Source organism: Punica granatum, chromosome 8 (assembly GCF_007655135.1).
Source record: "Punica granatum isolate Tunisia-2019 chromosome 8, ASM765513v2, whole genome shotgun sequence".
NCBI lineage: Eukaryota > Viridiplantae > Streptophyta > Magnoliopsida > Myrtales > Lythraceae > Punica > Punica granatum.
The window spans coordinates 17,066,918-17,133,962 of NC_045134.1; the positions used below are offsets into that span (position 1 = coordinate 17,066,918).

The 67,045-nt window shown below is 38.7% G+C and overlaps 8 protein-coding genes and 1 long non-coding RNA gene across 22 annotated transcripts in view; 4 read left to right on the top strand and 5 right to left on the bottom strand.

The window, feature by feature from the left end:
- The first annotated feature begins 3,185 nt into the window (after positions 1-3,185).
- Positions 3,186-4,553, top strand: LOC116187300. Of its 2 annotated transcripts, none has more exons than XM_031515954.1 (2): positions 3,186-3,689; positions 4,097-4,553. In XM_031515954.1, exons 1-2 carry the CDS (start codon positions 3,266-3,268, stop codon positions 4,192-4,194), a joined length of 522 nt encoding a protein of 173 aa, XP_031371814.1. In that variant the 5' UTR covers positions 3,186-3,265; the 3' UTR covers positions 4,195-4,553. The 2 variants fall into 2 exon arrangements, with proteins under 2 accessions (XP_031371814.1, XP_031371813.1); XM_031515953.1 differs by having other exon boundaries at positions 3,187-3,781.
- Positions 4,554-5,670: 1,117 nt separating this feature from the next.
- Positions 5,671-7,313, bottom strand: LOC116188785. Its single transcript, XM_031518256.1, has 4 exons — positions 7,121-7,313; positions 6,760-6,948; positions 5,814-6,156; positions 5,671-5,722 (listed from the first exon to the last, which is right to left on the bottom strand). Exons 1-4 carry the CDS (start codon positions 7,311-7,313, stop codon positions 5,671-5,673), a joined length of 777 nt encoding a protein of 258 aa, XP_031374116.1.
- Positions 7,314-11,757: 4,444 nt separating this feature from the next.
- Positions 11,758-17,807, bottom strand: LOC116186967 (elongation factor Ts, mitochondrial). 2 transcript variants are annotated; one of them, XM_031515529.1, is made up of 8 exons: positions 17,661-17,807; positions 17,137-17,538; positions 16,563-16,652; positions 15,938-16,112; positions 15,422-15,606; positions 15,076-15,198; positions 13,346-13,434; positions 11,758-12,194 (listed from the first exon to the last, which is right to left on the bottom strand). In XM_031515529.1, the coding sequence occupies exons 2-8, from the start codon at positions 17,518-17,520 to the stop codon at positions 12,149-12,151; spliced, it is 1,092 nt and encodes a 363-aa protein (XP_031371389.1). In that variant the 5' UTR covers positions 17,521-17,538; positions 17,661-17,807; the 3' UTR covers positions 11,758-12,148. The 2 variants fall into 2 exon arrangements, with proteins under 2 accessions (XP_031371389.1, XP_031371388.1); XM_031515528.1 differs by having other exon boundaries at positions 17,643-17,784.
- Positions 17,808-19,556: 1,749 nt separating this feature from the next.
- LOC116186969 (transmembrane 9 superfamily member 12-like) lies at positions 19,557-25,778 on the top strand. The gene is made up of 4 exons (XM_031515530.1): positions 19,557-19,945; positions 21,613-21,892; positions 23,845-24,080; positions 24,113-25,778. Exons 2-4 carry the CDS (start codon positions 21,709-21,711, stop codon positions 25,688-25,690), a joined length of 1,998 nt encoding a protein of 665 aa, XP_031371390.1. The 5' UTR covers positions 19,557-19,945; positions 21,613-21,708; the 3' UTR covers positions 25,691-25,778.
- LOC116186970 lies at positions 22,152-23,502 on the top strand. Its single transcript, XR_004151954.1, has 2 exons — positions 22,152-22,332; positions 23,113-23,502. It is a non-coding gene; the product is annotated as an uncharacterized LOC116186970 (long non-coding RNA).
- Positions 25,779-27,224: 1,446 nt separating the features above from the next.
- LOC116188786 (methylecgonone reductase-like) lies at positions 27,225-28,188 on the bottom strand. The gene is made up of 2 exons (XM_031518257.1): positions 27,857-28,188; positions 27,225-27,315 (listed from the first exon to the last, which is right to left on the bottom strand). The coding sequence occupies exons 1-2, from the start codon at positions 28,186-28,188 to the stop codon at positions 27,225-27,227; spliced, it is 423 nt and encodes a 140-aa protein (XP_031374117.1).
- Positions 28,189-40,360: 12,172 nt separating this feature from the next.
- Positions 40,361-40,726, bottom strand: LOC116188787 (S-protein homolog 5-like). The gene has a single exon (XM_031518258.1). The coding sequence runs from the start codon at positions 40,724-40,726 to the stop codon at positions 40,361-40,363; it is 366 nt and encodes a 121-aa protein (XP_031374118.1).
- A 9,416-nt stretch (positions 40,727-50,142) lies between these two features.
- On the top strand, positions 50,143-60,406 carry LOC116187235 (pentatricopeptide repeat-containing protein At4g21300). Of its 12 annotated transcripts, none has more exons than XM_031515884.1 (6): positions 50,143-50,329; positions 50,884-53,595; positions 54,410-54,489; positions 54,608-55,118; positions 55,205-57,496; positions 58,050-60,406. In XM_031515884.1, the coding sequence occupies exon 2, from the start codon at positions 50,941-50,943 to the stop codon at positions 53,494-53,496; it is 2,556 nt and encodes an 851-aa protein (XP_031371744.1). In that variant the 5' UTR covers positions 50,143-50,329; positions 50,884-50,940; the 3' UTR covers positions 53,497-53,595; positions 54,410-54,489; positions 54,608-55,118; positions 55,205-57,496; positions 58,050-60,406. The 12 variants fall into 12 exon arrangements, with proteins under 12 accessions (XP_031371744.1, XP_031371749.1, XP_031371741.1 ...); XM_031515889.1 differs by having other exon boundaries at positions 54,410-54,515; positions 54,608-54,687; positions 54,819-57,496; positions 58,050-60,388; XM_031515881.1 differs by having other exon boundaries at positions 54,608-57,496; positions 58,050-58,607; positions 58,745-60,388.
- Positions 60,407-65,137: 4,731 nt separating this feature from the next.
- Positions 65,138-67,045, bottom strand: part of LOC116188200 (phytanoyl-CoA dioxygenase) — a 5,034-nt gene continuing 3,126 nt past the window's right edge. Inside the window, exons 6-9 of the mRNA XM_031517401.1 lie at positions 66,672-66,819; positions 66,418-66,562; positions 66,227-66,313; positions 65,138-65,622 (exon numbers count right to left, since the gene is read on the bottom strand). Coding sequence (XP_031373261.1) covers positions 65,580-65,622; positions 66,227-66,313; positions 66,418-66,562; positions 66,672-66,819 — 423 coding nt within the window. The 3' untranslated portion in view covers positions 65,138-65,579. The remainder of the gene's footprint in view (positions 65,623-66,226; positions 66,314-66,417; positions 66,563-66,671; positions 66,820-67,045) is intronic.

Below are 67,045 nucleotides of genomic sequence, written 5' to 3' on the forward strand. Positions count from 1 at the left end.
CAACACGTGTGTATATATATATATATATATATATATATACGAACTGGGTATGGCTCCCATTTCTTGATTTTTTTTTTCTTCCTCCTAACACTGAGCGTTTGGACTTTGTCCAACTAATCGTCCAGAAACCAAGAACCCCCTACAATGCTAGGCACGGGTAAACTGGACCAATTGGTGTAGCAGATTACCTCCAAAAATTTCAAATTTGGGATGAAATAATTACTTATACTCTTCCTTAACGTTAATCCAAACAGAATATTAACCTGAGTATTACTCGTCCATGCTATGAGTGACACCTAAAAGTTATTAAGGACGTGTCATGCGGCTGCAAAGTTTCTCTCTATAAATAATTGTTTTTCCAGTGACTTGCCGCTATACTCTATAATCTATATGGCTCATTGTTTTTAAAGTGACTTGCAGCTACTATGTATTTTTTAGGTTAGTCACGTTGAAAAGTATGAGTTTTGCAGTACGACATTTAGAATACAGTACATAAATGTACAATCTTTACTTTTTTTTCTAAATACAATACGATCTTTGGAGAGTAGTATAAAAATACACGACATTTACAGTTTTTCATAAATAGAGTACGACCTTTAAAAAATAGCAAAGAAAGATGCGACCTTCAAATTCACCTGCGGTTCTAGCACGTTAAAAAAAAAGATCATGGACGAAGAGACTGTAGTTTAGTTGCAAACTCTTAGCGTTATTATATGTGTATTTCAGTCTATGTTCTTTCACCTAATATCTAGGTTTATTTCATGTATTCTTTTTTGGTTTATATCCTCATATTTGGAAGTTAAACGGATTCTAACTAATTCAATTTGAGTCGAGTCAACCACTAAGGGGATAAAACTCTTCCAATATAATTTTTTTCTATTGACAAAACTCCAAAATTTTATAATTTTAAATAAGATTTTTTATTGCATTGATTTTTATATTTGCTATTTTATCTTCGAGCTCCTTGTATTCTAGTCACAATATTGAATACATTCTTCTCTCAATTATCATGATACCAAAGCATGTCTTGGAAATCAAAATGTTTTATAATTTGACTCGCAATCTTTCACGTCTTTATTGTTCTAAAAAAGGCTACTAACTATTTCTTTTCCAGCAAATCAAAATCAAAATTAAGTCCTTCATTTCTCTAATTTCGCTGTCGTCTCTCGTTATGATATTGCAAAAGTCTTCGTCAATCTTTTTGTTTTCTAGTTGAGATTCAATGTATAGTTGGAGCGAAGTCCAGGTCAATACTTTTAATTTTAAGTTTCAACACTATATATCTTATGATTTAAGCTTCTCTCACTTATATTTTATTATCTAAATATTACCTAAAAAGTCCCAACATTTATACATTATTTCAAATCTATCCCACCATTTATAATTTGTTCTAAATATATCACGTCGTTATTACTTCCTTGAAAAGTCCGACGGAAAATTTGACATGGCCAATTAAGCAGTAACGGTGCTATTTAAAAACTCCCCAAAATTTCTGATAATTTAAATTTGGCCCCAAATCGAAACTAGGCTTAATTCTCATATAGCCGCTGACCGAGATCAACTGGCCATGTGCCGGAGTCTCTCTGCATAACTTAGTCATAGGACCCCACTGTCTCCCACTTGATTACTATGTTGTTATCACGCATGTCACTAGACTTCTTGGGACACGGTTACCTCCCTTCTTAACTAGGCAAATATTGAGGAAATAATTAGCATTGTCATTTGACCAAGTCTTGGTCTTCCAAAGTCAAACTAATCAGTTCTAGAACTAGACTATTATCTATTCGAGCAAATGTGTCATACTTGGATCCTCTATCTGCTGAGTGGCAATCGTCAAAACCAATAAATATATAAGAGCTGAGTATGGCTCTCTTTTGTTGGTCTTTTTTTTTTTTCCTTCTTTCTAACACTAAGTGTTCGAATTTCGACCGATTAATCTTTCAAGAGTCGAGAATCCCCTACGACATTCGGGACAGGTAAACTGGGCCTATTGATCTGGCAAATTACCTCAAAAGATTTCGAATTTGGAATGAAATAATTACCTATACTCTTCCTGACCATCAATCCGAACTCGTATGTGACGTTTTGTTCGGTGGATTGGAATTGGAGGGTATTAGAATTAATAGAGAATCAAATCGGAGGAGAATAGAATTGAGATTCTAACTCAAAATCTTTGTTTGTTGGACCTTGGAATTAGCACGGAATAGAATAATAAAGATCTTGAAAGACAAAAATACCCTTAACAGTAGGACATCCAACCTCTCTTGGCAGAACCGCTGCTGCCACCCCCTGCCATTAACTGTAGGACGTCCGACCAATCTCAGCGCCAGTCTCGGTACGGCGAGACCAGTCTGGTCTCGTCGTCACCAAATATTGCCGGGACGGGGGAGATTTGGCGGTCTATGGTTTTCCAACTTTTCCTTTTTCCTCGTTTCGTGGAGGCCATTGATGATAGGCCTGATAAAAGAGTAAGAGAACAAAAATAAAAGATAAATCCTGGTCTCGATCGAAAGAGTAAGTATGGAGCGAGCTTCTAATATATTAAGATATTATATTAATAAGAATCGAATTAAAAATTTCTTGAGTTTTAGACTATACATTTTTTTTTTCGGTGTATATTCTGATATATGGTGGCTCAATGTATCTCAGATAATTTAATTTGATCCTATTTGAATAAACTATTGTTGATCATCTGCTATATCTTTTAATTTTTCTCTTTTAAACTTTTTTTCTTACAAAAAAAAACCTATGAATCTAATATAATAAAATAAAATTCTAATTATCTAATAAAGGAATATGGGTAGCCTCACTAAGTATTAAATCTTGAACCTCTTCGTTATCAGTCAAGATCGTGCGCGAGTGCGCTACACTTTCTTTATTCTTTTACTATTACTTTTTTCGGTATGTATTCGAAAGCCCAATGAACTTGTCTAATCTAGTTTGAGCGAGGTCGGCTCCAATTGTTAAATTTTTCTATTTACAAAACTCGAACATGATAATGTATTTAAAAGGAACAAATCTCGAACTACTTGAACTAATTCTTATTTGTTATTTTTTTAACTATTATTTTAGTTTATTTTGAAGACTCGGTCCAAGTGGTACACGCTCTCATAGGAAAGCCAATACAGGAAAGGAGAAAGTTCCATCCTGAAATATTGTTGTATATAAAAGGTAAAGGCGTAACCGATAAGAAAATATTGCTCATTGGCATATCAAAGAAAAGGTCTGTTGCTACAGAATCGTACGAACGACGAGATTTGGAAGTATGGAAGATATCCGTTTGGCCACTTCGAAGTTCTTCAGCCAAAACCCCGAGGAGAAGGCCTCAGCTTTTTCCGAGTTCTCACTCATGGAACACTTCTCTGTAGGCAAAGTGTCCAGGACTGTGTTCGACCACTACTTGCTCTGGAAGATGCCCGAACCGTTCGACAACCTCGAACTATTCAATCAACTAGACTCAGACGGAGATGGCCTTCTCTCCTTTGATGACTTCTTGGTGTATAGCTACCTAAGCAAGACGAGGCCGACCTGTGCTGAGTGTAAGGTCCTCGTTAAGTTCGTGTTCTACACTTGTTTCCAGTGCTTCACCGATGCCAAAAGGTGCTCGTACGACCTGTGCGCCAAGTGCTATCTCCAAAAGAAAAACGCTGCTGCCGATCATCAGCAACAGCAACCCCATCGTCCTGCAGGTTTGGCTAAGAACGATGTTATTGGGCCCACCGGCTTCGTAGACAACTATGCTATTGTCGAGCTCCTCCGAGTTCCACCAAAACCATTGCCGGTATATTCCACGTTAGATGTTTTTCATTGACTTCTAAAAGTTACCACGTTAAGCATATGATCCAACAGTTTGTTATTATAATTTTAAGAAAATCTTTTGAAGGAAATGCTTGTTTTCCCTCTTAAACAAGAGAGATGGTGTTCCTAGTTCAAGCTTAGGTTCACATATTTAGCATGAGAGTATCAATCGTTGACATTCATTAACCCTTTTTTTTTTTGGTGGAAATTTAGTTTGGGGACTCACGTGTGTGTGTGTGTGTGTGTGTGTATTAATGATATTTTAAATTTAAACCTTGCGATTTCTTTATTTATTCAGGTCATAACTACGATGGCGGCTGCGGTGGTAACTGGTGGCGTCGTCAGTGGATTAACCAGCAATACGATTCACGATTTCACCTGAAATATGTAAAGTGAACAACTTGGGAGAGGGTAAGACAACCGAAATTAGATTAAGCACGTATCAAGCCTTTTTTGCTTTTATTTTTTTCTCTTTTCTCGTTCCTCTTTTTTTTTTTCCTATAATTTAGTACCTCATTCGTAAATAAAGCGAGCAAAATATGTCGCTAGGGATTACTTTTGTACTGATGGGCTCGTCCGTCATTATTTCATATCCTTTGGGTCTTAATGTTGTATGTAGGAATTCTTGGTGTCTTTGATCAGATGTTAAGAGAGATTGTGGAGTTCTTATACCTTATACCCGTTGTATTTGACAATCTCTTTTGACTTCGATCCATACGTTTCTCCACCGGGAAAAGGGATCGAACTTTTAAGGAGTTCTGGCATTTTCAGCTTTCACTGACACGATAAAGAGATAAAATATCTATAGGAAATGAAGCTCAAATTAATTTGTCATGGAAGATGCTGAATTCGAGCAATAGAGAAGCAAGAAGAAATAATACCAAAATATACATGGTGTGTGAACCTGAATTTACGTTTCGTTGGACGCGCGGGGAGTCACAGAAACGGTTAACTTTGTTTAGATCACCTGAATCGACCAAAAGCGACTCCCGAACCTCCAAGTCCTCAAGTCATCGAGATAAAAAAAAACACACACACATGCACATCAATATTCGGCTCAACAGAATCCTCTTATCGCCTATATCGACAATGCGCCATCCGAACGCACGACTACTATTGGCCCAGCATAGAGAAGGATTGCATTGACTACGCAAAAGGTTGCCAGTCATGCTGAGAAGTTTGGAACAATCCAACTTGATTTCATTGATGATGGTCGAATCAATAAATAAGCCGAGAGCCTTTACATGAAAAGGAAACTAATTATTCCTATATGACTAATATCTACGATTACTATATATGTTACAATGTGCCTATTATACATGGATACTATCCTTAATACTCCCCATAAAGTTGGAGCATGTGGATTACGAATGCTCAACTTGGAAAGAATAAAACGGAAGCGGTCTCGACCCAACGCCTTCGTGAAGATATCTGCCAATTGAATTCGCTTGGGCAGATGGTCAGTAGTCACAAGTCCCTTCTTGATGTGCTCACGAACAAAGTGATAGTCGATCTCAATGTGCTTCATCCGCTCATGAAAAACAAGATTGGCTGCAATGTGTAGTGCAGCTTGATTATCACAAAATAGACGAGTCGGTGTCGCCATCTGTAACCCAATAGAAGATAGAAGACTTCATAACTAGACGATCTCGCTGACAGCTGCCGCCATTGCTAGATAATCTACTTCTATAGATGAACGAGAGACTGTCGTTTGTTTCTTTGTCTTCCATGAAACCGAGCACCATCCTAGCATAATAAAATATCTCGTGATAGAACGATGAGTCAAGGGGCAACTCGCCCAGTCCGAATCACAAAAAACTTCAAGTTCGAGATATGTAGGCCGTAGAAAGATTCCTTGACCGGGAGATTGCTTTAAGTAACGAAGAACCCGCATAGCAGCATCTCAATGGTCCTGGCGAGGCTCCTGCATAAACTGAGCCAAGATGTATAAAGAATAGCTTATTTCTGGCCTTGTAATGGTCAAATAGATAAGTCTCCCAATCAACCCTCTGTACTTGCCAGGATCCGATAGTAAGTCATTAAAACTCGTGGAAAGTCGATGATGCTGCTCCATGGGGAAAGATGATGGTCGCGATGCCAACATTCCACATTCGGTCAAGATATCGAGTACATATTTCCGTTGACTGAGGAAAATACTAGAATTCATTATAGTAACTTCAATATCAAGGAAGTACTTCAGAGGTCCCAAGTCCTTAATACGGAAACATTGATCCAGATATCCCTTAAAGAAATCACAGTGGCTAGAGCTATTGCCTACTATGATTAGATCATCAACATAAACCAGTACCCCAAGAAAAATGTAATCTTGATGAAGGGTAAAAAGGGAATCATATGCATCTGATTGAGTGAACCCATACTGCCGAAGAGCATTAGCGAATTTTGAGAACTAATTCCTCGATGCCTAACGAAGTCCATACAGAGATTTGCAAAGTCTGCATACATCGCCACTCTTCGAAGTAGAGAAACCCGGAGGTAATTCCATGTATACTTCCTCTTCTAAGTCTCCGTGCAAAAAAGCATTGTTTACGTCCATCTAATGAATGATCCACCCTCTCGCCACTACAACCGTCAAAAGGCATCACACGGTTACCAACTTGGCCACCGGTGCAAAAGTTTCATAAAAATTAATCCCCTCAATCTAGGTGAAGCCCTTTGCAACTAGCCGAGCCTTATAGCACTCCACACTTCCATCTGCTCGGTGCTTCACTTTAAATACCCATTTGCAACCAATTTGGCGTTTACCAGTGGGAAGTTGTTCAATCGTCCAGGTCTTATTTATCTCGAGGACACAAATTTCTTCTGCCATTGCCTTCCTTTGATCTCAGATGGCTTCTCAATAAGATGTAGGCTTTGTATCAGAGTCAATTGCTGCTAGATATGCCTTGTGATGATTAGAAATATTGAAATAATTAATAAACCTCTCAATGAGATAAGACATACCTGAGGAGTCCGAGGAAGTAGGTGAGTTAGGGAAGGGAGTCTTATGACGAGCAGTATGAACAATGTAGTCCTTGAAGTGTTTAGGATGACTAGAAACTCGTTCAGATCGCCGCAAAACCATCTCATTACTTTTATCTTCTTCAAGTGTCTCCAAATTAACACTCACTTTTTCCCCAAAAATTCGCCCCCCTTGAAATTCAATTTGGACCGGTTCAGAATCACTCCCCCTTACTTTCAGATTTCGGCCCTTATCTTCATTCGGCCCAGAAATATTCTCTCTTCAGCGTTCGACCCGAATTATCCCTTGTTCGGCCCGGTTCAAAAAATTGCGTGGGCCCCTTATTCTCCTCTGCTTCTCAACCTATCGCCTGATCTTTTTCCAAAGCCTGTTGGGCAGAACTGGACCCATCTCCATCTCTGGGCCTCTCCTTTGTCTTCGGGCTTGGCTTTTGTTGCCGAGTTGGGTCGGGTTGTTCCTCCCAGCTGGATCGCCTCCCTGCTGACCCATCTTCGGAGTTGGGCCGGGATTCTTCAGTCTGCCTCCGTGGACTCATGGGCCCAGCTCCGCCCAGAAATAATGGGCTTCCTTTTCCTTGTTGCCTTGATTCCTTATTTTCCGTGGCAAAAGGAAAAATTGTCTTGCAAAACCGAACATCCCTCGATACCAATATTTGCCTATTCTTCAGATCGTAAAGTCTCAATCCCTTCTTCCCGTGAGGATATCCGATAAAAACAAATTTGCTAGACCTAGGTTCAAACTTATCCTTAGTTCGCGTATATGCATAACATAACGACCCAAAAATTTGTAAATTCGTGTAATTAGGTGATTTACCAAAAAGTACCTCGTGTGGACTTTTTTTGTCGAGTGATGGCGTCGGAGTGATATTAATCAAGTGGACAACTGTCGAGACACACTCCCCCCAAAACCGTGTCAGTAATGAGCCTTGGAACATGAGTGTCCTTGCAACGTTGAGAATGTGCCGATGCTTCCTTTCTACTCGACCATTATGCTGAGGTGTATTTGTACAAGACGTCTGATGCACGATGCCATGTGCAGAGAAAAAGTCTTGTATCTCCCTTGACAAAAACTTCATCCCATTATCACTTCTTAGAACCTTAATGGTGCAATTAAATTGATTTTTGATCAAATTATAGAAATCAATAATAAATCGCCTAGCCTCAGATTTTTCTCACAGCAGATATACCCACACACCTCGACTAAAATCATCCACAATGGTTAATAAGTAATTGGCTCCACAACTGGCCTTAACTCTATATGGCCCCCACAAATCGCAACATATTAACTGAAACGGGTACTCAGCTTTATTCATGCTCAATTGAAATTGTGAGCGTATCTGTTTCGCTCTAAGGCATACATTACACTCTTTATTACTTCTTTCTCCGAATCTAAATTAATACCATTCAATTTCATTAGACGAAATGGGTGACCGAGCCTTTAATGCCATAGACTGCGGATTCCTCTACGACTGCCTGGCATGTCTGCATTGCGGTATCCACTCTCCTTAGATAATAGACCCCCCTTGAAGCTCACCCACTCCAAGCGTCCTCCTCGAGGTGCGGTCCTGTATAACGAAAAGATTGCCGTAAAATGTCACGTAATAGTTCATCTCTTTCAATAATTGTGCAATGGAAATTAAATTGCAATTGAAAGTCGCACATAAAGTACGTCCATAATTTCCATCATGCCTGCAATTTTGCTTTGATACCATATTGAATTTCCATTGGACTTATACGAACTCGGGTCCATATTCATTTAAAAGCTCAAGCTGATAAGTGGTGGTACCCAAGCCATATATTAACCCATGGATTTTCGTTTTCTTTTTCGATGTGGGATTTTTACCTCATTTTACTTCTCAACACCCGCCTTCACGTGCAACGTGTGGTCATTTACCTACATGTTGTCATGTGTCCTTAATCACCCGGCCTCAACAATTACCCTCGAGCCGGGCTCCTCTTAAGTGCTCAGGCAGTCGGGGGCTAACACGAAGCGCTCTTTTGGCTGCACTCGGACATACTGGGCCTGGCGTGGTATGAGTGCATGCGCATGCGCGTGGGCACGCAGAAACGTAACCCGCTTTGATACCATGAAAAGTTTGAAATAATCAAACTTGATTTCATTGATGATGGTCGAATCAATAAATAAGTCGAGAGCCTTTACATGAAAAGGAAACTAATTACTCCTATATGACTAATATCTATGATTACTATATATGTTACAATGTGCCTATTATACATGGATACTATCCTTAATACATGCCTAGCCCACGCTGCTCTACATCGAGTTCTCGTATCGAAGCTGGATCCGATCGTGAAGCCATGGCCCTTTAGAGGTTGATCCATAGACATCATCGGCAAATTATATCCTTCGCCTTCCAAGGGGCACGACTTCATACTCTTGGTCACTAATTACTTTACCGAGTGGGTGGAAGCCGAACCGCTTAAGAAAGTTGAACAAAATGAAGTGATCAACTTCATTCGAGAGAAATCATCTACCGTTTCGGCATTTTGGAGTCAATCATGGCTGACCAAGGAACCATGGTCATGGGCTCCAAAATGAAAGACTCTGCTAGGGAGCTAGGCATCAAGCTCGTAATGTTTACTCCGTACTATGCCCAAGCTACTAGGCAAGCCGAAGCTTCGAATAAGGTACTAATCAACATCATCCAAAGTTCATTGAATCAAATCCTCCGGGATGGTACGATAAGTTATCTGAAGCTGGGGGGGGGGGGGTGCAATTTGGCAGAGTTTCAGCTTGTGTCGCAGGTGATCAAAGAGGTAGAAGAAGGAGTTATATTTATAGGCCCTGGATAGTCGAAACGTTCGCGTGGGTTCAGAGGCAGGTTAACAGCGATTGTTATCATTGCATCTCTGATACTCGCAGAGCTGAAGCGACGCGTGATCAAAGGGCTGAAAGTCGCCCTTATCATTTTGATGTAAAGGTTAGGGGGCCGCGATGGGTTTTGATGCAGATTGGCCCTAAGCTAACAGACAGGACACGTCTGATCCAACGGTCTGCGAGTGGTGGATTTGTGTTTTTCTTGGGGTATGTCCTGCAGCTCACTGAGTGACTCGTAGAGGTCTTATCCTTGAGCACCCCGAAAGCACATGCCCGAATAGGGGGCATTGTTGGAGACCGGGGTTTTAGGCCCAACACGAAGTCAGCTGTATAGGTCCACTGGGCCTAATGAGTAGCGAAGCCCAGTTTTATAAATTGGGAATATATTGAGAATCGCTCCAAGTAAGGTAATGGATATTTGTGTGATTTATTATAAATATGAAGGTATGCATATAATTGAGGATGATGCACTATTAACCCAGACTGACTTGAGCGTCAAAGAAGGAAATCAACTCATCACATCGATCTTCTCCTTTTGTAAGTTGTTCGAGAGCACGATGATTACACGTGGACTCAACACGATTCATAGGTCCGTAACACATCTAATATCAAAAATATTTGACTTCATTTGGTTCAATCCAACTCAACTCTATTCTTCACCAAATTTAATAATATAATTATTACTGTTTTATATTTTCTGTCATTTAATAATAAATTGTGACTCATACTTTTTTTCTAATCATTTTTATAATTAATTCTTTAATAATAAATTTCTCATTTACTTTCACATATATCTATATATATATATCAATTTTTTAATAATAAATTTTTCATATATTTTCATATCTATATATACATATATATATATATATAGTCTCACGCATCAATATATTTATCAATATTTGAAATCATTGCATAAAGTGTACGCACATCACCCTTATTCTGCGACCTGACCTGATGTGGTTGATAATTTTGTGACATTAGTACAACTATTTATCTTACTTCTACATATATACAAATCTGCTTCATCAAGTGAAGTGTGCACAACTCATGAACTCTACCTTGTCTGCTGTCATGTCTTTATCAATTGAAACGGTGTCGTTCTTCTTAAATAGAATCTCCGGATTTATTATTTTTTTGTTGTAATTGTCAGCTGTGAAGTTATTATTATTCGTCTTGGATTCGCCCTTCCACCTCTTGGGGATCGGTCTGATCGGGTCCAGCATCCTTAAAGCTTAGGCTCTCTGGCCAAATGTCTAACTCAACAGCTACCGGCTTGCTTAAATTTTTTGGTTTGATACGGGCTAATTAACCACTTCAAGCTTCAGTTAAATGTATTATTGTCTTGCTAATGGTTTAATTTTGTGTTTTGTTTTTCTTCCAGCAAGGATCGGACACAGACCGTTGTGGTTTTGCATCAAGACAGAGCCTCAGCTAATTGGACGGCAGGTGTTATCGATTGATGCGGAACTTACTTAAGATTTAGCATTAACTTATTCTTAAGTTGTATATGTATCATTCTAATTTTTATTTACCTTTTCTTTCCTTCAATTATAATACAGCCTATCCGGTGACCATGGATATGGACCCGTTGGGCCTCTTGTACCCCAACGGAACCATTGGTCCATCGAGCCCAAGTGACTCGCTTACGGGGAGATCATCAACGGTTGCTTTGCCATGCTCGGGGCTGCTGGGGCCTTCACCCCCTGAGATCCTGGGCAAGGCTGGACTGATCCAGCCAGAGACCACCCTTCCCTGGTTCAAGACTGGAGTGATCCCACCTGCTGGACCTACAACTCCTGGACCAACCCTGATGCACCGTTCATGCTGGAGATGCTCTGATGGCTTTGCCGAGCACCGGGGGTTCCAGCCTCCAGACTGGGCTAAGCATGGTTCGATGGGCAAGCACAAGCAGTACTTTCTACGGGGAACTGAGGGGGGAGAAGTAGTTGCTGAGTCTCTTTCTCCTTTATAATCACCCCCTTTATTGTAAAATCACGTGAAAAGAGACATTCTTGTAATATGTGAAAAATTTGACATAGCATGGAGCATGTGATATAGCTATTATCGTAATTCCGCACTATCAGTCGAGTAGTTCTTAGGCAGTTATTCCTACCGAATTGGCAAACATGAGAAAATCATGGTCTGAATTGCATATGGAGATCTCTACCCCAAAGGAAAGATGCATAAGTTTTCTATTTTTTGACTTGTAAACATCAGGTCAGATGTCGATGCACAACAATTGTTTCATTATTAGACAATTTACTGACTGCGGAATCAAATGAAAAAAAGCTAGAGATATATATCGGCAACTATTGCTAACTTCATCTGACCAAAAAAAAAAAATCATCAATACCGAATGCTGCATAAAACCACCTTTGATCTTTGTGCATGGAGCTCTCCGCATTCCAGTATTTCTACAAAAATTCCTTTAAATCTCAAGAGTGAGACCCTACCTCTTTCAGTTCCCGAGTGCTACCTTTGATGTGACTCGACCTCTAATGGCATCACCAATGACGATAATTTCTCAAACTAAACTGCCTGAGCAAGAGGTTCAGATGTGCCTGACACTTGATGCCTGCAATTTGCAAAGTCAGGCAACTACTGATACGAATAATAGATTACGCAAATTTTCCCTGCAGGAGCTTAGGTGTAATCTGTTATGGAAAGCACATGTGGTTCATTGCTTTTGCTCGTCTTGACTTTTTCGGTAACAAAAAACTCGTGTCTTTGCCAAAAAAATGGGTTCCTTGACGTCCATTCCAGGACTTTTTTCCCATCTTATTTTCATTAATTTTCCAAAGGAAAGGAACACAGGAAAATGGATTTTTTTCCCTGTTCTCTACGATAATAATTTTAGTGTGACATAGAAACAATAACTCAGAAGTGGAATCTAGTAAAATGTTGTGATCTTTTCAAATATATCCAGTAAAATGTAATAGTCTCATTTGTAAAAAAAAATTCGAAAAGGATTAGTGCATTAGTAACAAAAGAAAAAGAGAGAGGGAACATGAACTCGGGGAGGAGAGAGAGTGGGAGAAAATTAAGGGAGTTGACAATCGTAGTTGAAAAAAGTTCTATATTACTTATTTACCCATAATTTCCTTGTGATCTAATGGTTATTAATTTTCTAATTTTATCTCAATGGACAATTGTGAGAGAAGAAAAGTTATTCTCACATATAAGTAAATATAAATACATATGGTAGATAATGTGCACTTCTTTTTTGGCTGATAAAAGGCATCATATCGAGTACACTGATTCCCATAACATTATTCACTGATATAAGTTCCGCCATGAGCAATACACATTTTGGGAGGCTAATTTTCAACAGCTTAGTATGAAGTTTTGAACTCTACAAAGTTCTGGTGTTATTTTCAATCACCAAAATGAATCTTAATTAGCAAAAGTCACTAGCTCAAGGTGTCTCCTGCAATTCGTTCTTATGAGAATTAGGCTAGCTAGTTGGCCAGAATATAGTCTAATCCAGCTTTTGGGAGTAGGGTTACGATAGCTAGTGCAGTAAACAATTGAACTCAACGGCAATTCCTTCTTCTGACATCTCTTCTATCTCTTCTATACTTGCTACAATTAAAGAGCTTTTTCTTTTTTCGGGAAGTAGAAAATTGGCAGACTCATAAATATATATGCACTTCTACTGCAAGATGCGGCAAGAATACTCCAAACATTATAAATGAAAAAGAGCAGGAAAGAGAGTGAGAGGCCTACCTCTGAATTCCTTCTCCAACTTCCATTCTGAAGAAATTTCCGATCCTCACAGGTGATCCCACTTCCTTGGAAAGATTATCCATTAGAGTCTGTGGAGCAGAACATCAATCAGTACAAGCATAGCTTATCTTTCAAGGGAAGTTAAATCTTCAAGGCATGTTATTGTCATCCATTGCAAGCATCTTTTTTATCATATATTTTCTGAAACTTGCATTTCTGTGGGAACAGTGGCAGCACATAAGAAGTGTTAATGATTAAAGGGGGAAACTTGTCTGTCACGACTCATGGAGAATCAAGGTGTCATCAGTAAATAAAAGCATCTATGAAGTACTTCAGCAAGAAAGTATTAGCCCTAACATTCAAGAAATTACCTCGTAATTTATAAAAGCAAATAATAGACCATCCCTCGACATTGTACAAAGAAAAGGTCAAGGGCCATGAGAGTGTTGTCACCATCAGGATCACTCTTTAAAGGCAACATTTCAAGATGCTCCAAAAAGTAATAAGTTTGTTACTTTTTACATGACAGACTTATTTCGGATAGTTGCCTTATCATCTGTCAACATTTTAGATATTAAATAATGCATTGTCTTATTATCTTTACTTTTCAGTAAGTCTCTTGTTATATTAAATCTAACAGATTCTGAACCGAAAAACTCAAAATAAATAGATCCAACGACAATATTTTCAAATAAGAAAGAGGAAAAGCAATTTCTATAGACTGCCCCTTATGTCATCCATCTTTTCTTTCTATCTCACCAAAAAAGCTTCTAGTATCAAAATAAATCTCAAGAATGCCATTTACTAATGGACATATTTCAAATAAGCTGTCTTATTATTTCCAGTGTAAAACTTATAGATATTAAACAAGTTTTTAATTATTCTGTAAGTCAATTGTTATATTAAAAATTAAGTTCCTAGATAAATAATAATGTCTTGCAGACAGTTATCTGACAACATATCATGTGTCATGCTTTTATTGGACTCTGAAAATAGCTTCCCTTTTGGAGATTTCTAGCAGAAGTTTAATCCTTTGGCCTAAACTGGGGATCTTTCCTGGGGCAGTAAACCATCCTTGTTTCATTAGCTCGCCTCCCATAATAACATCAAAAGATGGACACAGACACTAGCAATTGTCTAGTTCATGCGAGTCTGTTGAATAGTTGATCTCCCCACTGCCAATCTCATTAAAAAATAAATGCACATAAAAGACAAGTAATATCTCGAAAGATCGCCTTCGGCAGGAGAAACTACTACTATAACTGATTACTCCTAACTGGCATCCTACGTGCAATGCCTCCCTTTACCCATATCAAGATAAGGAAACAAAAGAATAACCAGAATGAAAGTGGTCCTTGATACATCAATAATGTCATCAACAAATCAAAATCTCTACATGTAACATTACGCATTTCACTTGCTAAAAGAAAAAAAATATATGTATATGAATAGAAAGTCATAGTCTATTTAAACTGGCGTGCATCCTAATCAGAAGATGGCAATCAACCACTATTGCCCCTTCCATATCCATACATATTAAAATTTGATGAAACTATGACTTCTACTACTCAGAGCACTGCCATCAATTATCTCGACTTCTGCATTTCTCAGGAACTGCTGGCACTAAATTGATTGGTCATTTGCTTATAATAATTTGAAGATTCCATATGCCGAGATTTAAATACAGAAAAGCTTGTATAGATAGTACAGTAACCACAGTTTTCACATACCTTTACATTGACAGAGTCATTTACGACAAATTTCTGCTCCATAAGAACCACCTCCTCCATGTACTTGCGTAAACGACCTTCTACCATTTTGTCTATGGCATTTTGAGGTCTCCCCGGAACTGCCTAGTATATAGCAAAGGGGATGATTAACTTCTATATAAAAATAACTTCTATAATGTTTGATAGGGGTAAGAAAAAAGTAATAATAAAATCAGTTCATCCTTCTTAAGTGTTGCAACGCAGAGAAAGCCTCCACTTGCTTATAAGAAGGAAAAGACTGTCCAACAGGCATGTTCAACAGAAGGAAGCAGGTAGCATAGGAAAAAGAATAGATAAAGAAAATAACCTGAGACTTCAAAAACTCGCGCTCATTCTCTAATGCATCTGGAGAAACGAGCTCCTTTGTCAAAAACAGTGGATTTGCTGCAACTATATGCATAGCTAATTCTGAACCAACGCATTGAACAGCCTCAATCTGGGGATTACCATTCTCAACTTCAAGTGACAAAATTCCAGCAATACGACCTAGACCTGCAATGAAATGAAACTGTTGATTATAAGACCAAGTTTAATTCTTTTTAGCGATATTCAATTGAGAAATGTCTAACTAATCATGACAGAGATTTCTAAAGTTCCCAAGAGCCAAATTTGAAGATGCAAAGCAGAGGTATGAAATTATGTATAATATCCATTTCTCAGTTATGGGACTTTCTTTGGTAACTTTTCTCTCTCCCTCCCCCCTTCTTTTCTGGAAGCTGTAAATGTAAATGGGTTGCCCTTGGTATTTTCTTGGTTAATTCTCATACTTGATATTAAAGACGAACATTGTTCTGCATGAAAAAGAGCTATTAATTTCCCTTACCAGGCTTTGGACTAGTATGAAGGTAGGTAGAAAGAACGCCATGGGAAGATGCACTCATGGTATAACCTCTTCTAAATCTTACATTCTCTCCCATCATGGCAGCTACTTCTGTAATTGCATTTTGAACGGTAGTTTCTCCACTGATTTTGGGATGATCAAGATTTAGCTTCATTTCCTAGGGGAAATAAAAACATGAAATCTTTGATAGATCTGAAAGTACAATACGATCAACGGGGCCAAAAGGTCAGGCCCTTAAGCCCAGTAAAATAAGGAGATCACGCAGAGGCAACATATACTTATTGACCCATATATGTTAGGTTGTGTGGTAGGTATGGGTTTGGTTCACCGTTGAAGAATAATGTTCGAACAAACATTATTTGCCTTTTACAGTAAAGGTTTAATTTGTGTAAATAATAGCACCAAGAGGGTCTGTACACATTTTATCACGATCATTACTATAGGATGCCTATCTCATACAACTGCAAGCATGGACGCAAACTTATTTCACGCACAAAATCCAAAACATGCCCTATAATCGACATCAACTACAAGGACAGACCTATACAAGTGAATAATATTCAAGAATAAGAGAAGCTATAATATCAAATACATACAACCTTCTTACCTCCAAGGCCTCAGGCCCAACAGTAAAAAGCTCAGAAAATTGTTGAGAAGGATTCTCTACCAGAAGAGCCTGCCTCGCCAGAGCCAATGCCTAGAAGATAATTTTATGTTCAGACCAACAGACTTGCAAGTTCAAGCAAACTTGACAAAGGACTCAAACAAAGGCAAGCAGAACAAAGCGTTTTCCATTGTTCGCTCCCAGGCTAATTTCAGTTTGCTCCTTGGGGTTTTAATCATTATAGTTCCACCCATGTAGCTCCATTCTACTGATTTACAAATTATAGTTTGGCATTTGTTCGATGTGGCTCAAATTGTCAACTGCCAGTGAAAATCGACAACATGGAGCTTAGGAAAGACATAAAAATGGCAAATTTATCATAACTGGAACCTTATTCTGGGAAAAGTAACTCCCAAACCTCCAATTAGCTGATATCTTATCAAATTTTTCGTGCTTTCGCAACAAATTTACATGCAATACCACATGGCTTAACTAAGAGTCGGTTTCACCATCACAGTTTTATCTCACATCAACAAATACAGGTGCAAAGTTGCAGTAAACCGAAATAGGCCCTCACCAAGTACTGGAAAATCTCATTCCTTGCTACGAAGTCCGTCTCGCAGTTTAGCTCTATCAGAGCCGCCTTATTCTCATCCAGGGCAAGCGCGAGCAATCCCTCAGCAGCAGCACGCGAGGACTTCTTTGAGGCCAGGACCTTGCCCCTCTTCCTGAGCTCCTTCTGGGCCTCCTCGATGTCCCACTGGCAGTCTATGAGGGCAGCCTTCACCTCCTTAATCGGGGCGCTCGTTCTCTCCCTCAGCTGCCTGATCAAGCTCATCTGATCTGCTGAGCCCGCGCCGCTGCTGCTGCTGAACCCTCTTTCCAGCAAAGCACCACCTGCAAGCCTGTTGCAGAGGGCGTATCCAAGGTGGTACTTCGCTACATTTCTCAACAATGCCATGGGTGAGGGATCCAAGTGCTGTGCAAGTTCAAGAAGAAGAAGCAGAGAGTCAGTTAGTCATGGCTGAACTCGTAATTCAGGCGTGAAAATGCATGGAAACCTTAAGAGAGAAGGGATTGAACCTCAGCAACAGAAGCAACCTGGATTGATGCTATCAATTCAACGAATTGCTTGGTTGTGTTCTGCTTGAATCAGAAGATGATCTTCTCAGTTCAGCTGGATTAGTTCTTCTGGCACGGCATAAACCCTAAAACAGAGAGAGATAGAGATGACGGGGTGGATTGGGCCTTGGAGAGATTTGGGATGTTGGGTTGGGCCCTCGACTTGTGGATGTGAGGCCCTTAATGAATGATTTGGGCCTGTTGAGATATGTATCTTCCATCTCCTATAACCATCGAAACTTGCTAAGAAATCAATTCAATTGTATGCATATATATATATATATATATATATATATATATAGGGATTAGTACACACTTACAACCCGTTTGAAATCAATTCTGGTAAGAAACGATCTGAATTCAATTGACTCCGATTCAATTCAGTTCAATCCAAATCTATATATCTGTACCTATATCTATTATATAATATATAATTGCTGGGTCAATCATATTGAGAAAAATGTAAACTCCATGTTCGTGCAGTTGTAACAGATAACGTCAATTAATTATATACTATTACAATTATTAACCGTTTACATACAAATATACCTAGAAATAATCTAATTTTAATATAAATTTTATGCTTAATTTATATTACTCTTATATTTATATTTATATTTATATTTATGTTTATGTTTATATGTATCGGTCTTCGACTTTGCGGCATATAATAAAATAATCAATTTTAGTTTAAGTTCCAACTAAGTATCTCTAAACTAATAGACGTATATATAATAAATCTATGTATCTATATACATAATACATAATATTATAGTGGCTAAAACACCGATAAATATTCTGCGAAGGATGCTCAAAATACAAATCTCAAACTCCACGTTTTCTATGATATTATATTTATTTAATTATTTCTTCCAAATATAAAATAATTTCAAAAAATTGAAAAATATACAATTCCGAATAAACTTTAAATATACTTAGAAATACATAATACAATTATTAATATGTATTTAATATATGAAATAATTTTACATATGAATTATATTACTCTCATATCTAACTATATATATATATATATATATATATATATATTGGTTTTTGACCTTGCTTTCTATAATAAAATCATAAATTTAGGTTAAAATTAAAATTAAAATTAAAATTATATGTATATGAATTGAATGAATTATAAAATCAACAATATGTGTATCTCTAAATATTCAGTCATGGTATCATGAACTCGGATTTTATGATCAACTTGTTAACGGTGCCTTGCAAGCGACCCTCATCGTCCTCAGATTCCATGAACTAACTGGGTTCTCCTCTTTGCCCTCACCTCCCTAATCTCCCTGATGGAGGGGCTGCGATCTCTCGGGTGAGTAGTGGAGTTGTGGCAAGAAGAGGAGGAGGAAGAGACAGGATCAGCAATGGTTAGAAGCTAGAAGCAACTGAAGAAGTGATGGAGGAGGGAGGAGGTGCAAGGGCCTTTGTTTCTCCTCTGCTTGCCTCGTTCATCCCCACAAGAAGGGGAGGGGCAGAGAGAAATGGTGGCGGGTTTGGGTTCACCAACGCACCTCACTCTTCCGAACAGAGGCCACGTAAAGCGATCGATCGTCAAAATGTTGGACGGATAATAGATTATGAAACGGAACAGAAATTTGTGTATTTCTTTGAAAAAAATTCGCGATAAAACGTAAATAAAAAAAGTGTAAAGTTTATATTTTTTTTGTATAGTTAAACGAAAATAGTGAATTTGAAAAATAATAACCTTTTCGATTTATAGTTTTTAATAAATTATTAAGCACAATTAATTGACCCGCAGCACAACGTGGGTACATTCCCCTATTTTTTTTTGGAAAGACCAAAACAAGTAACATCCAATCTCCCAATATTTTGTTTCTTGCATTGCATGGCATCAGTGGATGTGGTACAAGAGATATTGTAGATTCATAATCGTGGAATTTCCCTCTCTCTCATTATTGAATTTTTTTTTAAAAATAAATTAAATCATTGATGAGGGTCGTTTGGTGCCACAGTTCATTCAGATGAGCTCTGTCTCCCTCCCTGCCTTCCCTCCCACAGCCAGAAGCCAGATCTGATCTCCCCACCCTGCCCTGCCCTGCCCCCCTTCTTCTTCCGCCATTAAAGTGAAAGCTTCGAGCAACGCACATTGGGGTGGGGAGTTTATCTGCAGCAAGTTGTTGCTCCATTTCCACCCTTCTGAAGTCTGACTCAGTTGGCTCTGAAGTGAAGTGCGAGGGCGAATCCATCTTCCAACCGCTTCTTCGTTGTTTCAAGATCTCCCCGAGGTGCCCTTCTCGATCCTTTTGGTCTCCTTTCCTCTTCAAATGTACTACTGATTTTCTGCGGCTTTTCGAATTAGCATTCGTCACTGGTCCTGATCTCTTAGCTGATTGATGTGTGTGGTTTGGCCGGATTGGGGAATTATCTGACTGAAGCATTGGGGTGGTCATGCATTGAGTTTGCCTTTGTGAGTGTTTGATCCGTGAAGGTGAAACCCTTTTGGAGTTTTCACTGGCTGCGAGGGGACATGAAAGATATTCTATGGGTTGATCAAGGCTTCTGGTTCTGGCCAGTTTTGTGCTTCGCTCTGTTGGAGATATTGGGGCTTTCAAGCTGATGAGATCGGAAAAATGGGCACGTTGAGGTAGAGTAGAAAGGTTAACATGCTTCGCGAAGATACTTTGTCAATGTTCTTGCTGATTTCAAACCATGCTCCTATATAGCTCGAAATGGGACGTAAGGTTGAGCCATGTATCGATTTTGGGATTTGTTTATCACTGTGGTGTGATTTGATATATTTTCATTGGTTTGTGTTCGATGTGGCTCAGTAGGTGAAAGTTTTTCAATGAAACATCATTATTATCTCTTTAAAATTGACATAATTTGTTTGGAATTTCGGAAATGAGGTAAGTCGTTACTAGTTCAAACTTCAACGCGGTAGTGTATTTGCAATCAGTAAATTGAGCTGGATACTGGATTTTTAATTGATGGGTCACCTATAAGGCAGGAGGTTGCCCGTGCAGTCGACTCTCGGGACGGGTCCCTGCATTCTGGTCATCTGCTTGTTAAAAGTCTTGTAAATTCCTATCAAGGTAGTGCCTTTTTTTGAGTTATGAATGATCTAAAGCATTTGAAAATATTGCATTTAGTATTGGAATGGTTGTAATTGTGGTATGTAACATTGAAACTAAACTTCAACGGGGTGACAAAAGGAAGATTTGATCTGAAACGTGAATATAGTTGGTGTTTCCCAGTGGTTTTATGATATGACACCTTGTGAGTAGCTGTGTCTGAGACTCCAAGCGATGTCACCTCTGTCATAATCAGCTCATGTGCAGAATTTATTGTACTATTCAGACTGAGTTCCCAAGTTAATGCAAAGATGCCGCTTCTACAGTCATGATGAGATTCATTTGGTCTGACAAAGGACTCAACTTTTTTCTGGTGTTTATGTTATTATCCAAAAGTATTCTGGTTTCTCAGCTTAATGATGAATTTATGAGCTGTAAGTAAGTTTTGGGAAAAAATAGAGGGAATGCTTAAATTTGATTGGATTTAAGCCCAATAAATATAAAATTAACTTACTAGCACTTCTTGGAGATGGCCATGATGTGACAAATTTCTTGTTTTGAAACTTGAGCCTTGGTTATGTAGTTTCCTCTACTGTACAGCTAAGTTGATTCTTCTCTCTGCTGGAGTTTGGCAGGATATTTATAGCGTGCACACTCATGACTCTTGCTTATGTGCTTCCACCATTTTGGTTTTATTGATAATCTTATCTCCACTATGGACTATTCCAGATCATGCTGTTTCTTGCTGTTCTCTTCATGTGTTGTAATGAGTAAAAATTTATGCACTTCCAAATCTGGCAGCTGAGATTTGTATCTAATTTTTAAACTTTTGACTGACAAAATTCTCAAGGATTTAACCTTATATTTTTGTTTAACCATAGATACGTTGTCACCATCATAGAGATGCAGTGACTGGAAGTTGCTTTCTACGCTGCACAAGATCCACGGTGTTCTTGCTGTATTCCGATTTTCATCTGATGGCTTGGTCACTGTATTCAAGGTCTGTGATGCTCTTTGACAGAATTTGTGTCTTGCTTCTTGGGCTGATTCTTTTGGCACATGGATGCTTTGGGTTTTATCTCCCTGGAAGCTACATGCACACATACTCCACCGGTGAACACATAAATGCGAAAGTCAATTCCTTGACCTCTATAGAGCATGGTTGTCAGAATCGCGATTCGAATCGTAGAATCGTACGATTTTACGATTCAAGGAGCATCACCGATTCTGATTCAGCTAGGTGAGTCGGGATTGTAGAATCGGAGCTGAATCGCGTGTTGAATCGTAGAATCGCAGAATCGGGCCGATTCTGCGATTCTATGTTCAGGCTGGATTCGGCCCAAGTCCGGGCCCAATAAGCGGGCCGAAGCCTGGACCCGAAAGCCCAAACCCGAAACCCCTCTCCCACCCGCCCTTCTTCCTCTTTTCCTGTCACGAACCCTAATTTCTCCCCTGCTGAAGTCCTTCCAATTCGACCTTCGAATGTCTTCGACGAAATCTTCGAAGCTAGCTTGCGGTTCTTCCTCTTTTCCTTCCGAGAAGCTAGCTTGTCCAAGCTTCGATTGCGGTTGCGGACGAAATCTTCGATAGTTCCATTCCAGGTACTTTTCCTCGCATTTCTCTCTGATTTCTTGTCACTTTCTCGATCTTTTGTTCAGTTGGAGTGAAGGGGAAACACGGCCGGGTCTCTATCTCTGTCATCAACCTTTTGGTTTTCTGCAAAATCAAATCAGCCTCTGCCCTTTGAAATGACACACATAATATTCCGAAGCATTATCTGCAGATGACGAGTATCCCCCATTCCGATATCAAAATGGCAATCTTCGAGTCTTTGATGATTACATGTATTGAAATGGAAATGTGAGGTAATATCCTCAGGGAAGTGGCCGTTCTTGGCTTGGCGATGCTGGAGCATCTCGCAGCCATCGCGGGGTTCCATCTTCGGTTCCTCAGTTTCCCTTTGTAAAAATACCACCAATAAGAGCTTTTCTAAATACAATTTACCACTTAGAAGAAATGCTGTCATCCACAAGCTTCCTTCCAGCAAATCTTTAGTTTGTTTCGCAGCTCAATTTGCTGCTCATTGTAAGCTCAAATTTTTTAAAAATGTAGCTCTACCTCTGGATAAGCTGCTGCCATTTCAACTCCGAAAAAAAAAATCACATGTTTTGAGGGTAACTTCAAATTTGAACTTTTGAAAGTTAAGAAAAACCACTTCTTTTCCCCCCTAACCTAGTTTATGATAACTATGGTTATGATGATAATGATAATGATGATGACGGTGGTGGTGGTGAGGAGGAGGGGGATGATAGTTGTTCATGATACTTTGTAATGCGTATTCACTTTGTTGTCACCTGAGTACGTTGGCACTCCCCTTCTAGCTTGGTGATCTTCCTGGTGCTCTCGAGGTGCTTCTGGTGGGCCGCTTCTGCAGCCCGTCTGTTGTACTCCAGCTCCTCATTCCGGATAGAGACCTCCTTCTCCAGCACACAGAACTCATATTTAAGGAACGCATTCTCCTTTTCGATCGAGTCCAGCCTTCCCATCAGGGCATTAAACTCGGACTCTGCATCAGACTTAGATTTCTCGTTGAGGCTCTTGTTCGACCTGTGATTTTTATATGTTGATGATCTGGAAAATGTAAACCTCCTTTATCTGATCATGATTCTATGAACAAAGTCATTTGCTGTTATATGTGCTAGTATGGCTCCATTTGTATGCTCTGTCTAGAATTTTCCATTTACTTATTTAATTCTCTTTCTAAACCAAAACATCTCTCTCTCCAGTAGCTTATCTGATTCAATTTCCTTGGGCCTATATTTCTCGCATCGGATACAAGCAACTCAGCATTGAAGTACTATCAGTTGCTGGAGGGATTTCCACTCACAATATGACTTATTGTTGATTTGTTGGTTTGTGTTTTTATTTGAATGAACAAGAATTAATTTTTTTTCTCAAAAAAGTATGTTACATATATATATATATGTATATATATATATATTTTTTTTAATTACAGGTAGAATCTTACGATTCACGATTCGAATCGCGATTCACGATTCTACGACCCTCGACCGATTCTAGATAGAATCGCGATTCTGACAACCTTGCTATAGAGACTGAACTACCTTTCAGCTACTACAGTCTCCCTTACTGCAAACCACCTGAGGACATTAAGAAGAGTGCCGAGAATCTGGGAGAGCTCCTTATGGGTGATCAAATTGACAACTCACCATACCGATTCCGAATGAACGTGAATGAGACAGTTTATCTATGCACCACGAAAGGACTTACTGAGCAAGAGGTGAAGCTCTTGAAACAGAGGACTCGTGATTTGTATCAAGTCAACATGATTCTCGATATTTGTATCAAGTCAACATGATTCTCGATAACTTGCCTGCAATGAGGTATGCAAACCAAAATGGAGTCAAGATACAGTGGACTGGTTTTCCAGTTGGATATACGCCACCTGGCAGCAATGAGGATTACATCATTAATCACCTCAAATTCAAGGTCTTGGTTCATGAGTACGAAGGGAGTGGGATAGAGATTATCAGCACTGGGGAAGATGGAATGGGTATGATCTCTGAAAATGCTAAGAAGAAGGCCTATGGGTTTGAGATAGTTGGATTCGAGGTCATTCCTTGCAGCGTGAAGTATGACCCAGAGAAGATGACGAAATTACACATATATGATAAGATCGACCCAGTAAACTGCCCGTCAGACATTGAGAAGTCGCAGATAATCAGGGAGCAGGAGAGGGTTTCTTTCACATATGAGGTCGAGTTTGTGAAGAGCAGTATCAGGTGGCCTTCCAGATGGGATGCATACTTGAAAATGGAGGGGGCACAGGTCCATTGGTTCTCGATCCTCAACTCGCTAATGGTGATCTTCTTCTTGGCGGGTATCGTGTTCGTGATATTCTTGAGAACTGTAAGGAGGGATCTCACAAGTTATGAGGAACTGGACAAGGAAGCTCAAGTTCAAATGAACGAGGAGCTTTCTGGGTGGAAGCTCGTGGTAGGAGACGTGTTCAGAGAACCTGAAAACTCGAAGATTCTCTGTGTAATGGTTGGTGATGGAGTTCAGATCTTGGGAATGGCAGTAGTCACGATTGTGTTTGCCGCTCTCGGGTTTATGTCCCCTGCTTCTAGAGGAATGCTGTTAACGGGAATGATCCTCCTTTACCTCTTCCTGGGGATTGCGTCTGGGTATGTAGGGGCCCGCCTTTGGACGACCATTAAGGGGACCTCTGAAGGGTGGAGATCGGTCTCTTGGTCGGTCGCGTGCTTCTTCCCTGGAATAGTTTTTATCATCCTCACGGCCCTAAATTTCCTTCTCCGGGGCAGCAAAAGCACCGGAGCCATCCCCATCTCACTCTACTTTGTCCTCTTATCCCTTTGGTTCTGCATCTCGGTACCTCTCACCCTTTTGGGAGGATTCCTCGGGACAAAAGCAGAACCACTCCAGTTACCAGTCCGCACAAACCAGATCCCAAGGGAAATCCCCGCAAGGAAATACCCCTCCTGGTTTCTTGTCCTCGGAGCAGGAACTCTCCCCTTTGGGACTCTCTTCATTGAGCTCTTCTTCATGCTCTCCAGCATTTGGCTCGGGAGGTTCTACTATGTGTTTGGGTTCCTCCTCGTCGTTCTCGTGTTGCTAATTATTGTCTGCGCAGAAGTCTCATTGGTCCTTACCTACATGCATCTCTGTGTAGAAGATTGGAGGTGGTGGTGGAAGGCTTTCTTTGCCTCGGGATCGGTCTCCCTCTACGTGTTTCTCTACTCGATTCATTACTTGGTTTTCGATCTCCAGAGCTTAAGTGGTCCCGTGTCTGCTTTGCTTTATCTTGGGTACTCGTTGATTATGTCCGTTGCAATCATGTTGTCCACTGGCACAGTCGGTTTCTTAACATCCTTTTACTTCGTTCATTATCTTTTCTCATCTGTAAAGATCGATTAGATAGGAATGGGACCTTCGGGAGCTTTCTTACGAGTTATACAGAGGTTAAAATGTCCAATTGGACTGATATCATTGTCTTTTGCTTTTATTTTCTTTTTCTTGCTTTAAAAGTTAATAATTGATGAAATCTACAGCTGATCATGCTTGCTGTGATATTTTTTAGGCTTGTACCAATACTTTTCGACTTCAACTTCTCCCTCGGGGTTAGAGGACCTATATCGTTCTGTGCTTGGCTTTTGTTTAAAGAATGTCGGCCGTCCATCAAATTGTACACCTATATTTACTAGTTAGATTGCCTTAAACGGATGAACGAGCATTAAGCATTGAGCATCAGTCATACAATTGCATATTTCTGATGTTCTGGTGTATTGTCTTGCCATTCCTCGATATGCAAGTAGTGCAACCCATTTACTTTTGTTACTTTTATTTTGAAAATTTGTCCACTATATATACATATAAACACACACACACACATATATATATATATATATATCATTTTTATTATTTTCAATTATATTATTCATTTATTTTTTGGTCAGAGAACATGTTCATGAACCCGGAAATAAAGAGAAATCGAAACTAAGTAAATGGGTATAAATAGTCTTCTTGGTGAAAGTCAAATAGAACAATGTGATTTCGGTTCCTATGCAGTGATTTGTGCTACTGTACAAAATGTTCGTCTTTTATTATTAATTAATTTATTTTTATACCTCGTATATATATTCTATAAAATGAATTCGAGGGGTTTTTAATGAATATCTCGTACTTTCTCCCAACAGTTGTAGTTGTGAAAAGTATATGCAAATTAATTTTTCTAAGTCTAGTATATGTGAAGATATAGCTCATATGAAATATATCACAAGAATGAAGCACTAGATTTATATTTTGTGTACGGAATACGCGGTTCAGGTTGTGCAAACGGGACTAGCTAATTGCAAACCTTCCTTTTAAGTTTCTAATCTTAGCTAGTAGATATTCGGAGGAATACGGTCAAAAGAAAAATTAAACATGATAGATTTCGAAGATTTTACATTTTTGCTTTCCATGATGAGTCAACTCGCCAAAAAAAAATTGATAGATTTATGTAGTAATATAAGTTTATTCGGAAAAATTAGTAGGAACTCAAGTTTACCGAGTTAAAAGTTAAATTAATTCATTTTCAATTTTATTCAAGTTTATGAGAAATTAAGTGAATTTTACAATTGACTAAGAACTGTAGCCCAAGCAGCTTAGAGAATTGGAGAACTAATTCATAACTTTTTTCTTTAAAAGCACTTTTTTAATGCAACATCGATGTTATGGAAACGATGACGAAAAAATATCCACTTCGACTTTGTAGGATAATAGTAAGAATATAATTTTAATCTTTAATTTATCTCATATAATTTTATTATTCGGAGAAATATGTATAAAATTATTCTTAAAAGTTGAAACATTTAAATTCATATTTTGTTATAGATTTTTACTACTATGCTATTCGATTTTGCGTTGATTTTGTGAATCCTCCATCATATATTTCTACAAACTCAGATTTTTACAGGCTTGATATGGAGAGATCAATTAGTTTTTCCATGGCAAGAGTCTGCTCTCCACTCTGCAGTAAGAGCAGCAGTGCCAGGAATAACCTGCTTGTTCAGGAAATTGTTGCGCCAGTGCTTGTCGAATTTTCTGGTTGGATCTCGCTTGCACGTTTTTATCCTTCCCTGTTTTAACTTGTTGCAAAATTTAGGATTTAAAAAAAATAAAAATTAAACAGTGTACTGATGAAATTCTTTTATCGTATAAATAAATTATAATATTTATTTTTATAAAAGGTATAATGATACATGTAATCGTTTTTCTGCTTTTCAACGAACATGATCCCATTTTTCTCTTTTCAATGGGATAAGATTAGAATTGTGAAGATTCTTTTGTCAATTAAGACTAAACTTTTAGATGAGTTGATTGTACAGTACTTAAGATCGTAGGACTAAGCGTATACGTACCCGACGTAGTACTTCTCTATCTTTCCTTTCTCTATTCTGTTAGGTTCTCCATGTATGTGATGTTTTTCTCTCTCTTCTCTCTACGTATCCTCTTAAGAACTCTTTGATCAACATGTGACTATTATTTCTTTATTAATGAAATTCATTTGAGTTATGAAAAAAAGAAAAAACGTATACGTACCCGAGAGTCTCCTTTCGTGCGGGGAGAATGAGATCGCGGTCGGCGTCAGTGCACCGGAGCTTGGAGATGATGAAGACCAAGCCACGGCTTTTGATGAGGTGCCGCTCAAGGGCCCTTGCAACTGCTTGGCCTATTGCTGCCTCGGTACCGTGGATAGCGGCTGTGTCAAAATGCCGGTAGCCCATCTCGATGGCCTCCATGAGGATGTCAGCTAAGGCCTCAGTTGGTTGCAGAGGGCTTCCCGCTGTGCCTAGCCCTATGAGTGGCATCTTGTGGCCGGAGCTGAGGACCACCGCCGGCACGACTTTGGTTAGTGCTGCTTCGCCTCCCATGGAGTTCTTGTTGAAATGAAAATTTGGGCGTTGCTGATGACGAAGTGGGCGAATTTATACAAATAATAATGTTGGAGAGATTGGGAGATGTTTTATGTTATAATTTCTTTTCCAAATCAGAGGTGACGGGCTTGAAATCAAGCTGTCGTGCTTTGATCATGCTAATCGCTGATGGCTAGAATTAAAACAGAAGCGTACTAATTAATTAATCGGGGTTCAATTTTGAGACATCAGCATGATGCTTATCATGTATAGTACATATTTAAAACTTATGGTGCAAGAGAATGCACTGTAGTGATACACATCCTTAATCCAAAATACGAATAATGTGAATATTCAATTTTTATTAGTGAAGCTTTTCATGTCCATTTTCCTTTTATTTCTTTTCTTTTCATCTCTTGGGATACCTAATAGAGTAATTAAAGGATCGTAATAATCAGAGATTATAATTTCCATGTATACTAAATGTAATTAGTCATGTACATTAATTTCTTTGATTATTTCTCTAGATAGACAAATGTACATTGCTATATAATGGAATACATTTTAGCTCACTAATCAAGTGAGGAATGCTCCAAATTCTATTCACTTTGATATCAGAGTTGTAAATCGGGATAATACCCGCATCGCTCCTCCTCACCAGTGGCCCTTCCTAGCGTCTCTCATAGCCCCTCCCATCCTCACTTCCTGAATGATTGATGAAACTCCTCTCCCAACCTCTTTCTCAACCATCCCGGTTAAACTAAATGGGAAAAACTCTCTCTTCTGGAAGGCAGTCATGACCCCTCTCTAGACACCTACAATCTTCTTGACTATGTCGAAGGCCGTCTCTTAGCTCCTAGCAAAACCACCACCGATGAAGCCAGCAGTCAAACACATAATCCAGCATACTACAAATGCCACAAAAGACAAGTTCGCTCTGTCCTGTATCATGGTTGCGGTTATTGAGGATATTAGCTATAACATATTCTCTATCGCGACCTCTAATGAAGCATGGACATGTCCCTCGACGCTGTTTCACACTCAGACCGCTGCCTAAGGGTTTTCTTGGATGTTAGAGTTCATCCAATCCGTTCAGAAACTCGCCACATAGTATGCTCAAATCAGCAAGTCAAAGATCACTGCTCAGATAAACAGAAGAATTCTTACCGTTCTCAGCCCCGAATGGGAACCTCTGGTTCTCGCACGAATGGATGCTTTCTCAAATGTGAGCACAGATGAACTCACCTCTCTTCTCCTTGGTCACGAGTCTCGACATCACTATGCTGCCATCTCCGATCGGGCAGCATAGCAATAGTAACAATCATCTCTCACCGCTCCTCTCAATGGTCTCCTTGGACAACCACCAGCTGAGGTTCATTATTCCGATGGTCGAAATCAAAGCTCGGGTGGTGGTTGTGGGGGCAAAGGAAAAAATGGCCAAGGTAGCAAGGGAAGGAGTGGTCACGGCTATGGAGGAAGCCTAAGTTTTTTACCTCTACTGATCCTTATTAATTAACAGGGCAACAGCGGGGTCAAGAAGACGAGACTTGCGACTAGCACCAATTGGGTTAGCTCAACGACCCGCGATCGGTTTCCTACTAACCCGATCATTATGTAAATAAGGCTGGATTGTTCACCCGCAGCCCGCGGTCCAATTCTCAGCCTAAACTCGTCCATGCCCATTTCCTGGAATTCCAACTCAGTGGTTTGCCAAATTTGCAACGTATCGGGCAATACTGCTCTTTTCTACCAGTTCAACTATTTTTCTAGTGCGCAGGGTCATTTCACTCAGGGAAACTCTGTTGGACTCCATGACTAGGACTGGTATATGGATTCAGGAGCGACACATCATATCACTTTGGACTTGGCTAATCTAAGCATTAGGGATGACAACTTGATCTCTGATCACGTTTTCTTGGGTGATGGTAAATCATTATTTGTTCTTACTTCTGGTTCTTCCACAATTCCTTTATCCACGCGTCCATTACACCTTAATCACAACCTATATGCTCCACATATCTCGAAAATCTTCTCTATATCTCAAAATTTACTCGAGATAATACTTGCTTTTTTGAGCTTCACCCTAACTGTTTCATTGTGAATGATCTTCATTCACACCAGGAGTTGTTGTGGGGTCCAGTTAAGAATGGACTTTACTGTTTTCACCCGAGGGACAGGCGCACTGGAGATGTTCAAGCCTTGTTATCCACATCTCGTTGCAGTTTGTTGTGGCATCAACGCTTAGGTCATCCATCATTGGCTATTGTTCGTCAAACTTTGAGTCCTTCCATATCATTGAATAATGATCATCTGAATCATGTATGTTTTGCATGTCAGAAAGGGAAAATAATAAATTATTCTTTTGCTCTTACCATGAATAAAAGTCGTTCTTTGTGAGAACTTGTCCATACAGACATTTGGGGACCTTCTCTTGTTACTTCACACACTGGTCATCACTATTATATTTTATATTCTTGATGATTACAATAAGTTTTCCTGGTTCTATGTGATGAAAAATCGCTTCGATGTTTTGAAAAATTTTCGTGCATTTTGTCTTCAGGTAGAAAATATCTTTTGCACAAAATTAAGTATTTTCAATTTGATAATGCCAAATAATTTCTCTCCACTAAATTCTAAACTGAGTTACAAAATCATGGGATTTTTCACCGCATCTCTTGTCCTCATATTCCTAAGCAAAATGGATCAGCTGAACGTAAGCATCGCCATATTATTTATATATGTCTCACACTCCTATTTCATTCCTCCTTACCTATGAAGTTATGGGATTTTCCCTTTGAAACTTTCTTCGATGGTTCCATGCCCGAAGTTAGCTAGGCAAGCTCGTTTGCTTCAGTTTCTCATCACAGGGCATATGGCAGATTTGGATACTCTCGAATTCGTCCATAAATTGCATAGAGACAGTGTAATACAGGAGCAAAGCCGGGCTAATGCACTTGTATTCTCCCATGATTTTCTTGACAACTAGCTTGGAGTCTCCCGCGATCTTAATGGTTCCACTCCTAGTTCAAGCGACAAGTCAAGTCCCATAATCATAGCCTTCTACTCGGCCTGATTATTGGTTAAATAATAAAAAAAATTGAAAAAAGAAGTAATAAGAGTGCCCCTCGGGTGAAGTAAGAACAACCCCGGCCCCGGAGGCCGTTCATGTGCTCGAGCCATCGCATGCTAAATGCCAACATCTTAAATCATTGTACAGTACCTCAAAGTCTTCATCCCATGAGTCTAAAACATCTAAGCATGGATGATCGGCCAAAAAGTCGACAACGGCATGACCCTTCATAGACGTTCAGTGTCGAAACTTCAAAACAAATTCGATTAAGGCCAACACCCACTTACCGACTCGACCCCTTAAAAAGGACCGAGAAAGCATGAATTTAAGAACATCGGCTTTTGAAACTACTATAACCTCATGTTGTAACCTATAATGACTTAATTTGGAAGCGACAAAGTAAAGAGCTAAGCACAACTTTTCTATTGATGGATAATTTAGTTCGAATCCGTTCATTAGTCGGCTCAAATAATACATGGCTTGTTCATAACCCACGACATTCTCTAAAGCTAACAAACATCCTAAAGAATTCTCGATAGTCGACAAGTACAAGACAAGAATTCGGCCACGACGAGATTGAGTCAAAACCGGCAAATTAGCGTGCAAAACTTTATTCTCTTCGAATGCACGTTGCTACTCCTCTCCCCACTCAAACGTTCCAGCTGCTGACTTCTTCAAAAGGGGGGTGAAAGCCTTGGTTCGACTGGTTGAGTTCGAAATAAATCGACGTAAGAAATTTATTTGGCTGAGAAATCGTTGAAGCTCTTTTTTGTTCCTTGAAGGCTCAGCCTTAAGAATGGCTCGAGCTTTATTGCAATCGATCTCCACGTTGCGTTGATGCACTGAAAAGCCGAGGAAGTTTCCAACTGAAATTTCTAATGCGCACTTGAGTGGATTCATCCTCAAGCCATGTTTCCGCATCCGAGCAAAGGTTTGCCTCAAGTCTTTAATGTGGACTTCTCAGCCTCATGATTTAACCATTCCATTATCGATGTAGACCTCCATGATCTTGCCCAAGAGGTTGAGGAAAATAAGGCTCATCGCTCGTGGATAGACAGGCCTGACGTTCTTGAGGTCGAACGTCATAACGACCCACTCGTAAGTTCCAAGCAAACCCGGACATAAAAAAGTTGTCTTGTGCACGTCTTTCTTTGCAAAAATAAAATAAAATCTGATTATAACCTGAATGGCCATCCATAAACGAGAGTATTTGGTGCCCCGCAGCGTCGTCAATAAGTAAGTCGGTGGCTGGCATGGGATACTCGTCTTTTAGGAAGGGCAAATTAAGGTTTCGGAAGTAGATACATACTTTTATCTTCATGTTCTTCTTGTGGATCAGGACGATGTTAGAAATCCAATTCATATACCGAGCCATGCGAATGAAGTTCGCTTTCAAGAGCCTCTCGATTTAATCCTTGACTTAGACAATATCGTTTTGCATCCGCCTCTGTTGTTGCTTGAAAGGTCCATACCCAAGCATAATAGGAAGTCGATGTTCAACGAGATCACGGCTCAATCCTGACATCTCCGAATAATTCCAAGCAAAACAATCCTTAAACTCAAACAAAACATCAATAATGCGTTGCTTATAATCATCATCAAGAAGTTGACTTACATATGTCGGCCTCGGGTCATCTTTCGTGCCGAGATTCACCTCTTCTAATGGGTCTTAAACCTCAGCCTTTAGATTATCTAGCTTGGTCTCCGGTTGTGCTTTTGATAGTTCAGCCTACCAAGCTTCTTCCCTGTCGAAGTCCAAGAGACGTCATATGGCGGTCGTAGTTTCGGCCACCGTCTTATCGCCGTAAGTCGGCATATTCATTCCATCTCCTCGATAACGAGCGTTGCTCTTGGCTGGAGTGCAAGAAGCAACTTGGGCCGAGGCAAATGGATGATCGGGTTGGAAGATACTTGATATGGGTTATACTCATTGATAACCGTCACTAGAGTCAACCTCCCATATGCATCAGAGCCTTCAAAACGTATAAGACCGATATCATCGTCGTAATACCTAACTTCCAGGGCAAGGGGATTAATGGAAAACGACTTCGGCTCAGCTTGGACGACTTCGATAGCCTTCAATTCCACAAGATCAGCTTTTGGTGTAAGGAGGATAGAACACACTCAGCCGCATGGATTGAATTTTGGCCAAGAAGAGCGTTATAACTAGCCGAAGTGTCTACAACAAAGAAATCCAAGATGCTCACCCTCATCCCCACTTGAACGTTGACGAATAGATTTCCTTGAGTGCTCATCATAACGCCTTTAAAGTTCGCAATCGTTACCCCCGTCTTCACGAGATCTTCATCGGTGTGGTTGAGTTTGGCCATGGTATTAGTGGGCATAATATTTATCGCGGCGCCATTGTCTACCACACCTTTGGTACCAGAACATCAAACATGTGAATGGTGATAAATAAAGGGCGAAGGTATCGAGACATCACCTCTGGAACTAGCTCAAAGACAAAACTCTATGTACTTCTCATGCTCAGTTGGTTTACTCACGGGAGTCACATCTTCTTCACTCGGCTCCGAGGCATGAATGACCTCGGCTTGCAGCTCCTCATTGACCCAAGGAATAGACTCTTTTGCTATGAATGTGGTCAAAAAAGTCAGCATTGAAACGTTCAAACTTACCACGAAAACATCGAATTGAATTGTGTTTCCGACGTCCCTATCTTTGAACTCCGATCCGCTCAAAGTGTGCTCATCGTCATCGATCATTTCTTGATTCAACTGCTGGAGGAAATCAAGTCTCCTCTTCATAGGGAACTTCTATCCTTGACCTTCTCCTTGCTCGGGCAGCCTTGTTGGCCGACCACGAGCCTCATTATTTGTCGTTACCGTTGTTCACGGCGTTTTTGCAATCTTGATAGAGATTGAGGATCCTTCAAGTGTTGGACTCATTGCCACTTATTCTTAGGGACGTTTGAAGGTTGCACAAAGAGATTCTTCTTGGCCGGGACACGCTAGATGATGGTTCGAAAACTTTCCGATCTTTCTCTCACGTATCTCGGCCTTTAAGCCATGTTCTAATGAAGCAATTTAGCTCTGGGAAGGGGGGGAGGGGCTTCTCCATGACTTGCAGGTCTGCTTGGGGGCTTATCTTTGAAGTAAACATCACGAGAAGCTGTGATTTCTCCTTGTGTACTACCAAATTCGTGCCCAATCCCACGAGCTTTGCATGGAGATGTAGCCTCAACCTTAAAAATGCCCCCTTAGTCTTGTGGTTTGTTTGCTTCAGATCCTCAGCTTTCGGATCAAAGCTGAACGCTCAGTTTTGAGAACCCGAGCTAACATATTACACTTACTTGGACATGGGCTAGACTAGAGGTTTGACCCTCTGCGCCTTTGAACATCTCGAGTAGTCCTGAATAAGCTTAATTTCCAGGCCTTTTACTTTGTCCCTCAAATTCAAACTCTTCGGAGCCACTTCTGCCTCGACTCGCTTATCATCATCTTGGCTTCTCCCTATGCCACTGCTATGTGGAGTCCCCTTGGAAATCCATTTGTCGATAGATCATGGCTGGTCAAGCCGTCAAGCCTTGCTTTCCCGTGAAAGACGAGGCAAAGTAGATGGCCTGATATTTTCTTGAATGACTAACTTTGCACAAGCTAAGCAAAGCTTGTGGTCTTCCTGAAGCTTGCATACGTGCCTCGTAACCTCCTCAATAACTTCTAAACATAGGCCCTCATTCGGCTTCCGCTTAGAGAGAATTGATTGTAAGTCGACCGAACCCGCTAGGATAGATGCGATAGCTAAAAAAGGATCGGTGTCGACTTTAATTGGCTTCTTCCCCACCGTAAGGATGCCTTGATCCATCTTATCTTGAATTATGTTCCTTAGGATGACGTAATCCTTGATACTATGCCTCCAAGAGTAGTGGAATCGGCAAAAATCTTGATTGCGGGTCTCTTCCGCTGATGGGTGCTTGTGACTAGGCCCGAACTTAACTAAGCCTGACTTAACAAGGAAATCAAAGATCTCATGAGTCCTTGAAACATCAAAAGTGTAATAATTTACCATGGACTTGGTTACCTCATTTCCTGTCAGCTTCTTCTTTCAAAAGCCTCTCATAACTAGAGGTCTTAGAAGCCAAATCGAAAAAGTGTTGAAATCTCATGCCCTCGAACTTCTTCTTTAACTCGAACTCAAGCCCATTGATGCATAACTTAATAAATTGATCTTCGGGAAGATAGGTTATGTATCTTTTCTTTGCGATCCTGAAATGGGAGATATAATCCTTGACTCTCTCGCCCGGTCCTTGCACGAACCTTGCCAAGTCGACCGATGTAATCTTAGGTTGAGTCCTAAAGAATTGTGCATGGAATTTGGCCTCCATCTCTTGCCAATCTCTAACCAAATCAGCCGATAGGTTTGTGAACCAATTAAAGGCTATTCCAGTCAAGGAATTAATAAACAAACACAACTTCAAATAATCATTAATGGCGACAACGTTGCATTGGCTCGAATACCGAGCTATATACTCTATGGAAGATTGCCCATCTTCTCTTGAGAAGAATTGACTAAAGTCAAGCATCTTAATGCCTCTCAGGAACTCATGAACTTGATCAATCCAATCGAGATACGGCTTGCGGTAGAGCAGCCTATAGACTCATCGTAAGGCCGGCCCACACATCTCTTGAACCATTTGTTGGAGGTCATTCCTATTGATTTGAGGCTACTAGACATTAAGGCTTTGTTTGGTTTCAAAATTTTTTTTAACTCTACTCCACTCAACTCTACTTATCTTTGATTCGACAACACAATTATTACTTTTCCTTTTTTCTTCAATCTTCTTAACTATTCAATTTAATTTTTAATATTAAGAATGTGTTTGGTACTAGAGTTGAGTTTTGATTTTAATTGGTTTATAATGATTGTGTTGTTGAATTATGAGAAAAAGTATGGAAAAAACAATGAATAGTTTAGATAAAATAATGATTAAGTAATTGTTGTGTTGTTGAATTGTGAAAAAAATAATAAATAATTGAGAGAATTTAGTATTCAAAATTGAATTGAATGGTTAAAAAAATTTAAAAATGAGAAAAGTAATAATTGTGTTGTTGAATTGAAGATAAGTTGAGTTTAGTTGAGTCAAAAAAAATTTCTAAATCCAAACACACTCTAAATTCTCTCAACTATTTATTACTTTTTCCACAATTAGTTAATACAATCATTACTTTATCTCAACTATTTACTACTTTTTCACACTTTTTCTCATAATTCAACTACACAATCATTACAAATCAATTAAAACTAAAACTTAACTCAACTCAACTCTAAAATCAAACACATTCTAAGAGGGCATGCCCTTGGGGCAGCTGAACATTGGCCCCTGCGGGCTAAGTTGGTGTGGTGCCAGTCGAGGCTGAGCTACAACCGAAGGCTGAGCCTGGACTGAAGGCTGAGTTTGCTGCACGGGCTGAATTACTATATAAGGCGCCGTGCTCGACGCAATCTGAGTAGAGGAAGGCAAATCGTGCTGAGTCGAGTATGTATAAGGGTCGGTTACATGAGGCACTTTTTCGAGTGTTGATTGTTGTACGTTTGACTCGACACCTTGCTGTTGTTGTAGAAAAGACACATTCGGCGCCGATGGTTGGCATGAAACTTGCGGCGCCAAAGGTAACATCGATGTAGAAGCCATACTAGGCTCAGCTGTAATGATAGCTGACGCTGTGGGCATGCTAGACATCTCGCTAGTCAGTCCATACAACTCATAGTATGGATGGGCACCAAACCGTGGTCGGATGAGCATTGAAGCTCAAAACTCCTTGGCTAGAAGGAGGCAACATCTCTTGACACTTATTCTTGAGCAATCCTGAGTCCTTGATGCCCGTCTCCTCAACAGTTTTTCAGCGATCAACTTCTTGGGATTGTCTCTGATCTAGAATATCAAACTTACCATCCATTCGCTGTGACAAAGTGTTGATTCGATCGTCTAATTTTCCCATTATTCTTTACATCAATTTAGAGATTTCGACCCTGAGACCAATAAGGCCGAGACTTACTTCTTTCTTATCCTCCTCTCGCAAACGTCTTGCTTCTTCCTCTCGCAAACGTCTTTCTTCCTCTTCTTGAGCCAAAGCCACTTGCGAACCAGTCACCATCTTGATAACTTTAGCACTTCTTAGGTAGAATGGGGGTCCACTAAGCATGCCAAAAAGCTATTCACGTCCAATCACACGACCACCTAATTGGCAACACGATGGAAACATCCAAGCGTTCTAGGAAGCGGTTCTAAGTATATCCAGTGTCACTAGTCGGCCATACTAAAACAAAGTGTGTAGGCCTTGGAAGTCTGCGGGAGTGCTTGGCTATTAGGTTTAGATCTTCAATATTAGAGTGCGCCTTAAACGATTCACGGTCCGAGAATATGACCATTTAGGATTCTCCACCAATTTCTATGCACGAACACGAACATCGGTCCAAAAATGATCAAGTAGCTATGTAGCCAGCCCAACCAATATTCGGCCAGCACTCAGCCTCAAAAAGCCGAGGACGAGCTCACCTGAACCTTGAGTAAACTTCGGCAAGTGGTGCCGAAGGATGATAAAATCCCTTCTTGATGCCCGGAAGCTCCAAAGATGATGATAATTTTGATTCATGGGGAATCAGGTGAAGGATAAATGAATGGGAATTGAAAGGGTGTGGGAAAGTAAAGTGCAATAAGCTGAAGTGCAGTAATGACAAAGTGCAGTAAAGTAAAATGCGATAAATGAAAGATAGAATGAAAAGTGCGGATTTGATTGATTGATATGCGGAACCTAACAATGAACAAGACAATACGTATGTATAGGCGATACAATGAAACCCTAGAAAATCTATCGGAGTCGGATACGCCACAATATACAATATCAAGATAATATCCAAATAGGAAATTGATCCCTGACAAATCTAAATTTCCTAAAGATAAGATATAAAATAAAATTGGAGAAATATCCGATTTCTTTGACTTCCTAAAATCAAAGATAGCATGAGATAAGACGAGAGTATTACTTCCTTGATCTTCAAGTATATCGGCTGCCAAGGAAAAGTAAATCCTCCGCCGCCGCTGATGAAGAAGTGCACGCCCATACAAATGCATATATGAGTATATGTCTTCATATTGGGCTGCTATAAAAAAATCAAATCTTTCATTAACTGATCAGAATGCTTCGCCCATGCATGTAGTCTTACGTGATCGGGCCTCCTCTTAGCCAGGCTTTTCTCCTAAAAACATGGGCTCGGCTTCCTTTATTCGTACCTTAAACTAACCCGATCCATGCAATGATAATCGCGGCCCGCTCGTCAAACTTGGACCAATACGTCCATATATTTTAAGAGATATTAATTTTTCAAGGCATATATTTTCATTTGGTCATTAGCCGAAACGATGTATTAATTGGATGCTATTTTTTTTATGTCCTTTACTTTGTTATTTTCTAGAGGCGCAAAATGTGTAATATTAATTTTCGTATAATATAGCTAATTTAGTGTACACTAATTACTTGCAATTGAGATTCACAAATTTAATTTAATTTAATATTTCAAAACTGAAAAAAAAATTGTGATCAAAATGAATAAAAAAGAAAAAGAAAAGCCTGACCATATGAGTACAATGGTATAAATCCATTATTTGAAAAAACGTGAACTTATTTCTTATCCATTATTTGAAAAAACGTGAACTTATTTCTTGCATTTATATTACTTATACTGGAGCATTCCTTAGTGGTGTAACTTTCCGTTTACAAAAAAACCACATAACGAAATAATTGTAATGAATAACTATCTTCAAATTTGACATATGAATAACTGATGGTAATTTAACATATAAACTCTCTGAAATATGAATAAATGATGGTAATATAACATATAAAACTACCCTATTTTCTCTGTACACACTCTCTCTCTTTTTTATCTGTACGCCTATTTTTTCTACCCACTGCCCTTCTTTCTTTTATTTATACTTCTCTCTCCACAACCTTGACTTTCTCCCTTTTTTTTATTTTCCCTTTCTTTTTGTTTTTTTTAGGTGACCTTTTTTTTTTTTAATCTTACATTTTCCCTCAATATATTTAATCAATAATTCAATTTCATTATTAAATTGATACAACAAAAATCCTCTTTATTTGATTTATCTAAAATTATTTAAAAGTAAATTTGAATTTTTTTAGTATACTTTTTTTTCATTTGTAAATTTCTCATACGTAGCACAACATATGACACCGTAGGCAAATCCTACATCGACAAACACGAGAGGAATGCTAGGTATATGCGTGAAAATTTGAATTTCTTTTACGTGCTAATAATATGAAAATCTGAAATTTTGAAAATAAAATTCTTAGTAATTAACTGAAAAATTATCACAAAATGAGGGTTTATCCTACACTTATGTGGAAGGCCCTTGTTACCCAAACGAAAAAATACAGTGAGAATAGGCCGAACTATTATATATATAGATTGTTTCCTTAATTATATATTTGTTCCAATTAGGGGAATTTGACTTGTTTTTACAATAAGAGAATATTCACAATCATCCTCATTTACTTTTATGTACTACCCTCCCAGGCGAGCCGCTCCGTGCCGCTCCGTGCTGCTCCTCCATGCATTGCTCCCACCCTCCCCAAAGCCAAAGGAGTCTCGGATCTGCTGCTCCTCCGTGCTTCCTTCTTCCACTCACCGAGCTCAAGTCATTGCTATTCCTTAGTCCCTCTCTTTCCTCAATGAGCTGTTGCTCCATGCTGCTTCCCTAGTTCCTCCCATCACCTAGCAGATCAGCCTTTTTTCTTTTTAATTAATTTTGTTATCTGGTCGGGCAAGGTATTACCCTCCCCTGCACAGGACATGACATGCGTAGGCGAGGCCGACCCGTGCTAAGGCACAAGCTAGATTGGGTCTGAGGCCTCGGGGGGGCATTTAGATATACCGAACCTGACTTGGCTGGGCCTATTGCCATTCCTACCTATAATTTACCTCGTCTGTATAATTATCAGATTCACAACCACTCTCAAAATGCAATTTGTTCATAATGAAAACATAGAGTAATAGAATATTAATCATGAATAGATATACATTATATTATTGTTGTAGAATCATCATTTGCATAAATTTATCCTCATGTATAAATATTGTGCTTTAATTATCCCAAGGAATAATGATGTCCGGAGTCGGCTTATCCTGCTGAAAACCCATTACACCAACTTCCCTCACAAGCCATAAGCAGTGGTGTGGGCACCGGTTGAGATCTCGTTTTGCATAGTAGATGTCAAAAGTAACGCCTCCGCCCTGCCAGCGAATGCCACAGAAGAAAAGAGTGGTGGCCCAGAAATTCACCTTAAACTTAAATTTGTAGTTTTGGTAGACACCGATAATGTGGATTCCAAGATCGTCATCTTTCGACTTGCAGTGAATGTTGAAACTTGCATCGCCAGGCAGTGAGTTATTTACCTCAACCATCACCTTGGTGCCCAAGTTGTCATCACCCTGGGAATCGGCTATCATGGTTGTCACCAGTAATAACATAAAAGCTGGCAAAAGGGAATGTAAAGAATTTTTCTTGACAAGACTCATTTTTACCTTCTCCTCAAATTTTTCTTATCTTTCTTCTTGTTCTTGATGTATGCACATATGAAGTAATCTTCCACTGTTCATATTCACTATATTTTGGACCATCGTGACTTGGACTGAGTTACAAGTACCTTCTTAGGATTGCATAATAAAGTCATTTCTTAATGGTTCCTATCCCGAAGAAAGTTTGCACATAAAAAATTATATTCTGGTATACTCGTTGGCTTTTTTTGGTATATTTGTTGAGAGAGATTGTCCTACACTAAAATATTAAAGAGAAATCCACGGACTTATAAGATATTGGATATCACAACCTACTGGCTTGAACTTTTGGATTGAACATAGACCCGATAAAATTTTACATGATATCAGAGCAGGTTACGCCTTTAGGCGTATATATGGACTTACACCACGCCATATTTAGTTTTGAGTCATGGAATGCATTGTCCATACATAAAAAATTCTTCAGTAATCATGTTTTTAACGTGACAGAAAATACTATCATATTACAACAAGTGGAGTAATGAGTGTAGACAACGAGTAATTCTCATAATTATTCTTAATTTTAGTATCATGTTGATTTTATTTTACCACGTCACTACGAGAGGATCATTTAAGATTTTCTCATTTAACATGACACATGAAACAGCGTTCAAGACCAACGCTTACTCTTTTTTTTGCCCCCATAATCTATTCATACTTGGGCATTCCGCCAATTGCCCACATGATACTGCGGGCAAGAAAGATCATCTACTAATAAAATCGAAACTAAAAGTTTATAAACGATAAATGATAGCCTACATTTTTCTAATAAGAACATAATAAGAAAGTTTATAGATAGGCTTTTCCGACTTGTACAATAAAAAAATCATTATATATGCCATATGATACAAAATTTTTACATATAGACCTTGTAATAAAGCTATTTAATCAATTCATATCGGCCAATCTCTCATTTAGCATTCTTTGCCCTCTTCAGCTTTTAAGTAGTCTTCTTTCGATTTGTTCTTGTACAACTATCAACGTCTACCAGTTCTTATTAGATTGAATTATTTTATTATATTTTTTATTATATTTAAACACAGTATATCCTTTTACATGCACCAACAGAATTTTATAGTAGACATTTATACGAAATCTATAATTTTAGTTCACAACTCTTTGAATGCCTAGCGGAAAAAAACTTAAAACTATTTTATCATAATTTTTTTCAGTTACAAAGGGGAGCTCGTGGAGTTAGTACAATGAAATAGAAACTCTAATGGCTAATGAAGCGATATGAGTAGTCTCACTGAATATCAAATCTAGAACCTTTTGGTTGCCATGTGAGAGCGTGCGCTATTGTGCTACTCTTTCTTTTTACTCTTGTATCATATTTAATCTTATTTGCAAGCCTGCACTACTGTGCTACACCTTCTTTTTACTCTTGTATCATATTTAATCTTATTTTCATTGCTCCATGTATATATATTTTTGGTTATAAGAGAAGTCCAAAAACTAGTATAATGAAAGAGAAATCATAAATAACTAATAAATGGACATGGTAGTCCCACTAGTTATCAAACCTGTGATCTTTAGGTCAACAGGTAAGGCCGTGCACGCCACTATGCAACACCCTCTTTTGATTCATTGCTCCATATTATTTACTGTCATGTTGGGACATGCTAAATGTACCCCAAAAAAATCTTTTTATTTAGAGTCTGAAATTATTATTACTGGTATATCTGCAATTTGAAAACGTACAGAGTAAATGTAATAAAAAAAAATTTAACCGACCATTTGCATGGTCCTTTCCATACTATTCCATTCTTTTGATGTCTATCGAATATGACCCTATAATAATAGTTGTATCAGTTCACTCTCCAAACCGGATTTCTTCAACATGGACATATTTCTAATTCGTGCTGGACAACAGTTCTGCTATATCTTGCTTTTTTGTAAATTTCTTTTGATTTCTCTTTTGAAAGGGGGTGTGGTGCTATGATAAGCACATTCATCGTATTTGATTCTTATGAATGGGGCTTTCCATGTCAATTTATTGAACTTTTCCTTTCTCCTCACTCACTTATAATGTAAAAAAAATATATATATATATTTTTTCTCCTTTATTGTTAAAACGTCTTTTGTCTTTTTCTTTTATTGTTAAAACTTCTTTTGTTTGTTTCTCTTTTAATCAAAAGCGAAAATCAAATTGTTGGTTTATCTCATTACTAAGCTGAAAATGAGGCATGCCTCACACGAAATTAGACATGAAGGTAGAAAAGAAGGTACAAATGTTACTCCGACTCGGTACGTTACTTTTGAGTGGAACACGAGAGTTTCACCTAGTCAATAACTACGTATACGTCCAAAATGATGACAACATCAAGCTCAGTGTGGCCCCGCGTTCTCAGCATGTTTGACTCAGAGTATCGGGCTGAAAGGGATCGCCTTATTCAGTCATAATCACAACATTTTGTTAATATTTTTGCGTGATTAATAAGTACTAAATGCATTTCTTACGCATACCATTGATCGATTTCTTATGTTTGTCGGTGTGAAGGAAGTTAATGAGTTAGTCCACGCTCGACCACATAGTTAATAATAAATCATATATAAAAGGTAAAAAATTACAAAAAAAAATATTTTTGTCTATTCTAATTATGTAATTATGTAAATAATATATTTAGTAAGCTATATCGAATTACTTATTTGGACTTAATTATAACAATTTTTTTATCTACTTAATATACCTTTTAATTATGATAAATCATATATAAATGGTTAAAGTTACAAAAAAAATATAATAGTTTATGCATATATTTATGTTCCAAATATGTATATCAAAGGAGAATCCATGCTACACACGGAATTTAATCAAACTTTTATTTAGAAACTGTGGTAAGCTATTTAAAGAAAATACATTTCTAAAATATTTTTAATACCTTTGTGCCACTTTTTTTGTACTATGAATATTTTTTAATAGATTTTTCGGCCACTTTTTTAATCGATAAAAAAATAATCTTCAATTAAAATAAATTCAATAATATTAACAAATAACAAAAAATAAAAAGGACAAATAATAGGGAACTGGCGTGTATGGAGAGAGAGAGTGCAGAGAGGAGAGAGGAGAGAATAATGGGTAGTAGTTATTTTCTATTTAAAAATGATATGTGAATTTTTTGATTTAACCCTAACTTTTTTCATATCTAATGATTCTTAATTTAAAATACTACTAGTGTATACTTTTTTAGAATTTACAACAATAACAAAACATTTTGATTAACAATCCTAATATATATTAGCGTAATTTTAAATAGTGTAGTGACAATTTTCTTATTTAAAGTGTATTAAATATTTATTTAATTGTTAATGTTTTGCAAATTCACTAAGTGCATCGATACAAACTTGATCTAGTATATTTCCTTTTTGGAAACAATATTTTCCAAATTCCACTTTCAATTATTAATTTTTTATATGACCCGATTTTAATTTTTTGAAATTTTTTTATATAGGTCACTAAATATTTTATGTAATGTGCATTGTGTATTCATTTGACGATTAATATAATTCAAAGATATTTATATTACTTGAGATAGCATAATTCAAAATCCTTATTTTCACAAGTAAAGTGTTATATTTAATATTCTTCTAAATTTATATAATTAGTTTGTTATGATAATTTATATTGCTTAGTTATTTATTTTTTAGTTTCAATTATAATTTTATTTATTTTCATAGTTGTTTATTACATCATTTATCGTTTTGGATGATATTTTAACCATAAGTGGTGCATCATCGCATATATTTAGTTCCTATATACAAATTTTATTTCATTTTTATCCGAAATTCTTCTTTTCTAGTGTGGCTTCTCATCATTTATATATTGGGTAAATTGCACCATACGACATGATATTTTGAATATTTTCATCAGATAGCATATATTATGACATTTTACCAAATCGCACGATAGTTTAAAAAAATTTCACCATATAGCACATATTGTAATATTTCACCAGATTGCACGATATTCTAAAAATTTTTCACCAAATAGCACGACGCTAATTTTTTCATCAAATGCTTGACGGAAAACTAACATGGCCAACGATTTCGGCCTACCAGTGCACAGCTGGACATTTTGTTAGTCCCATTCCCTTTTACCCCTTTGACACGTATGATATGTGGTGAAAGTTTTCAAAATATCGTGCTGTACAGTGAAATTTATCTAAAAAAACAAAGAAACCTTCGGGAACAACAGGGAAAGGAACGACCACCTATCTCCGCCTCCGATCGGCGCCGCCTTGGACTCTAATGACCTTCTCTCTCCCTCGACTGCTTCTCCTTGTCCCGATGTACTCCTCGCTTAGTTGAAACACATCCAGTCACCTGCCTCTAACCGAACCTATATCTTCCTCTTGTTTTATCTCGACTTTGACCGCTACCATCGTCTTTGCGACCTCCTATCCTCTCTACCATCAACAACATCGTCATCTCCAAGTCACTCCCGATGAGTTTCTTCTTCGATAGCCTTGATCGTGTTCCCGATCTCCTGTGTTTGGAGTGAAGGAGGAAGATACAAGTAGCTTAGTGGTGTTGTTGCTCTTGTCGACGAAGAAACTCATTGGGAGTAAGGTGGTGAAGGCGGTGTTGCTGATGATGGAGGCGACATGAGGTTGCGAAGACGATGGTGACTGTCGAAGTCGAGATAAAGAAGAGGAAGGTATGGGTTCAGTTGGAGATAGCGGCTAGATGTGTTTCAATGGGGGGAGGAAGAAAGTCGTCAGAGTTCATCGGGAGGCGGATAAAGGTGGTCGTCTCCTTAACTGTTGCTGCTCTTCCTTTCTTCTTCTCCCTATCATTCCCAAGAAGATAAATTTTACCGTACAGTATGATAAAAATGTTCACATGTAGCACATAGCAGAGGGTGAGAAGGGAATGGGGCCCACAAAAGTTGTGCATGGGTGTGCCAAAAGCGTGGGCGACTTCACCCTTTCATCAAGCATTCGACGGAAAATTAAGATTGCGCTACGTTGTAAAAGCTTTTTAAAATGTTGTGTGATCTCGTAAAAATATTACGATATGTGCCGTATGATAAAAATTTTCGACACATCTTCTTGTATTGTTTAATTTACCCTTATATACTTACTCAATTGAAATGTTTATTAGAAATTATTTAATATTAATTTTCATATTTATTTGTTCTATCAAGTATGAATATGTCATTTATAATATATGTTTTTTGGGTGGATTTGATAATATAATTTTTAGAATTACATTTATAAACCATATATATTATTAAGAGGATTTCATGTTATAATATAAATATTTTTAAACTTATTTATATAACCCTATTTAATGTGAAGTGCAGTTAATTTTATTATGTATAGATTATGCCATGGCTATTATTAGGAGAAGAAAAGTTACACCAACTAACTCCTTGCTCTATTTTGTAATATAGATATTATTACATAATCTTAAATATTATATTTCTTTTTATTAAATTTTGATTCTCATTTCAGCTGACTATAAATACTTGTTTTATAATGCTCAAGTTCTTTAACAAGCAACAATCTGTAAGTTCTCGAATGGAGGCCGTTTCTCCTTTTTCTTGTTTTTTTTTTCTTTTTTTTTTGTTGATGAGTTTCACAAGGAGATTTTCTTCACTATGTTCGAAACTCACTAATTTGGCTCCATATTCAAGTGGCGAGGATCCAACCGGCCCTGTAGGTGCTCCTCCATACGACATGACTTCTTAGTTACATAAAAACAATTTATACAAGAGAAGATCTACTTTCTTTTTCTTTTTTTTTCATTAGGAGCTTTGGATCAACAACCTAAATTTTCATTAAGATTTTTTTAGATTATCAATGACCAAAATGAGATGATATAGTATGAAAAAAGTTAGATATTAATTATGTTTGATTAAGATATGGATAACTATATTAACTTTATGTTGAGTTGTTGCGCTACTATTTAATTTGATATCAAGAATAAAAAATACTTATTTAATATTTAACCATTTCACAAATATTGTTCTTATTATAATGTGATATTACACAAACATATTGAAATATAGATATTTAATATTTTTAATCTAATGATTATTATGTTGTCTTGGATATTGTATAGTTTTGGAAAATTTTATTTTGCATTAAACATCCATAGACCACATAACAAAATGAAATCTCGCGAAGCCATGTCATTATTCACAAGCCCTCTTGCAAAGGCACACGCCAGTTTAATTATGTAAATACACGTAAAGATATCCAATGATATTCAACATGCTATACCCTTATGGCATAGGATAAGAACCAATAAGTAAAGTAAATCTTCTAAAATTGAAACTCTAATTAGCAAATTTTGTCCATTTAAATACAAGCATTTATTTCATTCTCAAATTGATAAATACATTCATGGTGAGCATGAGTTCTTATCCTATGCCGTTATGGCATAGGATAGAAAAATCCTACATGTAAGTATATATATCATATGCATATACGTCGTAAATTATATTTTGATATGCAACATATATATACTTTGGTGGGACAACTATATCTTATATATATATATATATGTATATATATATGCAAACGCAATATAAAATATTGTAATGCCCTCATTTAACTATATTATATTGTATATAATCTAAATATTTTCATTGTATATACTCCATTGGCCTTATGTCATATTTTATTCCCTTATCTATGTAATCTATATATTTACTACATAATTAAATATTAAAATTAAGGAACAAGAATAGAAAATTTTCTTTAATGTAAATGATGACGTAGCATCGCGAGACAAATGAGCAAATGAGGGCATCAATAACTATATGACTTTCTAGTTCAATTTTGTTTTAGTATTTACTTTGATATTAAGAATGTAAAAAAATACTATTTTAGTATTTAACTATTTCAAAAATAATTATCTCATTATCATGTGATATTACAAGAATATATTGAAATATAGATGTTTAATACTTTTAATCTAATGATTATTTTGTTTCCATAAATATTGATAGTTTTGGGAAATTTTATTTTGCGCTAGACATCCATATGTTAAGAAATCAAGGTTTGCTGCTTATGAAGTTAATGAGACACAAATTCCTAATATACACTTTCCAATAAACATGAATATATATAGATGTTATTTATTATGGCTTTTTGTGATGTATAATTATATATATATATATATATATATATACGAGTAAAAATTACAAAGTTTTTTGAGTAGGTCTTATTTTCCTTAGATAATTGCTTAGATCGTATTTTCCTTTTGTCAATTTGAATATATACTTTCCCATTGTTTTGCTTTACTAAAATATTATTTCAAATTATGTGATTCCAATTCGGAATTTTGAAATCCCGTGTGAGGTTAGCAGAGGGGCAACCAACCTCTATTTAACTTATTTATTATCACTTTGACGAATGAAATTATTAAATGCAATACTCTCGAATACAAAATATATTATGTGAACGTAATATGATTACTATCAATACAATATTATAATATGATTCTTTTTTATTTTCAATGAACAATTTTCTACATATAATATTTATTTACAAACAAGGTATGCAATTGTGATGGGAGAGACTGTGAGGCTGCACATAGCTATTTTTGCAAGAAGAAACCGGTCAAGGCCAGTGTGCAGCTTCATCGAAGGAGGCACAGACGGAGCGAAGGAGAAGTCACAAAGTAGGATTATCCATTAATCAGATTAACCCCCAAAATATGAATAGAATAAAAACAATCTGACTCCGGCATTCCGTGCTTTGATTCGACTTGTGAAGTTCCATTAAAGAGTTCATTTCGGTATCAATTTTTATTTTTGTGCTTTCGTTCAACTTGAAAAATTCTGTTCGGTTTCGGTTCAACTGGACTAAACCAGTTTCACTTTCTCCCTACATCCGTCCCTCCGACTCCGTGCTAGGCCCTCGGCTTTGCACTTCCACCACATATGGCCCTCAATCACTAGTAACCAGGTTTGTATGAGGTCCACTATCTGATCCATTATGCTTCATTTTTCTCTTCCTGTCTGTGGTTTCATTTGATAGTCATAATACGGGATAGACGCGATTTGATTATTAGGTGAATCTGTAGAGAGGAAAACAAGAGAATTTGTATGGCTCCGTTTGTTTCGAGAATAATATTTTATAGGAAACTGGATTCCCCATTTTTCTTGTTTGGTGACACATAAAAGTGTTTCAAGAGGAAAGCACTTTCCTTTCGACCAAAAATCTAAGAAAATAAGTTTAGAAAATGAATTCCAGAAATTGCTTTTCCTACTCACCACTCTTTCTCTCTTCACCTTACACTTTTTTTCTTCTTCTCTCTTCAAATTCTTCTTTAATTTTCAACTCACTACTTAACCTTGGTCGTGACCTTAGATTGTGTTTGATTACTCCAACTAAGTGTTGAAATTAAGTTGAACTAAGCTTGTTTGATAAACACAAAATAAAGTGACTTAACTTAATGAGTAAGTCAAAAAAATGCTGAATGGGTAAGTAAATAGGAACTTACATAATCATTCGGTGTTTTTTGCAAAATCTCTCAACTGAAGGACAATTTTATCATATTTGCGGTGGTACCCTTAAACTTTTGCATAATTTGCAAATCAATTCATTTGTGTTTTTACAAGATAAAGATAGAAAGAGAGAGGGGAGGGGCATCAGTCACGGGAGACGCTAGCGGCACCGTCACCGGTAACCACCTCCACAGAGGAGATCGCCGACGAACTCAAAAGATGCCGACAACCTCCTCTAGCCGAGATCGAAGCCATCACTCCTTGATTTTCCTCCTTCAAAGAGAGAGAGGGAGGGAAATCGAGACGATGTTGGTCTCGATCCCGGTAACCACCTCGACAAATGTGGTCGTTGGCATCCTGTATGCTCGTTGACGACCTCCTTTGTGGATGTGGTGGCCGGCGATGCCACCGCCAGTGCCCCTCCCTCTCTGATCTGAAAACCCTCGATCTTTTTTTCTTTTTTTTGCAAGTTTCAATTTTTTTTAATTTTCTGAATTTAAAAAATTGAAATAAAATCTGAGCAAAAGTGAAAAGATGTTAAAGTATTGGGCATTTATATAAATATAATTTCAGCCGTTATAATTTTTACTCAAGCACTCTTCACTTAATCAATTAAGCACTTATTCTATTTAGATCTTAAATCTTCGAAACTTCATTTTCAACACTTAAAATTAAGTCCAAATAAACACAACTTTAGTTTACTTAAAACAAACTAATGCCATCCACAAATTGCCATAAACTGTGTCGTAGAGAGTAAAACACTAAGAATTTGGGTCATACGGAAATAGCTGCAAACTGAAGTAGCAAATTGAAATGCTGAAGAACTTCTGGACATAAATTAATTAGAAACCGACCAAGCCGAACTCGCTCGCCCTCCGCTCCGTCTCCGTTCCTAGCGAAAGCAGCGGCGCTTTTCTTTCATTTCGTCTTCTTCGTTCATCTTTGTTCGCAGCTCTGTTAAGAGGGGATCTTTCCAGGGCCATGGAAGCGACTCGTCTCAGCTCCTTTTCACCTTTCATTCCATAAGCACCTAGGTAGGTTCTCCTTCCTCTTCTCTTCTTTTCATTGGCGCATTTCGTTCGAGCATTGACGAATTACATTATGTTAAGACAGCTGCTTTGTTGAATCCTGTGTTGTCGGTAGTGTTTATGGCTTATGTGTTTGTGCATAATTTGCTAGACGAGACCTTGTAAATTTTGGGTTTTGGCCCATTTGCTGGCATAGGAAATTGGCCGAGTTCACACAGGGAAATTTGGGAATTGCTTGTAGGCGTTTTCCGGTTCTGTGCTAGCTTTTGGAGCTATATGCTATGCTTGTTGTGCAAATTTTATGCTGTTAGTGCTGATTTTGCCAAGAATTCTGTGTTTGGTGGGCTTGAATGCGAATAGTGGCAGGTCTTGTGGCATGAGGTGACAAAGTTATAGAACCTTCCTAGCCATACAATCTGTGTAAGAATTGCGCAAGCAGGCGGTTGGGATCTGAGTTACTTATGTGATTGACAGTTGCTTGAGTGTGATTTTCTGAATGAAATGTTTGGGTGAAAACACGGGATATGCTTGCTGTTTTTGATTGTGATGCATTAATGTAGATTGATGTCACGACGCCAGCCATGTCCAAGGATCGTGGCTGGATTTCATCAGGCTAGATGTGCATGGATGCGTTAACTACAAGAGCACGGAGCCCCTTCCTCTTGTTAAAACGCTTCGTAACGGCCGTTGCCTGCAGTTTTGAGCCCTCTCTTCCTCAATCAAATTCGCTTTTCCTGCCACATCCTGAAGAGCATTCAGTTAGCCGCTTTGCATTGCTGCTGCAATCTTGCTCTGGCCCCTCTGACCTCCAGCTGGGCCGAAAACTCCATGCTCAAGTCATCACCTATGGGCTTAAATCCAATGCCCTCATTTGCTCAAAGCTCTTGGGAATGTATGTTCTCTGCGGCAGCTTCATTGATGCCACGAGCATGTTTTATCGGATGGAAATTCAACATTCTTTGCCCTGGAATTGGATGATCAGAGGATGGACTATGTCTGGTCAGTTCAAATTTGCCCTGTTGTTTTACTTCAAGATGTTGGGTCTTGGTATCTGCCCTGACAAATACACTTTCCCCTACGTGGTCAAATCTTGCAGTGGATTGGGGAGTGCTGTTATGGGTAGATTGGTCCATCAAATGATTCGGATGATGGGTCTTGAAGGTGACATGTTTGTGGGCAGTTCCTTGATCAAGTTATATGCTGAGAATGCGTGTATTGATGATGCCCGACTATTATTTGATATAATGCCAAATAGAGACTGTGTCCTGTGGAACGTGATGATATATGGTTATTTGAAAAATGAAGATTATATTAATGCCATTGAGGTGTTTTTAGAGATGAGGAAGAGTGGGACGAAACCCAATTCAGTGACATTTGTGAGCACTCTATCAGTTTGTGCAACGGAAGGAATTATTAGGTTGGGGACTCAACTCCATGGGCTCAGTGTAATTTTCGGCTTTGAGACAGACCCGCCTGTAGCCAACACTTTGGTGTCTGTCTACTCAAAATGCAAGCACTTCATCGATGCTCGTAGGGTATTTGAGACCATGCCACGAACTGATGTGGTCCTGTGGAATGCAATCATTTCTGGGTATGTGCAGAATGGAATGATGGAACAGGCCCTTGATTTGTTCAATGAGATGATTGACCTTGGCATCAAACCTGACTCAGTGACCTTCTCTAGCCTTCTCCCTTCTATTGCTGAATCAACAATTCTAGAGCTTGGTAAGGAAGCTCATGGATATATTGTACGGCACGGAGTTCCTTTGGATGTGTTCTTGAAGAGTGCACTTATTGACCTTTACTTCAAGTGCAAGGATGTGAAAATGGCAAAGAGGACATTTGAACAAACGAGCTTAACCGATATTGTCATCTACACGGGAATGATTTCGGGATATGTGCTCAATGGCATGAACATGGATGCTGTTGAGACTTTTAGGAAGTTAATGGATGAGGGAAAACGTCCAAATTCGCTTACTTTGGCCAGTCTTTTGCCTGCATGTGCGGGTTTGGCCTCTCCGAGACTAGGGAAGGAAGTGCATGGCTTTGCCCTCAAGAATGGAATCGAATCTCGATGTTACGTGGGAAGTGCGATTTTGGATATGTATGCGAAATGTGGAAGGGTGAATCTTGCTCATAATGTCTTTAAGAACATGTCCCAACGGGACTCTGTTTGCTGGAATTCAATGATAACAGGCTATTCCCAGAATGGGAAACCTCAGGAAGCCATCCATCTTTTTCGACAAATGGGAGCTGCTCAAGGAATTAAGTATGACTGTGTCAGTGTAACATCTGCCCTCTCCGCCTGTGCTAGCTTACCTGCACTGTATTATGGGAAGGAGATCCATGGCTACATGATCAAGCAGCCGTCCTGCTCAGATATTTTTGGCAAGAGCACCTTGATAGACATGTATGCAAAATGCGGAAATTTGGAACTTGCACGTCGTGTGTTTGACCAAGCAGAAGAGAAGAATGAGGTTTCCTGGAACAGTATTATTGCAGCCTATGGGATGCACGGTCTCCTCAGCGAATGTCTCTCTCTCTTCCATAAAATGTTGGAAAACTATATTCGGCCCGATTATGTGACATTTCTTACAATAATATCAGCTTGTGGTCATGTGGGTGAGATCGACCAAGGGATTCGTTACTTTCATTTGATGAGGGACAAATACAGGATTCTGCCCAGGATGGAGCATTATGGGTGCATGGTGGACCTGTTTGGGCGTGCCGGTCGTTTGAAAGAAGCCTTTGAGACCATAAAGAGCATGCCCTTTCCCCCAGATGCGGGCGTGTGGGGGACCCTCTTGGGAGCTTGTAGGGTTCACGGCAACGTGGATCTCGCTGAGATAGCTTCAAGCCATCTCTTCGACTTAGACCCGGAAAATTCTGGCTATTACACACTGCTATCAAATGTACATGCTGATGCAGGCCAATGGATTGGGGTTCATAGAGTACGACACTTGATGAAGGAAAGAGGACTTCAAAAGATACCCGGGCGTAGTTGGGTAGAGATTGACAACGTTACTCACATTTTTGTTGCTGCAGATTGGACTCACCCGCAGTCAGGAGAAATATATTTCGCATTGGATATTCTTCTGCAAGAGCTCAGGAGAGAAGGCTATGCACCTCAACTTTGTCATCTAAGGAATCCACAAGCTGAGGAGATCATTTGAGCAGAACATGTTTGAGTTTTGATGGGTCCAATTGCCTGGGAAAGACAAGTGATATCAACTTCGAAACTTCAGAGTAAATTGCACGAGACTTTTTAAGTGGTAATGAAGACCTTGAACAATGAACTTCACTTTTTCCCCAAAGATTGTCATTGAGAGGAATTTTTTTCAAGGCAAGATGATGACACAATTGGCCTATAATTCTCAAGCAAAATTAAATTGTATTCTTGAATTTGTTGAGTTGGAGGGAAAATGCATTGGTAATGTATATTTGAGTATGAGTTGCCAATTTACATATCTGTCATTCCATTTAGAGCAGTTTTGACTATACATTTTTTCTGCCATATGATTAGTCTTTTTTGGAACTAGTTCATTTAAAGTGGGTGGATTTGGGCAAGGGAATGCAAGGAAACATTGGGGTTGTAGTGAAACAGGACAAGGGATGTCGGAGACTTCTTAAAATAACCTCAATTCTAGGGACTAAAACTAAAATAGTAAGAATCACCTTTCAATTGTTTATTATAGATGATACAAAGAAACGGAATGGTAATGGCAAATATATATTAAAACAAGCATACTTTCGACTTTTAAGTCATTGAAAAACCTGTAATCATCAGCCGAGTCCATGCCATATTAACTTTTTAAAATATGTAAGATTTTCCTAATTCTGGTTGTATATACGAACCAGCTGATTCGTCCTGGTTTTGCGGTGAACCATCCAGTCAGTACTGTCCTACCAGTTCTGCATATGGGTTCGCATTCAAGACTCATACTGGAGGCAAGGCTGGTAACCTCCAGTCAAACTGATTACTCCAGCCCAGTTCTATCAACTATGATGTAGTTATAACTCAGTCTGCACTATTTGTTATCTGACCGATGTGAACTTGTCATAATTATGATATAATTGGATTTTCAGGTTCTCTGTGTTCTTTTTCCGTTATTGGTGAAGCTGTGGAAGTCTTGGACGGCCATGACAAGATTAGTTACAGCCTACAGGTGTGAAAACTTATTAATTTGGAACAGTAAGAAATTTCTTGCACTTTGTGGGAGTTTTGTTTCTTTCTCTACGACTTCGATTGGCATGATTTTAAAACTTGTTGGTTCTTTCCTGCAGATGGATCTCTCTAGGAACAATACTACAGGCTGTGATATTTTCATACTTCCACACTCAAGCTATGCAGCCAGTAACTGCCAGTAAGGGTGCTCTTTCTCTAGTAAACGAGAAATTTGGAGAGAGGAAAAAAGGAAACCTTGAGCAAAAATCACTAGTGCAGTGGCTTATACTTGATTATCAAAATAACTCTTTCTTCCACCATTTTGTGAAGATTGGGAATGCTCAGAAGTCTAAATACCATTAGAGTTCTTTTGAATGAGAGGGTGAAACTCGAGGATGTTGGTGCTATCAAAGAAGCAGCAGCACAATTTTATAAGACATTTCTGGGAAGTGCTGATCCATGTGTTCTTTGGGATGTTGATCTTAATGGCGTTCTGCTGCAAAGGTTGTCCGAAACTCAGAGGGCTGAGCTGGATCTGATGTCACATTTAAATAGATCAAGTTGGTATTATTTTCTAGGTCTGGTAATAGATCACCAAGCTGTGATGGTTTCACAGTTCAGTTCTTTAAGGTATTATGCTTACTACTGGGCAATCTGTTGTTTGATGGAATTAAACTTTTTTTTTATTTTTATTTTTTTCACGGGAGGCTTCTCAGGTAGATGGACTCCGCCATTTGCACTCTTGTTCCTGGAAACAAATTGCTAATATTATGGACTTCAGGCCTATCTCTTGTTGTAATATTCGTATAAATGCATCAGAAGATTCTTGCTAATAGGAAGAAAGCTGTATCGCCTAGTTTTATCAGCTGGAATCAAAGTGCTTTATTTCTATGGCCGGAAAGGAGTCGGAGGGGGAGATACTTTATCACCGTACTTATTTCTTTTGGTAATGGTGTGCTTTCTCGACTGTTAAATGCTGCGGCTGTTAGGGAAAATCTGAAATACAAGCCAAGGGGCAAAACGGTTCAGCTGACTCATTTATGCTTCGGAGATGACCTTTTCATTTTTGCTGATGGTTGCATGCATCCTATCTCAGCAATTATGGCGATTCTGGGAGAATTTTGTCAGCTGTCTGCTCTGAAATTCAATCCAGTGAAGATTAAGAACTTTTGTGTTGGAATCTTGGAGGCTAAGGTGCAGGATATTTTCAATGCGTCTCAATTTAAAGAGTTATCTCTCTATAAAGTATTTGGGGTTCCCTCTTGTATCTGGCAAACTTTCTTCTTATGAGCGTGAAATTCTGATGGACAGAGTAACTGCTAGAATAAGGAATTGGTCGGTTAAGTATCTTTCTTATCCTGGTAGACTTCACTTTCTGGATTCTATTTTCTTTAGTATGACACATTATTGATGGTCCAGTTACATACTTCCCGAGAATGTTATCAGACGAAGTCCAACAGAAATGCAGGTCTTTCCAATGGAAGGGGAGGAGTTCCAAGTCTAAAGGCAGAAAAGTGGGTTGAGCTGATTTTTATATGCCTAACAAAGAAAATGATCTGGGTGTCAAGGACTTGATCCTATTTGGAATATGGTTGCTGTAAAGAAACCTTTGCAGCTCAAAAGAAAGTCTCTTTGGTCTGTATTGTCTCCAAGTAACGGTTCATGGTCTTGGAGGAAACTTTTGCAGCTCAGGGAGATCTTCAAGCCATATATCACCTTCAAGATGGGGGAACAGGAGCAATATATCTTGTTGGCCTCTCTTAGACTAGGGAAGGTAGTGCACTGCTTTGCTTTCAAAAATGGGATCGAGGGCCGGAGTTACATGGGAAGTGTGATGCTGGACATGTATGTGAAATTCGAAAGGGTGAATCTTGCTCATAATGTTTTTACAAATATGTCCCTCAGGGACACTGTTTGCTGGAATTCAATGATAACAGGCTACTCGCAGAATAGGAAACCTGAGGAAGCCATCAATCTTTTTCCAGCAGATGGGAGTTGATGAAGGAATTAAGTATGATTGTGTATGTAACATCTGCCGTCTCCGCTTGTGCAAGCTTACCTGCTCTCTATTATGGGAAGGAGAGCCAGGGGCTACATGATCAAACACCCCCACTGCTCAGATATTTTTGGCAGGAGTACCCTGATGTTTTGGAAATTTGAAACTCACATGTCACGTGGCTTTAAGTTGATACTAATAGCTAAAAAAAAAAAATTTACTAACCAATTTATCAGGCAAGCATAAATCTTCTCTGGTAACCGTGGGGTCTTATCAGTTGAAGTTTGGGAATGATAGGATTATTCAGAAGCCTTTAAAAGTCTTGCTTGTTACAATATTTTTTGGAAACATGTATATATATATTTTTTCCATATATATATATATATGTATTGCTTCTTCTCAGTTCCCTAAATTGCATTCTTGCAACTTCTTATCCTAGGTGATAGCTACATTGAGAAAAACTAACATTCATGAAATTTTTTACATTCTCACTCTTCACCGATTCTGGTAAAAAAAATTGAACTTCCAAGGCCGCCATTTAGCTTAATCCTTGCTTCTTAATTTTCTTCTTGTTTGTTTTCAGTACGAATCAAGGCATCTTTGCAATTTTCATGTATTGCTGGATTGTTATTTTTGATGCTTCATTGATTGTTTCGCTACTTGTTCTTGTGAGTTTGGTACAATTTTTGTTAAGGTTGGACACAGCCATCTCGGGATCTCGGGATCAGCAAAGCAGGAAAGCAGTGAAGGTGGCAGGCTTTTCAAGTTGATGGCCCGAATACTTCTCCTAAAGGTGGCAAAATGGAGAAATCAGTAACTTCCAGTACCTGATGCATCCGAACACCTTAACGGGGCGGGGATACAGTGATCTTACGCAATATCCATTACTTCCCTGGGTGTCTTGCTGATAATGAGAGTGAAAACTTGGATTTGTCCGACCCAATGAATTCTGTAGGCTTGACAAGCCAATGGGTTGCTAATCACCAGAAGGAGAAGAAGAGTTTAGGGAAAGGTGGGCCGCAATACTCATCCTTGCTTAAAGCATTTATAGGAATGATGAATACGTAGACATCTGTAAGTGTCGTTCATAGAAAGCTATCTCATAGTAGTTAATATATCATAGTTTCTAAGCAAATTGCAGCTTCTTGGACTGGATCAACCTGATAAGAGGACCCCTATTACAATTATATCCGTTAAACCATCCATTTTTGCTTAGAAGTGGTCCTGTTATATTTTTATGTTATTTTTTTATGAAGCTAGTTGAAATAATTGAACCATCAGTTTTGCAGGTTCAATGTTTGGTGTAGCTCTGACAACTATGGTTTATTGACCTATTAATAGATAGTAATAGGGCATGTTTACCCCTTTTGACCGTAGAGATTCAAAATTGCAAAATTCCTGAATTGAAGCACATCGATTGACAATGTTTACCTCTCCCATTTTCATCATTATCAGTTTATAAGTTCCCACCCTCTGATGCTTTTGAGCCCTTCACTCATGAAATTTTGATTTTTTGATTGACATGTTATACCACCACTGATCATGTCATTTTCTTCTTGTTGCAGATACGAGAGCTGGGATGATCCTGAAATTCCTAAATTTCATTATGGTTCTCAGTATTCAAGTGCTGGGATTGTTCTTTTTCACGTGCTTCATCTTCCACCATTCTGTGCAGAGAGTTAGAAGCTACAAGGTTGTCAATTTGACCATGCTGATCGTATCTTTAACAGTATAAAAGATACTTGGTTAAGTGCAGCTGGGAAGGGTAACACGTCTGATGTGAAGGAACTTATCCTGGAATTCTTTTACATGCCTGAGTTCCTAGAAAACCGCTTGGGAGTGAAACAATCTGGAGAAAAGGTTTGTGTAATTTCTCTGAACATTTGATTGACTTATCCTTGGCAGACTACATCATTCTGCTGTTTGCTTAAAAGCATCATGTTTAACTAATCCCATTCTTGTTGATGGATTTTCATGTGAATGAGGTATTCCTGCCTCCATGGGCCAAAGGAAGTGTGAGGGAGTTCATTAGAAAGCACCGAGAAACACTTGAATCCGATTATGCTTCAGAAAATCTTCACCACTGGATAGACCTTATCTTTGGGTACAAGCAGAGAGGAAAGGTGTGCATCCACAATCTCTACTTTTCAGATGTAGTGCTAGATTTGAGATCAGTTGCCTTGTTGATATTGTAGTAACGTTTGCGTTAGGAATATTTATGACGGTATTGTTTTGTTTCCTCATTATGCTGCTGAGGAAGCTGTGAAGGTGTTCTACCATTACACCTACGAGGGAAGTGTGACATTGACTCGGTCACTGACCCTGCGATGAAAGCCTCCATCCTTGCCCAGATCAATCACTTTGGGCAGACTCCTAAGCAACTCTTCTAGAGTTGACCGGGAGCTCCTCCCGCACCCACTTAAGAACTCTGCACATTTCATCCCTGGTGAAGTCCCCAAGATCTCGTCTCCAATCACCCAGATTGTCAGCTCCCATGACAAGATCCTTGTTGCAGGAGGAAACACATTACTCAAACAGATGACTTACACAAAGTACGTAGCATGGGGATTCCCGGACTGGAGCCTGTGGTTCATGAGCTATGACCAGGATCGTCTCCTCTCAATCCATGAGAACATCCATGGAGGGAAGCAAATTCAGTGTGCCAGTGATCTCCTCGATGGGCAAATCCTTGTCACTGGGGCTGATGACGGTCTAGTCTGTGCCTGGAGAATTAGGAAGGAAGGCCCTCACCTAACCCGGCAATTGGAACTGGAGAAGTCCCTATGCACCCACAAAGGGAAGGTGACGTGCTTCCATGTGAGCCAGCCTACATGCTGATTGCTAGCGGGCTGCATGACTGCACTGTGATCCTTTGGGATCCCAGCACACTGAGTTTTGTCCGGCAGTTGCCAGAGTTCCCATCCCCTGTCTCAGCAATCTATGTAAATGACCTCACAGGGTAGATTCTCACTGCAGCTGGAGTTCCCCTCGCTGTTTGGAGCATCAATGGAGACTGTCTAGCAGCAGTCAACACTTCGCAGCTACCGTCCAATTATATCCTCTCGGTGACGAGCTGTACATTCTCTGATTGGCAGGACACAAACTGGTACATGACAGGGTACCAAAGTGGGGCTGTTAAGGTCTGGCAGATGATCCATTGCTCTGATGTTGAGATTGAGCTGCATGGGAAGAGCTCGAGCAGTTACAGAGCTGGTGTCATATCTTTTGGGGATCGTGCACCTGAATACAGTTTAGTCCTGCGTAGGGTCCTCAAGCACCATAAGCATTCCGTGACTGCTCTCTATCTCACAAACGATCTGAAGGAGCTGCTAAGTGGGGATTCGGGCGGCTGTCATGTGAGAGAAGCGACTTTTGAGTTTTGATCGTTTTGGTAGTGGCAGATCTTCATTTTCCTTGCCGCTACTCAGCTCGGGTTCCTGAAAGACTGCCTTAGTCCCATAGAAAGAGGGGAAAAGGGGAAGTAAGTCAAAAACGGCGTGGGGTGGTTACAGGAGAACAGGATCTGGAAGGGCAGAAATTGCTTGATGCTCTGGAGCTTCTCTTGAAGTTCGACTTAGAACTGACATAGCTGGGCTACGCTAGCAGAGAAGGATCCGTCAGACATTCGACTGCATCCACAAGAAAGACAATCGTCAAAATGGTGGTTTTATTATTAAGCAAGGAAGTGCAGGGATGTTTCCGGTTTTTAACAGGCGAACATCCGCCGAGAATGTTTTATGGGATTTTATTTTGTTGGTTCTTAATTTCTAGTGTAAATGGGGAGATAGGTTTCTTTTTTTCTTTTTTCTTTTTCTTTTCCTCTCCCCCCTCCACCCACTCCGGTCGGCGTAATGTTGTATAAGAGAAAGGTGGCGTATCAAATGCAGAAGACTATTCTTGATTAGAAAAGATGTCATTCAAATATTTAACACTACTCGTGAAGCTCATGCATTGCACGGGATAGTTTCACTAATTTGAAAAGAAATTACAAATAAAATTTTGAAAGAGAAATTGCATCGTTTAATATAAATATTTTGTCACGTATAAAATTATACATCAGTTCAGGACTGAAAATGATGCCTCGAGAATGAGACACCCAGGTTAAGCCAATAAAAAATATTTCAGTGTAGGCTTGAAGATAAATTTGTTCAGGTGAATTTGGACTTGGGATGGTAGAATGCAGTGGGAATAATTTGAACGACCATTCTCTTCAAATTGAACATGTCGCTGTTAAACAGACCAAATCATCATGCATATATATAGCTCCCCATCTTGTACAGTAATATATCTCGAGAGATCCATCATAGACATGTCTCAGGTTCCTCGTATTAAACCAAAAAAAACTCGAATCCTTCGATCAAGCAATGTCAAGGAGAACTTAAAAAGAAAATAATAATAATAATAATAATTAAAAATGAAACTCAACAAGAAACATACTTTCCCATATATGGGGTACATTCCCACATATATACAGTAGATTCACACATACATAGAGTACATACTAACTTACTAATCACACTTTCTCCCTGATGGCCCTCCCTCTGGGAAAAACCTGTTACAAAGGGCCCTATACTCGTCTAAAATCATAAATTGTGCTCAACCTATAATAGAAATGCTCATGATAATAGTTGAGCTCATTAAAATTGAAATCATGTATTTTCCAAGCTGTAATGCCTTTTCAACTCCTCCAGGGCTCTCTCCATTACGTCATCCTCCGCAGCCCCTGTGGTCTCTATACATGCATGAGCTGCCTAAGTGAATCAACACATTTCGATGACGGTAAATAGTAAGAATTGCCCATACCGATTTTCCCCTTAATCGATTTCATATGTATATATTGGTTTATGCATATTCAACGTAACCGTTATCCTTTTCAGTAACTCACTGAAATCTATGAGAACATGTACTGTATTATCCATCTGCTACAAAAAAAAAATAATGTAAATAAAGAACAGAAAAGTGCAAGGTAGCACATATGTCATGATTTTCACTTTAATTTAGAAAATGTAATGGTTCATTAATAGCAATTCATTTTTTGGGTTGATTATAGAGATCACATACAGAACTGAAGAATAAACATGGATGAAGTGGACAGGAAATCTACCATCATTCAAGCAAAGAAGGCTATTATTGTGGGCTATTTATTATTCTCATTTCCAGGTTTGTACCCTCTATCTACTTTGAAGAAATATTTAGGAAAAAATCATCCAAAGGAAGGTGAAAGCGAGAAAGTTTTATTTGTTTTTGTATAAGAACAGTATATATTTATAACTATTCTATAGAAAGAAAAAAAAACCTAATTTTAATGGAAATGGGATTACTTTTGAGAAATCTTGTCTATCTGCGAGAGTTTTATTTTTTTTTGTATAAGAGCAGTATATATTTATAACTGCTGCTAAGTGCAAGCCAATTCTGCAACCAAGAAAAGATTATAATTGTTTTGCGTCTAAAGATGAATCATTAGGAGAAAAGATTTTGCTGAAGGGTCCATTATGTTGGAAACTTTTGTAAACAGCTGAAGGTTATACATACATGTTTAAAACAAATTTATTACTTCTTTTTTTTTTGGTAGAAAGGAAATAACATTAATCAAATGAACTTAGTCCCCACCATATCCGTGGTGTGGTCTCGTACAAATCTAGGGGAAGAAATCCCCATTGTATCATAAGTTACAAGAGCTGCCATGTCTGATGGTGGATTATCAAAGTACATGAGGTCTTGACCGGTGTCTCGTCCAATCCGTGCAAGAGCATCCGCCACCTTGTTCCCTTCACGATAAACGTGCTGCACCCGAAACTCCCGGAAGTGTCTCCCGAGTTCCCTGCAATCATCAATAAGAGGTTTTAGTAAGAGATTATCTTGAGATGACCCCCAGATTAGTTCCACAATCACCTTGGCGTCTAACTCAACCCAAAGTGACCGGATACCCAGGGATTTGGCCATAACAAGCCCCTCACGTATCGCCCACAATTCTGCCACAAGGCTGTTGGTCGTTCCTAGAAACAGAGCAAAGCCTCGAATCCAACGACCTAACTCGTTTCTCAAAACCCCTCCAGCCCCAACGTGGCCTGGGTTCCCCGAGGCCGACCCATCTGTGTTAAGCTTCATCCATCCCGAGGCCGTTAAGTCCAGGCAATGTTCACAGAATGAGTCATCCGAATAACCGTACTGGACAAGAGTGCTTGGAACTCTGCTGATCTGCAGAGACAAAGATTAGGAAGATTTATGGAGTTTGAAACTCTTTGAAATATAGTTTCATTCCGTTTCTTCCAAATAAGCCAAAGGGCTTGTGGGAAAATAATGGACCATTTGACATTCTGTTTGTGGCTTTCATAAGCCTGACAGTTTGCCTTAATCCAATCATAAATAGGCAATCTGAAAGTGCTCCGCTTTGAGAGAGAGACTTTCAAAGAATTCCAGAAATCCATTGCTACCGGGCATTGTCTGAGAACATGGGAGACATCCTCAACATGATTATGAAAAATGGAGCAAGTAGGAGTGATTCTCATGCCCCTATGATGCAACAAGTTTGCAGTAGCAATTTTCTCATGACAGCAGAGCCATAGGAAGTTGATAATCCTTGGGTGAGAGAGAGTTTTCCAAAGCCACTGCCACTCTTTATCAGGGACCTTAGGGTCCCACCCACAAACCAGTTCATAGGCTGATTTGGTGTTAAACTGGCCATTGCTCGAGTAATTCCACACTTAAATATCCATTGAATGGTTCCCAATAGACCTTGGGACACTGAGAATAGCATCGCGAATCGAGTTAGGGATATGAAAGGAGATATTTCCCCAGTCCCATGATCCATCTTGTTTGAGAACATCAGCCACATAAATGTTATTTTCCCTTTCAACTAGAGGTCCCGAGATAAGTGACCTTAGTGGTCCAGCATCAACCCAAGTATCAAACCAAAAGTTAACTTCTTGACCACCTCCAATGGCCCATTTAGTACCCAAGCTACAAACAAAATTATCGTGCTACAGGGCCAATCTATTTAGGGAGCACCCTTTTCCAGGTCGAGGCCTTACTCAAAAGTTATGACGTAAGATGCGAGTCCAAGGCCTGCTGTCTTGTTGGACTCTCCAAGCAAAACCCCCAAGCAAGGCCAAATTACGGCCCTCCGCACTCTTAATACCCAAACCCCCACTTTTTTTTAGGAGTGTAACTGTATCCCAACCCACTAAGTGTAGTTTCTTTTTTTCCTCCGAAGAGACCCAAAGGAAGTTCCTGTTAAGACGATCAAGAGCTGCACACACATTTTGGGGTAGAAGTGTGCATTGCAGAATATGGGAAGGAACTGCATTTAACACAAAATCAATCAAGACAACACGACCAGCCATGGATAGGAGCCTAGACCTCTACCCCTCGAGTCTATCTTTCACTTTATCCACTAAGAAACTAAAGGAACTGGACTTAGTGGCCGACAAATCTATGGGAAAGCCTAGATATTTCCCTAGACTAGAAGCCTCTGATAGCCCAAACAGACTGTTGACTCTATTCCTCGAATTAGGCAAAGCATTACGAGAAAAAACATATCCGAGATTTCGCACTATTTACCTTTTGTCCAGATAAGGAACATAAAAGATCAAGTAGGTTAGCCATAGAAGAGCAAGTATGATCATCCATCTTCCCGAACAAAATGATATCATCCGCGAAAAACAAGTGTGAAATGGTTAGAGAAACTCTTGAAAGACGAAACCCTTTCAAATTTTCACTTTGTACTTCCTTGTCAATCAAATGAGAAAAATAATCCAAGCGCAAGATAAAGAGATATGGAGAAAGAGGATTCGCTTGATGGAGTCCTCGAGATGGGAGAAAGGAAGCTAAACGGCCCCCATTAAAAAGCACATTCACTTTGGATGAAGAAATACAATGCATAATAAGCTGAATGATAGACTCAGGGAAGTTAAAAAAATGCAAATTTATTACTTCATCTAATAGAAGAACTTACAACTGAGATATTCTCCTAACGCAAGTTTCTGCCTCTTCTCAGGGACCGACGATTAATAGCGGACTGCAAAACTGTGGCGGTCTTCATGCATATTGAGAGAATTTATGTTACTTGGCACTAAGTGGACATGTGTCACCATATGGAGCCAATTAGTTGTAGATATATGCAATTAATTATTCAACTTCCTCAATCTTCGTAAAGTATAAATTTGTATGTTATTTTCCGTGATATGTAAATTGATTTTTAAAAGTTACTCTTTTTAGATTATATTGGAGAAAACTATATTATTGTTTGTGGATATAAGGGAATTATTAAGGGGAAAAAACGTGAGAGTTGCTTAATAACATCTACTCCCCTTCAATTTGCTGGAAACTGCAACCTCATATTGGTCTTTATATATATATATATATATATATATATATATATATAGATATAGATATGAGAGATGATGAATAAGTTTGCTGTTTGCTCTGTTTCTTTGACACTATTTGTATGCAAGTTCAATTGGTACCATCACTTTCTCCCGTTTTGCACCCCGAATCATTTGAACAATTAAGTTTAAGACGACAAGCTTGCATTGATACAAGTACGAGCAATTATCGGTCTATCAATAACATATTTCATGTTTACATTAAACGACAATTCTATTTTCTTTATGCTGCCCAAAAAAAAAAATGCAAACTTCATGCGCCAGGAACCTGAGAACTAGGTCAGATCGCCAGTGGAAAGTTTTCAAATTATTAAGTGATTATATCTCACAAAAATGTGACAGGAACCAGCAATATTGCCAAAAATAACAATATTTATGACAATACCTAAATTCATTTACTTACCGATCTCAACCTAATTGATGTTCTCAAATGAAGAGACTTTATATAACTAAGGATAAAAGGCTCATGTGACACTCATTTGCCCAAACGGAGGGTGGGCGACTGAAAAAAGGCGCCATGTCAACGACCTGACCGTTATAGATCTCTGTCTCTTCTTATTCTTCTTCCCTCTCAGAGAAGTATATCCACTGAGTCCCCAGTGTGTCCTTACATTGGATGCATTACCATGACATGCATCCACCCTGTACGAGGTTTCATCTCATCACGCAGCTGAGTCACCGTCCCACTGAGAAAAGCTCAGCTGCAGCAGATCAAGAAGCATAAAGAGGCTCAGGCTCCACTTTTCTTTTGATCCTGCAAACAAAGTTCCATGAAAAAAGAAGAATCAGTTCTTCTATTCGAGCAATCTATCAGTTGAAAGATCCCAATTATCAACAAGATATTACTACCTCGTGGTGTAAGCAACGAAGGGACAGATAAACAGACATCAGTGCGACATGGCGGGGATGAAGGGATTGTGCTATTTATTCCACATTAGACTCGAACAAAAATTGCACAAACGTTTTTCACGACTGGAGGTCCATAAACCAAAAAATTAACACAGTGGTAGGGATGCCTCCTTGTCCTGTACAGCCAAGGGCTTCCTCCTATGGTCCTAAGTGTCTCATCTAACTATGATCTGAAAGTAAATAATTCAGTCCAGAATAAAAGCCTGAAGATTGTAACAAGACAACAAGGAGTTTGTTACGCAAATTGCGTATGCAACTGCCCACGGCGACAAGGTCTGTGCACAATTGTGGAATTTTCCATATCAATGGAGGTTTTATGTTGTGAATCTTATTACAGCTTCTGTTGGGAACATCCAAGTTGACAAGCCATGTTGTCAAAAGAGTAGCACCAAAAGCTATTATAATATTGGCAGGATCAGAGAAAAATTGAAGCGTGAATTTTCACTCACCAGTTATCTTCTGCCCATTTACAGCCATCAGTATCCACGACATGCAAACTGTAAGCATGCCTTGATTTTGGAGACTGATTCTCGAAACTAAAACAAGGAAAAGCAGAGACGTTTTAATATTGTTATGGGCAAATAAATTTGATGTTACTGAAGCTGGGTGAACAAATAGGTCGTGAATTTTGCAGAATCACCTTTGATGGATGAGGTCACCATGGATGACAACAAAGGATCCAGCTTTAACCTCAATAGGGACAAAGTCTTTTTTGTCATAATCTGGAGAAGGCCGATCAAAGGAAACCCCCTCTTCACCTCTGATGAATCTTCTGACAAGACCATCTAAAGAACAAAAACAGTAAATTTTTAATTTTGTACCACACATAAAAGACTCCTGATTTACTCTAATTGTTATTTATTTCAGAACAGCGTGATAGAAGAAGGGACTCACTTTTATGCGATCCAGGAATCGCCCAGATGCAGCCGTTGGTTATGGTTGCATCTTCCAGAGCCAACCACAGTCCCGTGCAAGTAGGTGGATCCGTATATAGAAAAGAATTATCCTGGTGAGAGACAACTTCTCCTCCAATGCCCGGTTGCTAAAAACAAGACAAGAAAAGATTGTTAATTAAAAATGGAATAAAAAGAAGAAAAAAGGAGAAAAAGAAGGCATGTCTTAATACTTTGTTGTATCAAGAACTGTATATTGCATGATCTATCAAACAAAGGGGAAGACTGCATCTCATATGGTAGAGGTATATATTTAAATAACACCATAACTTGTTGATCAAGATGTCGCTCCCTTACAAAATGCAATCTGTGGTC

Excerpts from the sequence above, each read along its gene's own strand:
- LOC116188785 (XM_031518256.1), bottom strand. The coding sequence starts at position 7,313 with ATGAGTCCACGGAGGCAGACTGAAGAATCCCGGCCCAACTCCGAAGAT. Across the intron at positions 6,157-6,759 it reads TACTTCCTCGGACTCCTCAG|ATGCATATGATTCCCTTTTT; the intron begins GTATGTCTTATC and ends TCACTCAATCAG. Across the intron at positions 5,723-5,813 it reads TTACTATCGGATCCTGGCAA|GAGCCTCGCCAGGACCATTG; the intron begins GTACAGAGGGTT and ends CAGTTTATGCAG.
- LOC116188786 (XM_031518257.1), bottom strand. The coding sequence starts at position 28,188 with ATGGGAGGCGAAGCAGCACTAACCAAAGTCGTGCCGGCGGTGGTCCTC. Across the intron at positions 27,316-27,856 it reads GCACGAAAGGAGACTCTCGG|GTTATTCCTGGCACTGCTGC; the intron begins GTACGTATACGT and ends CTGAACAAGCAG.
- LOC116186967 (XM_031515529.1), bottom strand. The coding sequence starts at position 17,520 with ATGGCATTGTTGAGAAATGTAGCGAAGTACCACCTTGGATACGCCCTC. Across the intron at positions 16,113-16,562 it reads TTGGGCCTGAGGCCTTGGAG|GAAATGAAGCTAAATCTTGA; the intron begins GTAAGAAGGTTG and ends TATTTCCCCTAG. Across the intron at positions 15,199-15,421 it reads GCGAGTTTTTGAAGTCTCAG|GCAGTTCCGGGGAGACCTCA; the intron begins GTTATTTTCTTT and ends GCTATATACTAG.
- LOC116186969 (XM_031515530.1), top strand. The coding sequence starts at position 21,709 with ATGGCTTGGTCACTGTATTCAAGGTCTGTGATGCTCTTTGACAGAATT. Across the intron at positions 21,893-23,844 it reads CTTGACCTCTATAGAGCATG|AGACTGAACTACCTTTCAGC; the intron begins GTTGTCAGAATC and ends ACCTTGCTATAG. Across the intron at positions 24,081-24,112 it reads ATTTGTATCAAGTCAACATG|CTCGATAACTTGCCTGCAAT; the intron begins ATTCTCGATATT and ends GTCAACATGATT.
- LOC116188787 (XM_031518258.1), bottom strand. The coding sequence starts at position 40,726 with ATGATAGCCGATTCCCAGGGTGATGACAACTTGGGCACCAAGGTGATG.
- LOC116187235 (XM_031515884.1), top strand. The coding sequence starts at position 50,941 with ATGTGCATGGATGCGTTAACTACAAGAGCACGGAGCCCCTTCCTCTTG.
- LOC116187300 (XM_031515953.1), top strand. The coding sequence starts at position 3,266 with ATGGAAGATATCCGTTTGGCCACTTCGAAGTTCTTCAGCCAAAACCCC. Across the intron at positions 3,782-4,096 it reads TTCCACCAAAACCATTGCCG|GTCATAACTACGATGGCGGC; the intron begins GTATATTCCACG and ends TTATTTATTCAG.